Consider the following 60,948-nt stretch of genomic DNA (forward strand, 5'->3'; position numbering starts at 1 on the left):
GCCTAGTTCAAAAAAGGGATTTCAGCAATTATTCAAATGAATTATTTATGCATTTACTGATTTATTTTTTAGGTAGGGATTTACGCCAAATTAGAGATAGATAAAGGAATCCATCATAAAGTCTATAGTCCTATACAACATGGGATATTGATTCTTCCGTCCCAACTCGAGGGCGTCTGTATTCTAAGATATTTGTTCAAAAACATTTTTTTGACAGAAATGTCAAAAGTATAATAGAAATTTGACAAAAACAGAATTTACAAACGACCTCAAGTGTCATTGTTTGGAATAAAAAGAGTACAATATGATTAAAATAGCGTTCTTTTGTATCAAACAATTTCGTCTATATGACTAGCGAAGGGGAAAATAGGGGAATGGCAACGGCCAGTGACAGCAGACACTAGATTTATTCAGAAACTATCGGGATTAAACTTGTCTGATCCGGTTCAAACTTTTATATAGTACTGTCAACCGTTTTGTATTTTAATAGTTTGAGTGTGAGATGCACATGCGATGATTAAGAGGGAATGGAGATTTAAGGCTGCTCTGATGTAAATTTTAGTCATTTGTTCGAAGTGCTTAGACGTTTCTTATGGATTATTCCTTGTTTAATAATAATATACTCTAATATTTACTACTTCATAAAAAAATCATCTTACACTTTGAATATTTCTTGAATTTCAATATATAATTTGTATATTAGCGTTGTGGTGGATTTCCTACATCTGCTATTTTAGGACCTAGAATGGGTTGATCATAAAAACATCAAAAACTGTTTTTTGTCTAGAATACTTAAATATATGGGTAACATATTAAAAATTCATAAAAATCCGTCAACGAATTCTATACCTGGACATTAAGGTGTTAAACATTGAAAAAGTAGGTAATTTTTATGGTTTACAGATAAATGAAGTAGACTGTACGATAATACCCGACGATTTGCGTGACTTTGAGGATTTTGACAACTGTTTTTGGCATATGGAAAGAAAACCAATGATGGCATAGAAGTATATTTTTTCATTAAATATAACCAAATATTTTTTCTTCAATATTTATCTAACTTTACTGAATTTAGCTTAAAAATAAATATGCAAATATCCAAACACTGCGCAAGTGTATGACATTCCCCCGTCCTTCCCTAGATTATTGTGTTTCCTTTGATATCAAAAGAAGTTTTTTGTATTATATAAATTATAATATTGTTAAATTATAATTGATAATAATAATATGATACATTCGATTCATGATGAACCTATGGAGTCAGTGTTATTTGAATATATTTATCTAATAATATGTAAGTATCAAATATATACTTACATATATTTGATACGCGGTCTTAACGATGATAGACACTCAACTTTTGCTACTTATCATTGCCACAGTATGATGAGGCAACTTGATTTGTATTTTATTTTCAAGTAACATTCCACATCATCTCTGTGTGTTGAACAAAAGGAAGGCAATATTGAATGACTTATATTGTAAAACATTTAATAATTATAGAGCTTATTCAATGACTTGCAGTAGTGTAAAGGGCTATTGTTTGTTGCATTTGGTCATACGTTTTAAGTCCATGAGTAGAAATTGTTTTAAAAAGAAGAAACAAGAGTAACGCCTCAACATAAAAACAATTCTGAACAAGAATCAAGAAAAGGCTGAAATCTATTTTTACTTTTTGCTTAATCCACAGCCTCCAACTTGAACCTGAATCACCCACAGACCTTGATGAGTAACTAGGTGTCCATGTAATCCAAGAGGTTCAAATCTGGCAAGCTAAGAGGCCACATTTCCTTTGCAAAAATATAAAGGTATTAAAAATATTGGTTTTTCTTAATAAATCCGGTTTTAATTACCCGATTTGGACAAACCAATCCAAATCTAAATTCTAGCATGACACCGGATCAGTTTATATGAATTTAAGCACTATAGGATAATTATTTTTGAAGTTATTTGCTTCCTAGGTGTGCATCCGGTTCAGAGTCATACAATAATAGTTGCATAGCGGTTATTGTGGTCTAAACTTGATCCGGATTTAAAATCCCTACCCTGAATACATACAGGACAATATTTTATAGACATATTTGAGTCAATTAAAGAACTTGCATTAAAGGTTGTGGAATAAATCGAGATAACAAAGAATTTTATCATCAGTTTAGAACCTTTAATTGGTTTATGAAAATTATATTGTCCTTGATATAGCCTTTCAAACACAATAGGTGAATTTTTTTTTAGTGTGACAATTTGTTCATAGGAATTGACGATAATTTATCGAAGAAAACAAATGGAATACATACTCCATTGGGATAAAAATCATTCTAACTTACTATTGTATTGACGGGCTAAGACTGTTATAGTCACTATTTTATTCATTTCATAAATTTGAAGAATAATATCCAAAAAGATTGTTTGTACTCGCCTTTTTTTTTTTTTTTTTTGAAAGAAAAGTTATACTTTCTACAAATGGTAGTGTTGGAATATTTTACTAAGTTAATATCGGAGCCGAAATGATATAAATACAAAAATAAAAAATATTTTTTATAAATAAAAAGTTTTAATGTAAGAAAAAAAGTCATCAAAAAAAGATAATAAAATAAGAAAAGTTCATTGAAAAAAAAAAATTCAAAAAAGGATTTTTTAAAGATATTGACAAACATTTAATGTAACCTGTACGTATTAATTTTAAATAATATTTTTTGGGTCCTTGCTTTATTTTTACACAGTTACAAAATAATTATATTGAGTTTTGAGTAATAAACAATTTTAGTGTTTTGGTTGTTTTTGTACTTTATTTATTTATATTAGTGGGAATATCCAGCATTGCTCGGAGTTATTAGGCTCCATTATCTTCCTTTTAATAATATAAATATTTTCTCCTCTATTTCTTTTCTTTTTTAAAATGTCGCGTTGAGGGGTAGCTACACACGCTCGTCTTCAATCACTTAGTTCTAAGATATTAAGCGCTCACTCAAAAATGAGTTCTCCACAGACAGATAGAGAGACACTTTTTTTTTTAATTGGGATTTTATTAAAATTTAATACAATAATATAAAGATTATACTAATTATAAAATCCATCAAGAGGTAGTACGATAAAATTAATATTAAATAAACGTTATAGTTTAAAATTAACCCCTTAGATCAAAGCCCAACCCTTCAATATTAACCATTTAAGTTTCTGATAGATTATATAAAAATATACTAAAGTCTAGTATTACAAAATATGAGCAAATAAAGTATGAAAATGATCAATTTAAAACAGACGAATAAGCAACAACTGTCTTCGATGTTCTTGTCCTCATTATGAGATATCGACTTACTAAACATTTAAGGGTAGAGTGGAACTTACATGTCCATTGTGGGAAAAACAATGTCTACAGCGTATTTCCATTCTATATCCTCCTCCTGGGGGATCCTTAAGGAAAAGGGTGCGTATTTTGCTGCAGATGCGATGGAAATTTTCCTCAGAGAGTGAAATCTTATTGGACACCCAGAATTGAAACAGCTAGCTATTACACTTTTCTCTGTTGTTATAGATTTTGAAAATAAAATGTAGCTTAAAAAAGATTGTTATTTTCTACAGTGTACTTCTCTAACATAAAAATACACATCGTACTTTGTTGTCAGCTTCTTTTCTCCTAATCCGTCTACTGAAAGTTGACTGGTTGGATTTGAAATAGTTCTTTTTTAATTGTAAACAATACTCAAAGGTTATTTTATAACCCTTTCATAGTTGTTAAGAATTGATTAACTACCAACCGATTTTGGTCATTTTTCTGATTATATTAACATAAATCAGAAAAGATATTTTTTAGTGCTCTCCTTTTTTATTTGAAAATTATCGAATTACCAAAATTAATTTTGGTACCAGAATCAGTACAAAAATATAAGTATCACGACACCATTAAATTTTACCAATATATTTTGAATTAGATATATAAATGGTATAATATGTTAATGTCTTTATTTTCTATATTTCATGGAATTAAATTATTGTCAGTTGAAGTTAATACATTCTAAATTATTAATTCTATTAATATACAAATTATGTACATATTAAAGAGAACAAGGCACTTAGCAAAATTAAAATTTATAAAATATTATACGAAAATAATATTTCTAAATTTGATGAATAACTATGAGGAAAAACTCTTCTCTAAAAAAAATAATAAATAAACAAAATTTATGAAAAAATACAAAATGACTACTACTGTTCACATTTTATAAAAATATACATTTTAAACAGATTATTAATGATGTGCTGCGAGTTGAATTTTACTACGTGAGTATTTTTGAGTTTCTAAAAACGATATTTGAGGAATTACGAGCTTTACTCGTTACTTGTATGAACACTCTATAACCACCTTAACACTTTTTACTCCTTAAAAAACTCGTCAGTCAAAAAATCATATTTTTTAATGAATTATTGAATCTTGTCATTTAAAAACTAGTGTATTTCTCTAGAGGACTCCTTATTTGTAATTGAATATATTATATAAGTTAATTATAATGGGATCTGATCATAACAATAATACTAGTATACCAGAAGGACTATAATCAATTTAACATAAGGTACTGATGACCACACATTGTGGTCATAACTGTAATTCAACAGTATATACTCAAAAAATTCACATTTTACAATAGTATGGTTAAAACTTGTAACAAATATTTTTTTGGGTGGTACTGATGCTTATTAATATGAATGCATATTAACCATAATATATAGGAAAATAAAAGTTTTTTATTTTATTAACAGCATAAAAATCGAGTACATATTTACGAGTTTTGTCCGTGGCACATCACTACTAATTATACTGAGTCAAAAAATTGTGTATGTACAATATTTTACTATATAAAATTTTCTGAGAATTAGTAGAGGGTGGGGCAACATAGTCCCCTTTCTCCAAAGGGCAATAAAACCAGTTTTGTAAATAATTAAAGTTTTATTCTTGTTTCAAATCATAGCACACATTTAAAGTTTGGTTTTACGCAGTTTTGAAAGAGAGCTAGCCTCCTATATTGTCCATACACGAAATAAACCAAATTATTTTTTATTTTTTGTTTATTCTTAAATAGACCATCGTAGTGCTATGAAAGAAGAATTATTGGCTTTCTGTGGTGTAAATTGTTTTAATATACACTCGTATGTATATTATTTAAACGGAATCGTAATATTTTACCTACAGTGATATTTTAAATATAAAAGGTTTTCATCTTGATAGTAGCAATTCATTTTTTTTCCCCAAAAAATATATAACAATTAGCTGATGTCAACAAGAGTGTTAATTTAATAATACCATAAACTTTGCTCCCGCCTTTTCTTTGTGTTCTCCCAAAATAACATGCTCATCAATAAGTATATTAATCATCTAAATGTTTACTTATATAAAATCAAAATATTAGTTAAATCACACATATAACCATTTAGATATGACAAATTTTTATGGCATCTACGTTTTTTAATCCATAAATGACCAATTGGTTTATGGAAAGATTTTTTTTTTTAATTTGATTGTCTGTCTTACTTCTACTATTGTTCCCAGCTAACTATAATTTTTGTACTTCTATTTTGTATTTATTTTGTCTAATATTTTATTCTATATACAAATAAACAAAAAAAAACAAATAGCATAAAAAATATTGGACCCAATAGAACTAGAATAGCATAATTCAAGATTCATGTGCATGATTGATATTATCTTACAATACTAATTAATTATAAAAAAACTTTGTATTTGGTCATTAACAACTCTGTTTATGTACTAACGTTGTATAAAACTGTTATACATCCAAGGGACGATGACTTCACTACAACCCTACTAAGTAATTAAATTACATAGCAAATATATTATTATGTATTAGCTTTTCTGTTTTCTGACAAAAACTGGATCAAATTTATTTGATATTTAATTTTAGCTCTGCAAATCAAATAAATTGTTTGCTTAACTCATGAATAAATGCTAATTTATTTAGATCTTCAATTTTGTCATAGGGCTAACAATAATTATTTGTTTGCGAGAAAAAAAGCGAGATATTTTGAACTTCTTTTGCGTCTAAAAATAGAAATATTTTACATTTACATATTTGAATTCAACTGTTAGGAAGTATACATGCTTGTGTTGTAATTAATTATAAGTGATGAAGAAGGATTCACATTAGATTCTTTATCAAATATGATAAAATACACATTTATACAATAGAATGATGCTTTGTAAACCAATAGTAACGTGCAATTAAATCTACTTCATAAAATATACTTTGTAGTTGTGGATAATGATCTGTTTTTATATATGCACAGCACATCAGTCAATAATTCTCTGGTCTGATCCATTTATGCCAACATTGTTGGAAGGTCCACGTAATTTCTAGTTAGTAACTTACTTTCAAACAATATATGTCAACATTGCATTGCATTCTGACCGTTGCTTATAAAATATCTTCAATCTTCAACCTATTAAAAGATGAAGATACAAACAAAAAAGAGAACACGTACCAATCGTTTTTCCTTTTCTAATCTGTGAACTGTTTGTTTTTTATTTCTTCAAAAATCCCATACATGGCATAAAATCTAACTTTAGACACTTTGTCCTTCATTACAAAAATACGAGAAGGGCCATTTGTTTTAAAGGTGATCAAAATTGGTTTAATTAGGACCAAAGTTTACTTACCATGTAAAATAATTTTACGTAGACTAATTATTAGAAAATTGTTCAATTAGACTTCGATAAAACTTTGCAATTGACTATTACAATTTTCAGTTTTTTCCCCTCATTTTTATTCTATTTAATCCTCTTCCGATATGATATGGGTATGAGAATAAATTGTGCTTAAAATTTTAAATAAAGTGATTTGTGTGAAACAATAATACATTTTATATGGGTATAATTATAAGTTGAATTAGCAATCGACATTCAAATCTTAATTTTTGAGCCCTTCACTTAATATCTTTGGATAATTCATTGATGTTATTTTGTGAAAGAAGTTCAAATCCTTATTTTTGCTCTTCCACTATATTTTTCATCATAAATGAAGCCAGAAGAGTAGTTGAAATTGAGTATTTTAAACTTTTGCTATCAAAAAAATTAAGAAAGGATTCTGCAAGGAATTCAAATGCTCTAGACTCCTGCCTTTCACAAATTAAAACGCAGTATCTGTAAATGGAGGCTCGCTCAAATTCTAGGGATTTAACATCCCTTTCAATTTATCCTTCTGTTTTGTTGAATAAGAATATAAAACTAGGGTTAATCCCAGTAGATGATAACAAATGTAACTCAGGACAGCCTTGCTCTTTTTTCAGCAATTCAGCAGATTTTCAAACATAGTCATGATCAAATTTATAGAATCCTTCAGCTCCAGACTTGCTTCTTGTAGTTCCAAGACAGCAAATTGCTGCATCACTTCCAGACAAATTGCTACCACTTAAATTGTCGAAGTCCACTAATCTTTGTTCTACTTCCTTATTTTCAATGTTATCACAAATATCTTTAAGTCTTTGTGAAATCAATATACATTTCGAAACTATTTTCTTCTGGAGAAGACATTTCAGCACTTCTTTACCAATCTCTCGGCTTGCTCCAATAAGTAAGTACGATTTCATCCTGAAATCTTTTATTTGCACTTTTATTTGTCAGAGACACGTATTTTTTGCATAGTCTATTCTTATTTTTATCTAAATTTCTCGAACAGAAGAATTATTTTATATTATGAAATCGGCAAGGGACTTTATTGAACAATACTAGAAAATTTGTAAATTTACTATATAACTTATTTCCATTAAGTTTTGAGTAGTACCTAATGAAAATGAAAAAGATATATTAAAAAATGCCAAATTTATCAGAACTCTAAAAAATAAGCATATACAGTTCCTCCCTGTTTTTTCATAGATTACTACACGTCAAGGTTGATTTTTTCTTAAAAAATCCCATTGTGTCGATTGCCAGACAGAACTCAATATAAGATGTACAAAGGGATTGTCTATACAAAGTTATGCGTAGTTGTACCTATGTACATTAGGGTAATGACTTTTTGACTTTTTCAAAAACAATGATCTAACTATACTGTCAATGGATAATTGTTTGCCTAAAAATTACAAAAATTGCCGTTATTTGATCAAGAAATACAAAAAACTCACGCATGAACTTTTTTAAATGGCATTGACATGAATATATATTAATAAATGTTAATATAATATTTTAGCAGGTATTTTTTTTTTTTTATATTTTAGGGGCCCCGATAAATTAATTAATTTTGTAATTTCAAGAAAAAATACTTCCCCTTACGAAGATCAAGGGAGCCGTAGCCCTCGTTTCCCCTTGGTTCCTACACATATGTAATAGATATATCCATGTGTTTTATACATGTACAAGATTATTACTATGGTCAAGAATGTGTTAAAGAAACGTTTCTCAATAGGTATGTTGCGACTCAAATGTGGGTCACAGATCTCTTATATATAACTAGGTAAGTCATAGAGCGTGATGTATAATTAACACAAGATATTGTCGTACAAATAAGACGGTATTACAACTGGTTGGATTTTTAAGTCTTTGTGATTTGTGGTTTCCGTCATATTAATGTGATTCTTAGGTATGTATTTAAATAAGTATCATGACAATTGTATGTCCAAAACTAATCCCTATATAGGCAAATTTAGTTGTTTTTTTGTTTGTTTTTTTACCTTATTAATAACTGAAAACTGTTAGACTCGGTCTGGTCCAGTTCAGTCCTGCATATTAGTCCTAAAAACCATATAAAACTTATAAATTTCGGTCCTTGACGACGTCATTCAACTTAATTTATTCTCTTTTTTACCAGCTTTAGTACTGAAAGTTCTCAGGAACGTTCCCAAGGACTGATATAATCCTTCTAATGACTGGATTGGACTAGACCAATTGAATAAAAACCGACACAACACTAATAAATATTAACTAATACCTTAAATTTAAAATCCTTTTATGCGTAACGTTTTTTTGTTTAAATTTTTTTAAATTAAATTTTATTCACACACTTCATCAAACATATCCTACAACAGTTCAGGGAACTCAAGTTATAAAAAGTTCATTACCCTAATGCCTGTACAATGTATATACTTGCTCCTTGCCCCCACCTCCTCCTTATTCACCTTTGAGCACTCTTCTTCGATATTGTTATTATTATTGCACATATAAGGTAAAGAAGAACTTTTTCCAAGTCCTCAACATTTAAACTTCTTCTTGACGTTGTTACTTATATTTATATATATATATTTATGTACATGCACACGTATGACTGTATTTATATTAATATGAGACGTCTGAAATAAAGAAAAACATAGTTCTTCGTTTCATTTGGAGATAAGATAATCTTTTTTTTATTATTTTTATTTGTTTCTTTAGCTCAATGTGTTGTATTATGTAGTTTTTCAGTCCTTATAGTAAATACATATACTTTAATTATTATTATAAGAGCAAACAAACACTTGGAACACAAACAAATAAGATGAACCCAGCAAAAATTGTCTTCATAAATAAACGAAGCCAAATATATTTTTTATTAATTATTTTTGAAGGAAATTGCTCAATAAGTTTGTATTGTTTTTTTTATTGTTGTTTGGTAATTCTGGGCTTCTTCAAATGTAACATATAAGACGTATAAAGAGATCAAATCAAGTTAATGTGATTTAAAAATGTCTAAAAATATTTGCATAAGTATAAATATCAAGTTTGAAAACGAAATTATGACGTATATCACAAATTACTTATATAAAATATTGGAAAATGTTTGTTTCTTAAGGATTAATCTCAATTTGATATGCATCATTAGAAAAAAATGTATTTAAGCAGGATGTTGCAACTGATTCCTATGTACTGCGTGTTACTACATATCAATTCCATCTTTAATGAGGATTTTAAACATTTATAAGATTATATCAACTGATAGCAAAATAATTAATAATTCAATAACAAAATAATGCTTCTAAAATCTTAATTAATCTTATTTGAGCCCCTAAAATCTACGATTCCTCTCGCTTTGGTCACATCAGAATATAAATACTTAGAGGGGAACTAACCAGTATCAATAGAGACTATTAAGAATAATTGTTTTTATAAAACCAAATAATCTAAATTTATTTTTTGGAAAACGTTCAAACTGTCTGCAAAAGATTGGCTGAAGTCGACAGCCCCTTCACTAAAAAATTTGTGTTTTTAATTAACTTTTTGGTCAAAAAAAAAAAATTGCCGAAAAAATGAAATTTTAATTCAAACTAGTTTACAAAAAATGAAATTTTTGAAAAAATAATTTCTTCGGAAAAGACCATAATTGTTGATAAAAAAATTTTAATTTTGGAAATAAATTTTACAAAAAAATTAAAATGAATAATATTAAATTTTTTGAAACAAAATTTCAAAAATTCATAACTATTAACCGAAAATTAAATTTTTTCAGGAATATATATATTTTTTGGGGGGCCGTAATTTCAAAAAATTCCAAAAACTAAAAAAAATTCGAAAAATTCAAAATCTATAACCCTGTTTCAAAAAAACAAATCTGCAAAAACAGGGACGACTCGTATATTTTAAATTCAGCCTATCCCAAGTGGACGCCCCTGATTCAACTATGCATGACAAACTCAATAATATTTTATAGCAATTGCTATAAACCAAGGCAGGCAAGCATTTATGAATGGCCTTGTTCTAAAATATTGGAAAATGTTTGTTTCTTATGGATTAATCTCAATTTGATATGCATCATTAGAAAAAAATGTATTTAAGCAGGATGTTACACATTTGAAGACTAATTCTTCCCGAAGTCACTTATTCCGTCTTTTAATGAGGATCAGTGAAAAGAATTCCACTGATCCTCATATATCATTTGTGGATATACCACAAATGATCTCACATCTTATAATACATGTTTCCTCATTTTCTAATATTTCATTATTTTTTTACTTTAATCTTATTTGAGCCCCTAAAATCTACGATTTTATCTAAAAAGCTTCGGTCACATCAGAATATAAATACTTATAGGGGAACTAACCAGTATCAATAGAGACTATTAAGAATAATTGTTTGTTATAATTAACCATTAATAATCTAAAGTTGGGACTTTTTTGGAGCCACGTACAGGAGGGCGTCTGCATAAGATTGGCTGAAGGGGTTGTAGCCCCCTCACTAATTAAGGAATTTGTGTTTTTACTATTAACTTTTTTGGTCAGTATGAAAAAAAAATTGCCGAAAAAATGGGTAAATTTTAATTCCAAAAAGTTTAAATTTTGAATTTTTTTTCCAAAAATATAATTTCTTCGGAAAAGCTATAGATTTTTGAAAAAAAAATGCCAATAAATTTAATATTCAAATTCGTTTCAAAAGAAATTAGTTTTTAAATGAATAGCTATGAATTTTTGAAATGTATTTCTGAAAAATTTTAAATTTGAATTTTTGAATTTTTTTTTTAAAATTTTAATATTTCAATTTGCTATATAATCTGCGTACAGCCCTGTACAGCCAAGAACAAATCTGCAAAAACAGGGACGACTCGTATATATTCAAAATAAATTCCCATCCCAAGTTTTTCAACTATTTTGAAAATCTTATTACCCCTTTTGAATATTTTATAGCAAACGCTTCATAAACCAAGGCAGGCCTAAGCATTTATGAATGGCTTGTTCTAAAATCTTCATGGAATTGGGTTTGTCCATTCAATTTAGTTGAAAAACTTGGGCACCTTTTTTTTTTAATTATTGTTTTATACGTCATGGTGCTCTAATTATGAGGATCCATAATTTTTCCAGTAGTAGAATTTATAGAACCGCTAAGTGATGAGCCCATGACAATAGTAGCGTAACAGCACAATTTTTGGGCCGACATTTTGTGGACCCAATGTATGAATATGTATATAATACATGTTTTCTCATTTTTCTAATATTTCATTATTTTTTTACTTTTCTCAAATCTCAGTATTAAAACTATTAAAAACTAGAAGCCCCTCAATTAAAATTGCAATCATTCAACCTTTTTTTTCGCGAATATTTTTTTTTTTTTTTTTTAAATTTACTTTTTACATTTTTTTGCAAAAAAATACAAAAAACCAAGGCCCCTCCATCCCCCCCTAAAAATATATATATATATAGCCTAAGCATTTATGAAGGGCTTCTTCTAAAATCTTCATAAACTTGCTTTTGTCCTGTCAATTTAGTTCAAAAACTTGGGCTTGTTTACACCTCTACTTTTTTAATTATTGTATTATACAACATGGTGCTCTTATTATGTGGATCCATATTTTTCCCAGTAGTATCATTTATAGAACTTCTAAGTTTTGAGTCCATCACAGTCACTCAAACAATCACTCTTCCAATAAGGGTACCATCATTACGGGAAGTCAACAGTATTTTAAATTTTGTTAGGGTAGCTTCTTTGATGTTTGACTAAAAGGCTCAGTTGCAACTGTCACCGGTCTACCTACTATTAATTTTTCGAAACATTTCCTGTTTGCTTAGTATGTCTTTAATCGTATACGTCATTGTACTTGAAGTTTTATGTACAATCTTTTTTTCATAATCATTAAGTTCAAAAATTTCTATTTTCCCCCTCCTCTGAATGCGGTTCTAGACGATCCGTTTCAAGGTCGAAAGATAATATGTTTTATACTAAATGGACTTTTCCATTTGGATAGAAGAAGAATGTATTTTTCTAAAAATGCTTCAAAAAAAGAAATAGAATAAAAGGAGATTAAAGAAGGAAAGATTCCTTTAAGAATGAAACAGAAAGTAGATTGTGGTGTATTTTTATCTATACCTTTTTGAAGAGATAAAAAAGGTGATACCGTAAAAACACCTTTTTATTATTATTAATGTTCCCTGTTCACTTACTAATAAAAAATTTTATTAGAACTGCTCATTTTTTATTGTTATCGGAGTTGTAGATATATTTTTTGTATAATATTGATTTGAATATGACTACAATATTTATCAATACGTATTTAGTACAAGCGGATTATACATATTTTTCTAACTAAATACCTTCAATAATACTAGATAATGTTTAAAGAAGTTCTTAATGAAATAATACGATTGTTGTACTAATAAATATGTATAGTGCAGGGCCGTATTTATAGGGCGGAGGGGGTTTAGCCACCAATATTTTTTTCAGTAGTGGTAGTATTTAATAGTGAGTCATCTATAGTCACTCTATTCAGGCCCATAAGAAATCCAAGATTTACACACTGTACTGTATATACGAATATATTCTTTCAGTAGGGAAGGAGATTTCAGAGAGTGCCAGGAAAAGGCGGGAGTTAGACATATTGTACTACTGAATAAAGGGTTTATTCTTGAGAGGAGGAAGAAAAAATGAATTATTGTCATAAAGACCAACCGTTTTCCTTTTCTAGTTATACTTTTTTCCCCTGGTTTATCAGTACTAGTAAATTAAACAAGGTTGCGTGATAAATCCACCAATTAAAAATGGGGCATTTTATGTTGTAATATGATATTTTACATGGTTTAAGATCTTCAATTTTCAGCATAATTACTTAATTATAAATAACTTATCTTATTGTATTACTATATAAATAGATTCATTCATACATGTTTGAAATAAAATATTGATTCCATTTTGTGGATAAATGGTTTGTAATAGTTCAAACACACTGTTACTTTATTTATATGAAAATTTTAAGTGTATTTTAGTTTTAGCTCTATTGGTTTTTTTTTGTGCGTATTTTGCATGTTCTATATGTTGATTGGTTGAATGTGAATTAGCTCTTGTTAAGTTGCTGTAAACATAATTACCAACAATGATTATTGAATAATATTTTGTTTATAGTTTGGAAAAATGGGCTAAATACTACTAAATTATTTTGAGAAATTGTTTTGCTTCTTTTTGGAAGAAAGGTTATGAGGTACAATAAAAGTGAGGCATTGTGAAGTCTTCACATTGATAGCGTGTTATTGGATGAATTTACATCAGTGTAAATAAAACTGAATATATAACAACCTTTTTTTCCAAATGGAATTACTATTATTTACAAAAAGATAAATTGGATGATGTCTTATAATACCTCTATGTGATATAGCATGTGCTCTGTAGGTATTGACAAGTATTTTTTAGTATTATAATTGATAAATAACTTGTTAAAGAATAATGATAGTTCCAAACAAAAGTAATTATAATAACCTATTGATGTCTTTTGTTCTCTTTTTCTAAATCAAGTTGTGTTGATACGAAAAATTTATGTAATTTGATTGTATAGGGCTCTCAAGAAATTTACGTGAGACTCACGCATTTCAACCAATCCCAAGCATCATCAATCAAGCAAGTTCAAATTATCTTATTTACAGCCCAAATCATGCAAATGCAAAGTACCAAAGATAAATATACTAATAAATAACTTAAAACAAGTCACGTGTGTTGTTTAAAGTTTAATCTGAAGTCAATAAATATAAGTATTTGCATCAATTATTATTCATTTATCATAACATAATGATAAACTTAAGAGCTCGGTTGAATGACGTCATTAGCAGAAGTGGGGATTTGGATTCGACTCTATGTTTTTAAGATTTTTGCGACTCAACTTGATCGCATGATCAAAGACACGCAAATTGACTTGAACTCAAAGGTAAAAACTCGTGACACGTATTGGACTCAAAAGTCATTTTAATTTTGTGACACGATATAAAGTACTTATTAAAGTATCTATTATTTTCTGAGGACTTGAACTGGACTCGATGAATATATTCAAAGAATTAGACTTGTCAGGAGTTGGACCTACAGTATAGTCATTACACGAATGACATCACGTAGTAATCGTAAAAATCTCACGTCAAACTGATTTCAAAACTAGGAGCACTCTTGTATATGGTCCTAGTACAGTTACAGTACATATCAAGGCTAATAGAAATACAAGGTTAGACCATTATGTAATCGGGCTTGCTAAAATTTGGACAAGACACACATATTTTAACAAAACACGCGGCCAATCATAGGCTATGGCGTCATAATTTCAAGAATTTTCAATTTGATGTACCGCACTGACTGCTGGGTAAGAAAGACAGCTTTTGACAAAACACACAACCACTGGTACACTATGACGTCAATGTTAAAAAGCGTGGTGGAAGTCAAATATCTGTCGTATATGCATAATGGTATAACCTTGTATTTCTAATAACCTTGATTCATATGAAGTTCTTAAGTAAATCAAAATGTTCACGCCCGCAAGAGGAAGAAATTTTCTTTATTTGAGCCGGTCAAGAATGTTGATGTATCCCTGCCAGTTTTTGCGTGAGCAGGGTTAAAATAAATGTCTGGATGTTTGCCGTCAGGTCATTTTTAATGAATAAATTACTATGTTGGAATGAATGTGTGTAATTAAGGCTCAGTGTCTTATATTAAAAACATTTGTACAAACAAACAAAAAAGCTGAATAGCAAAGCTCAGTGCCTTGTATTAAAAAAATTATAGGGAAGTACATACCTGTATTATTGGAGTAAAGTTACTAGACGCCTAATAACTCCGAAAAAAATTTGGTAATAAAAATAAACAAGTTTTGTTTTTATTCTATGTCTCTAACTGTAAATTGTCGGAGCAACAAACAAAAAAGGCAACACGTGTACAATCTAATCGACATTTGTGTCAGTTCCAAGAAGGCTGCAAAGACCGTGGACATATCCATCCGGACTGCGTTTAATATTTAGAAGACCATTAAAATCCCATACAGCCAAGAAAAACCAATCCTTTGGCAGTAACAATATGGCTGACTTCTAGCCTGAATCCATGTGGGTCTCCTCCATCCCAGACCTCAACCTTTTGAACTTTAAAGTATGAAGCCCTTTGCAAGGCGTATAGAGGCTGTTATTCCTTGTGAAGTAGAACATACTGAATTAATAAATATAGTATTTAACTGTATCACAAATGGCTTTTTCTGTTCTCTTTTCGTGATTCCCAAAAAAAAATCAAGTTTTTTTGTAAGTTAATCATGATACGTCAGGTTTTTGTCCCGACTCTGTATATCAATATTTCCGTTTACACTATCCATACGAGAACGAATAAACGATGTTGTCAGTTTCTTCTACTTTTCGCTTCACAAAGAAATGTCGTTATATGTTAAACGGAACGCCGGCCTCGTGTACATAAATAAAAGTACAAAGTGGATAAATATGTTAAAAACCTCAAAACCCTTTGCTTTATGGCAGGGGGCTTTAGGAATTAATATTAAAAATGGAATGTGAGTCTACTTCTAAAAAGAAACAACGTGTTATCCTTGCAAAGCCAAAACAATGGCATTTACTTACCCTTCAAAGATTTGGTACTCTTATGCATGCACATTTCCTTCAATCTGGGATATATCAACTCTTTTTTTTTTTCAAGTCTCGTGGAGTTCTAAAGAATATTTGAATCTACTACAAATATTTTTCACTTCCGCATTTGATACAGGCAATGATATTTTATGATACCGTGATACAAACCGAAAATAGCTCAATTTGTCTACAAGTCTAGTCAATTTGGTAATTTATCTTTCACCAATGATACAATTACTATTATTTTTGGATTGAGAAGTAAGAGGGCGTTAAGAAAATCAATTTTTTGCACCTTATCCAAAAGTTATAAGCCAAATACTTCAATTTAAAAAAAAATATTTTTATCATTTCCGAATTTTTGTTAGTAAAATGTCATGTTAGTGCAATTACATGTTTTTTTAGAAACTCCGAATAGAAGCGGAGCCCTTTGAATAGGAAGCATAATATTTTGATGACCTTTTTTTAAAAAGACTTTATATAACTTTTTTTACAAAAGACTTTTCTTTGATTAACATCTCTACTTGAACATAAACATCTCTGAGTTTCGGTTTTGGTTTATACTGATAGTCACTATTCATTATTATTAAGGTTTTGATGAGAGCTTTTAAATACAATTGTAATTGGATACTTTTTACGAGGAGAGTAGAAAAAGATGTTTGATCATAATTTTCAAATAAAATACCACATTATGCATTGCAAAAAATCATAAAAAAACTCCCTGTTGTACATGATTATTTTTGTTCAATATACATGGTAGCCACCGAGGAAGAAGCCCCCTTTTCAGGCAAAACTTTGCATTAATTTGCAGAGAACTTGTGTGACTAAAAAAGAAACATTACTAATTATATTGTTAAAGCATCATGTAGAGAAAAAGGAACCATGATTATAATATACTTATGGTCTTGCCACTCCTTGAAATCCGTCTTCAAATTTAAATCTCATCAAAATAATAGACGGTAAACAATTAAGTCTCCTCAAGAAAGAGTCATCATGTTCCATGTGGTCGTAACTACGCAAATACATACATTGAGGGATGGATATTTGTTAATAAAAAAATATTATCGTACTTCTGTGTTTTCAAAAAGTCATCCTTTAAAATTGTATATATTGTGTAAGTAGTAAAAAATCGGTTTACTCACTTAAAATTAGTGTTGAGAGTTGGTCTCAAATAATAATTTTTTGGTTAAGTCTAGAATTGTGGTTCTTCCTCAGATTTCAATAAAGTCCCCAGATTACTTTTTTCTATAATATGTATATTTATATTGATGGCCATTGCCCTACAAGAATTTTTCATTGACCGATATATCGGTTGATTCTGCTGTCTCAGATTATGGGCAGAAATGTAATTGTTGTCAAATTGTGGACAATTTTTTTTTTTTTTGGGGTTCACTCCATGGACCGATTTTCTACCCATCCCTGATAAACGATATATAACACTCAAAAACCTCATATGACATCATCAACAATTAATCTAAAAATCAGTCTATACCGAACTTTATATGAGACAAATTTTTATTGTTAGACTGATCTGTACCAAATTTTTCTTTGAGACTGATCTCACGTCGTTACTTCAATTGTACTTAAAAACCTTTAGAGCAAAAAGAAACAGAAAAAAAAACCCCAAATCAATTAGTAATAAGCTATTTCTTCCCAAATAGGGAATTTATTATTCAAAAGTTATTGGGAATTGTTAATCAACGTTCAAAGCAATGATCAAGATAAAAGAAGCCAAAAATCGATAGCTGACAACAAAATAATTTTCAGGTACGTTTGGTAACGCCGTGAGATAGACCGAAAAGACAAAATTAGTTCCGTCCATCAAACATTCTGTGTCAGAACAGTCAAGTATTTTCAAACCGAAACAAAGCTCTACATCAAATAGTAACTATTAGTTGAGACCTGCTCCTAGAAAGATTTTTTTGATCGGTTTTAAGTTCTTGTTTTGGACCAAGATTTCGCTTTAGACCGCAATCTCAGACCGTAGATCGAAATTTAAATCTTATCAAATTGGGATTTTTTCAGCCTCAAACTATGAACCGATTTTTACTCATCCTTCCTGATTAAAGAGTTGTAAAAATATGATTTATGCCACACATTTAATATCAAATGACGTCATTGTATGTCTATGTTTACAATTTCAAAACGTGCATCACGTCATCAACAATTCATTTTATACATTTATATATTTATTTATATTTATATATCGATTCTATAGAATTGTTCTATACCAATTGTTTTCTTGGGAACAAGTCCAAACCGAACTTTTTCAAAACACAAATTATATTTGAGCGACAAAAGTTATAACCTGTCTCAGACCGGTCTAGGATTTCCGGCCGAAATCTAACACTACTTAAAATAGTAACTATGTATATTATATAAATATTTACATCACTTCTTAGAGACACTTGTAATTAATTTCATCAAATTTTATACAGTCATCACCAAGTATTTAATTACTTTATATCTCTAATTAAAAAGATTATAAAAGATAACGTAGATATATTTTTGCAAAAATTTGGAATTGTTGTATTATGTAGGTTTAAGTACCTACGAACGTGTGTATAATATTATATAGATTATATTGACAGTAGCCTATTTTGATAGGGATTACTTTCTATAAATACTTACTAGCATACTAGTGTTGTGCTTTGGTCTGAACATGGTAAACCCGTCTGAGACCGTTCTTTTTTCTTCTTTTTTTTAGTGGACGAAAATAATTCAGTTCTACAATAATGTTCAGTCTCAACTGATTCTAAAGAAAAATTCGGTATGGATCGTTCTTATTTAAAATTAGGTCGTGACCGATTCTACAGATGAATTGTTGATGACGTCAATCATGTTTCAAAATTGTGAACATCGACCTACAATAACTTTATACGGAGTTAATGTGTTGCATATATCATATTTGTACAACTCATAAATCAAGAGTGGGAAGAAAATTGGTCCATAGATTAAGATTTTTTTTAAAAGCCCGCCATTTGAAAACGATTATATTTTGGTCGACTGTATGAGATCTCGGTCTCTGCGGAAATATGGGTACAAACTTTTTAAAAAAATCACATAAGACCGAACCGAAAAAAAAAGTCTTATCCCGAGTCTTAACAATAATACAAACCTTGAAATTTATATATAAATGTTTACTTATCACAAATGAAATCTAAATATGATAAGTGCATATATACTTATATATTTATTATTGAAAAAAAAAACACATCTGTATACATCCTTCAATCATCTCTGAAATCATTTTTTTGTAATTGGCATATGTACCTATGAAAAATACTATGTAGTCTGTTTTGATTCAAGTTTACTTCCTTCCAGAAAAAATAATGAAGTTTTTTATTTGTTTACTAAAGGTAGTACCCGGCATTGGCCAGAGTTATCGGGCGTCGTCAAACAGACAAACTTTTTCTAAAATAATAGTAGATAACTACCCAAGAAATCCTTAGTTTTACTCGTTGTTTCTCCTAAACACACTTATATACTCAGTACTTAGATGTTCTCTCCTCAAGAATAAAAGAATAATAATAGTCGTTATGACTGATAAGTATTGATGTCCAAATAATGCTTAAAAATGGAGCAAAGTTTATAATTAAAAATGCTTATAAAACACTCAAAAATGCAAATAAATTTGGTTAAATAGGATTTACTCTGGTGGAAAACAAATATATAATTTCTTACCAAGCAGATCCTTGTTCCATTAAATTATCATCTGGTCCTTCAGATGGTCCTCCGTCAGCCCATTTCTCTTATTAGTTAAGCAATATTTTTAAAAACACTCCAGGCTCTCTCACAGTCCACGGATGTCATGGGGGTGCAGTTGGAGCTTGCCATGGTGTTGAAATCCTCCTTCATGCCAGGAATATTCTCACCCGAAAGCACTGATGCAATAAGACTCATCTTCTCATATGCTGGATTTTTTTTCAGTATCTCATCAAGCTTGTGAGCAAACATACTCTCACAGACATTCTCAATGATAAAAAAAAGGCCTGTACAATAGGAAACATTTTTTCAACTCAGTGATGCTCTCTTTTAGTACCTTGAAATTCGCTTTGATTTAGGAAAGTTCTTGGGCAAGAGAAGCATCTTCGAACAACTTCTTAGACTCATCGATGGGCCTACTTTCGTCGTCAGGAATTCACTGGACAAACTCTTTGATGGAACTAAAGATTTCGCAGTTGTAGAATGCTGCCTAGAACCATGTTATGTACCTTGTAAGAACAAGATCTGGAGGGAGGGGAACATTGCAAGAGGCAGCAAACTCCAATTCATTAATGAAAATCTTCTTCACTCCGGCAATGAGTTTGTCTAGCTTTGGGGATAACTGTACCTAACTAATTCGGGCACACGGTTGAGGCTGTGGATGAGAAAAAGGCAGTGGATGAGGTTGAGTACATCTCTTTCATACCTTTGTCAGCCTTGACACAGTAGGGAGCATCTGTGAAAAACAGCAGAACCTTATCATAGCTTAAGTTGGTTCCAAGGAGCTCAAACAGAGAAGAGTTGATACAGTACGGTTGTTACTAGTGCCTAGATTGACCACGTTGATCAAGTATAACCTCTCCAGGTATGTATCGTCCAAGGGTCCAGCCAGCACCCCACACATGGTCCTACCTAGTTTGTCCGTGGTTTCATCAATGGCGATAAACAATTACTTTTTCTAAAGTGTTTCCATGATTTTGCCCACTACATCCTTGCTTGTTTTCTCCATTGTCTTGGTCATGGTGGTAGGGGGTTGTCATGGTGGTTGGTCATCGTCGTCTTAGTGTACCTCAAAAATAAGGCTCTGAACTCCCTGTTGTTGATCTTGGCAAGGGAGATATTAGCAGAGACCAAGGCTTTCACTCGGTCAGTATTGAAGACGCCATCGCTGTTATCGTTGGAGGGGAAGACGTTGAGCACCTTCTGTGTAGCTTTTTCTCCCTTATTGTTTTAATCTACATGTTTTTAGTTCCTGATCCAATGGCCATGCTGTTTTAGGACACATTTCCTCTTGGTTCTAGGGCTAAAGTTACAAAGCTTACATTGCAAGTACTTTGTTTCAGGCAAATAAGTCCAAATCTTGGTGCCACCGAGCTCCTCAATGAGCACCGAGGGGCCCACTATCTTAAACATGATCAATTTAAATAGATGGCCTTTGACTTCGAATTATGATAAATATATTGAAAAGAAATTATTTCTCCAATAATCGCACTCAATCCTCCCTTTCCTCTAATAACTCAATATTTTTTACCTAAAAATGGGGGGGGGGGGGGGGAATACAAATAAAGGTCGAAAATGAAAAGAAGTACAAATAAGATCCCAAAATGCAAATATACATTATTTGCATAATTCGAACATCACTGCTGATATGCAAAGGAGTACTTAGACAGTAGAGCGACACCTAAGAGAACCTTAGCTACACAGGTTCGATAATTCATATAAAACGCGCGCGAGATTTCGTAAATAAGACTACATTATTATTTCTTACTTCAAAAATATGAATTGATATAAATCAGGGAGCACTATTTGCAATGTAGCCTGTATATGCGCTCAATGTTACACGGAAAACAACTGCGGTATTTCAATAATAAGACTACATCGTTATTTCTTAGATCAAAAATGACTTTTTTTGTCATTCACACCTTTTTATGATGCATTTAATAAGTTTTTAGAAATTATTTGTATAAAAGATAGATAAAACTACCTTTATGATAAAAAGTAATTCTACAATGATCAAAAATATCTGATGGATAAAAAAAATAACAAAAATGCAAGGGATTAAATTCTTATATTTTTTGGTATTTAAGTCTGAATAATTTGATAAAAATCTCTAATAGCGTCAAATTTTTTGATTTTTGCTCTATTTTTCGATCGATGAATAAAGTTTTAGTTTAAAATTCAGTTATTATTCATTATATTTACTCAATATTTTAGCTTTCAGTCAATATTTTTTTCCAGAACTTCCCTAAGAATATGAAGATAGCAAAATCATTGAAAAATAATTTTAATATTTTTTTTTTAATAAATTGATAATGTACGACTAATCCTGCAATTAAAACTTTAATAGATATTTAAAGTTTCAGTGTATATAAGAATTTGGTTTTGTTTTGGTATTGATGGACAATTAAATTTATTCGAGGAACTTTGTCCATTGGGGTTATCTCAAGGAATTTTGTTCTAAAAACATTGAAAGCTACTCAAATGTTATTTTTACTAACAAATTTCGTATTATTTATAAAAACTATATGATTTAGTGCAAACCTTGTAAATTGTAGATAACATATTTTAACTATAAAATATTTTTAACACAAAGATTTTTTTAAAGTGAGGGGCGAGAGTCATGGCAACTAAAAATTCTGAGAAGCACTGATTTAACGATTTAATAAATTAAACATATGACTAATGAATATAATTCCATTATACCGGTTGTCCACAAATGTTTGGTACACTTTTTAAAATTGATATAGCTCGTAATAGATTGAAGCAATCGGAAAAATTTAATTTTCAGGTGATTAAGTGATGCTTCTACTAAATAATTCGAAATTTACATTTCTTTTCCAAATTATTAAGAATTCAACTATAGCTAAGCTTCGTCAAAAAATGGTTTCGTGGGTTTTGGGTGGATACAATCAAATGGATGTCTCCCCGCAGGTTTGAAGTCTCTTGTACCACCGTCTACAAGAGCACTGACATCTACAACGAAAGTTTTATTTAAAGTTGTATTAAAAAAGTATACCGCATATTTGTGGACACCCGGTATATTTACGGTTATATATTTGTTCTTGTGGCCAAATATTTATACTAATTATATTTCAAATAAAAAAATATATTTTTTAAGATCGTAGTGTTAATGGAATTTTGGTTCTCAAAACCTTAACCAAGATATTTAATATTAGTATATCTTACTAATTTTCACATGAAAGAATGAAATGAAAAGTTTTGGATGCATAAACAATAACGTATTTTGCCAATATCTTAAAAAATATTTTTGTTTATAATGACTGGGAACAGTGAATCCTTTTTGACTAAAAAGCAAATATATATCATTTAAATCATAATATGAACGTAAAAATCATAGCTATATAAAATTAATGATAGTTAAATTATTTATTGTAGGCCAATTAAGAAGAAGCATTTCGCATTTATGTAAGAATGAGCTCTTTTTTTTTTTTGCTGCTGTAAAAAAAAAGAACAGCAACCTTTTCTCCTTCATTTTTTTTTTTTTTTTCATTGACTGCATTGTTTTATTCTATATATAATAACAACTTTTCCAGGTCAAAACATGATTCTTTAAAATAAGAAATACAACTATGGTGCTAAAGTTATTTGTTTATTTACAAACATAATAAATCTTTACCCTGTATTTTAACCTTTGATATTCCTAGAATATAGGTATGTAAATATGATTATTGAAAGAGCACAGTAAATTATAAATTTATTTCTTTAAATAAATCATTTAAAAAGCACACACACACACACACATCCAACTACAAATAGGTTTTAAATCATAATATGACAAAAAAAATAAAAGCATTTTATGCTCAAATGTAATAAATTATAATTGAATTTTGAATACCAAAATAAATAAAAAATATATTCCAATTGGGTGATACTTTAATGTTTGTAAACACTACATAATACTATCTTAAGACTCAAAAGTATCTGTGAAATTAATAAATGAATCATGCAGGTTCTATTAGTAATTTGATTCTCGAGGTATATTTATAAAGTTCTTGAGTCATTAATGTCGTTAAGATCGTTGAGAGTTTTGATGTTGTTCAAGGTAATTTGATATTTATATTCCCCAATAAAAACCAGATCAATGTTTTTTTCTTGGTCTATGTTTAGTCTCGTTCCCTCAGACTCTTGTGTCCCAGGGCCTCAGTATTGGCGTCGATCCCGAATTCAATTCTATGTTAGTGTTGGTTATAACAACTACTCAAAGAATTGTGAACGAAACTATACGAAAACTTATAAAAAGTTGATTACAAGACCGATATCTTTTTCGAGAGCCACATCACTACTTACAGCTCTGGCTCCCAAAAACACAATATATAAGATCAATCAACAATAAACGGGAATATATGGGCCAAAGGACCTCAGTTAAGGGAATATTTTATGCTATAATTTTTAAATACTTGACTTTTCCATTGATTGGTTGATTTACGAAATCATTACAAATACCTTTAGAAACATTATGAAAAAACTCTAGAGGAGAGACAATTTTATCTATAGAATTGAAAAAGAGACACAGGAAGATTTTTCTCAAAATTTTAAGATGTATTGTTCCCAATTAGTGATCCGCTCGAGATTACATAAATAATTAATTCATTATACATTTCGTTGATGATATATTATATGATACAAGATATTAAAAAGTGTTATAAGTCGTCCACAGTGATGAAATGATTGGGAATCTCTGATTTAGAGCCTCATATAACCACATTTTCATGTGTTCATTTTTTTTATTTCATGGGCCGTGAAGATGACTTAGTTAATGATGTTATACATTGAACTATGGCGTATTAAACAAAGGAGGAGGGGGGAGGGAAATATTTTCGTCAAATCAAAGAAATCAAGTTAAATATTTCGTATTTCCTCATTGACTAAATTATAAATCTAAAATAGAATATTTGTATGATGTTCAACATCTGTTTCATAAATTAGTTATTGTTCCTTCTCCTTAATTTTTGTGATAAGACATGAAGTTGCGTCATGGATTCGAAACAGGTTATAAGCTTTTTTTGCAAGTACCGGAAGATGAGTGCTAAAGAGATGTTGTGTGATTCTTACAATTTTCAATTTATTAAAGAAATAGAATGATTAAATTAAGTAAGATAGTCGTGTAGAAACGAAACCCTTTGCACTATTAACATGAGCATGTAGTAGATTCTAGGATGGGACTATTTATAAAAGGAAAAATATTAAGTTTATTGAACCAAATCAACGAGCGCGCTCCTACTTCGTGCATGTATTCTGTTCATTTCTTTTTCTTGTTACTATTTTAAATGTCAGGAAACTAAAAATGTTACATCGGATATATGAATAACATACAATACAAGTAACCTTGAAGAGTATTATTTTTAACCACTTCCATAATTGAGAGAGAGAGAGCGAAAGAGAAAAATGAAAAGATCAACCAATTTATATCTAGGTATAACATGTTTAGTCAGTAGAAAGTGCATCATTATTTCTTAAGGTAGTAATTTGCTCTAGGGATTTAATTACATATATATATTTTTTTTTTGCCTGAGAAGTAAGTGATGGCTTTTTTTCGAAATCAATAAAACATATGTATGTACAATAGGACAGTTTGTATTCATAAAAAATACCAATTCCAATTACTAATAGTACAAAAAGAGGCGTCTTATGGTACAAAATTTGGTTGTATGTAATTTTGTTGCAAATATTTTCGCCGTGGTTAATTTTGCCTGGAGGAGATTTTGTTACATGAGGTATTCGCCGCCTTTTTATGTTCTCAGTTCGAGCGTAACTATTATATTTCGATCAGATTAATAAAATAGCCAGGAGAAGAAGAAAAAAGAAAAATAATTTAACTATGATCGAATAATCATTTCTCAACCATTGATTAATAAATTTTATAGTCAGTCCTGTTCTTTAATGATTTTGAATTGCAGACATTCAGTCGATCCATAATTTTATGGGATTTTACATATTATCCCAAGATGGAAGAGTTGCTTAAAATACCATGTGATGTTGATGTAAAATTACAACTACTACAAATATTATGGCTGCATAATTGTACAAAGTTCATTTGAGTTGACCAACGGGAATTTTTCATTAAACAAATGATTTTTTTTACAATAAAAGTTTGCGTTATTAGAGCTTGTGCTCCTCAAGAAGTCATGGACCTTTATTAAATATTAATTATTTCATCATTATTTTCCTTTTATTTTCTTCTACGCTTACAGAACACTATCCTTTTTATGGATTTTTGGAGAAGAGCAGCTAAGCTGACATGACTTTTCATTAGATTAGCTGCAGGCAACTATGAGGTGATAGAAATATACGCAAATCCTACTCTGTATTTAGCAACAGGTTTTTGAACAAAATATAAAAAATTTGACAAATTCTTTTTTTTCTTTTTTTTTTTTTACTTTAAAATATTAAACTTTTTCGAAAAAAATTTAAAAAATCTACAACTATTCACAAAAAAAAAAATTGGCGGAAAAATTTGGAAATCCACGGCTATTTTTAAGAAATTAAATATTTTGGAAAAAAAAATTCAAAATCCAGAGATGTTAACAAAAAAAAATTTAATTTGAAATATTTAAGTTTTGGAAAAAAATTTAAAATATTAATTTTTTTGGAAAAATTTAGAAATATTAAATTTTTTGGGATAAAAAATCAAAAATACACAGCCATTCTTCAAGGAATTAAATTTTTTGGGGGGGGGAAACCTCAAAAATTCATAGCTATTCTCAAAAAATTATTTTTTTGGAAAAAAAAAATTCAAAAATCAACAAAAATTAAATTTTTAATATAAATATAAAAATTTTAAATGTTTAATTTCTTTGAGAAAAAATTATTTAACCCATAGTTTTATACTGAAAATTAATTTTTTTGGGAAAAATTACTAATATTCAATTTTGTGAAAAAAATGGACATATTAAAAAGCAAAAGTTCCTTACAATGGGGGGCAGCCCCTCCAGCCCACCCCTGAAGACGCCCCTGAGCAATTATATAGGCAGGAACTACTACGATGTCGATCTTCCACTTGGACTTAAACTTATAACTCTGCAAAAAATCATTAGTGTTATTCTTCGTCTTTTATGCTCCAGTGATTACTTTTGTTTCCTTTTCAAACAAAAAAGAATATGGATGACAGCCTTGGAAAATAAAAAAACACTTTTCAAGTTACACTACCAAAAGTCTTGCGCTCCTCCATTTTTTTGTTTTTTTGTTTTTCTAACTAAAGAAATAATGATAAAAACATAAGCCATGTAATTCAAGCTTGATAAAAGTTTCTAACACAAAACTTCATCTGCATCACAACTAGCCGTGACTGTCAGTTACAACTGTCTAACGGCGGTATAGTATGATTTTTTTTAAAGGAAATTGGATCCTTTTTTTTTAACTATTTTAATCTGGTTTTGTTTTTTATAATGATAAGACTTCAATTTAAAATTAGCATTGGCTATAAATCTTTAGAACAAATAGATCTTTATTATTATATTTGATTATTTTCTCTCTTGATTGTCTAAAATTATGTATTTTGTAAAACAGTATAATGCACCCATATATTAGAGTTTCTCATTTTTGAAGAAAAATGTGTATTCTATTTGTTATTATAACAATATTTTTTTCACGCTACCCTACTGACAAGGCTATAATCCAGTCCAAAAACGATTCAGCTCAAAAATGGAATCCTTTAATGTGTATACAGCTACCTATAATTATGTAGATTGAAAATTTAAAATATAATATACTTATTATATGGGAAGTTGAAAACTGATTAATATGCCAACACATATTTGAACAGTCTTATGATTTTTATACTATACATTATCTAATTTTGAAACCCCAATATAAAGCAAAATTAATACGTCTTGAGATATGAGTGCCCCAACATCATAATTATTTGACCTATGAACTGGTTTCGGAACAAAAATTTGCACAGGCATAAGAGCCGTTTATTTTATATACAGGCTGTTGGAGAGTCGGCCATGCGATTAAAGGGTCGTTTCCAGCCATGTTTTTAGTTATTTATTATGGGATAAACTGCTTTGACTTATGATCCCTGTCCAGGAACGAATTAAACTTGTATGTATAGGTAATACTGTGATATAAATATGTACGTTTGTAACGACGACATGACACTAAGAAATTAATTTTCTCATTTCAATCATCATTATAGAACTATTTACATTTATGTAAATGTTCAGTAATAACTTTGATTAAGAGTAACTTAGATTATCAAGTGTTTCGAACTAGAAATATGCAGATACCTTCATCCTTATAAAACATATTTGTATATCAAATAGTCTTTGGATGAAACGTTAAATTGTCTCTTCCGTTACTCAAAATTATTTATTCATCAACGGAAACTCCTATGAAAATTGGAGATATAATATATATTACCAAAGGAGGAATCTGTGTAAATAAAAAGCTAAGTTTACCGATAAGAAAAGGAAAAACAGTTGATACGTTTGCTTTTTCTTTCTTTCTTTCTTTTTTTTTTTTTTTTTGTTAATTATTTAATTAGTCGTGGGTGGGTTAACACTTTTCTCTATAAGAAGAATCCTCGACTATCTATGGTGTAAATTGATTCAAAAATACATAATAATATATATCAATACATATGTACCAAAATCATATAACAGGGAGCTAATATTAATCATTTGTTTTTATTCAGTAATACCATATGTCTCACCATCGGTGATGTTGGGCCATTTGGGGGAGGGGTGCTAAACATATTGAAATTGATTCAATGCACTCTTAAAATATGTTTACATATTTACTAACTAACTTAATTGTTCAATAACATTAAAATGTGGCTTACCTAATCCGCTGGCTCTAGAATTTCTATGAAGAGCACTAATGCATAGGTATGAGATTTTTGTAGAGAAAAATACCTTTGAGGGATTAGAAAATATAAACAATTTATGGGTATGCTCTTTTTTTTTTCTTCTTCTTTTTTTTTGTTTCTTCTTAAATAGATCGCAGTAGTGGTAAATTGTATCTTTGAAGGGAGTATTCCCGAATGTCTTTGGTGTATTTAAAAAAGAACATAATGATGTATATATATAAAATACATTTATTTTGCATTAATACTATTTTAAATGTAGAAAATTCTTCTCTTTAAAGTAGTCATTCATTTTCACTCTCAAAATCATTATAATAGGCAGCTAATTTTAATAAGGGTCTTAATTTAGTAATAACATAATTCTTGCTCCTCCTTTCTCCAGCGCTCTCCAAAAATGCCATCTCTAGGCTAATGCAATAACAAGATATTGGAAAAAAGAGATCCTGCCGGCGAGCGGCAATTAATCCAAAATCATTATAATTGGCAAGCTGCATTTAATTTTATTAAAGTATCCTAGTGATCTCTTCATTCTCGTATCAAATACCATAATAATAAATTAGTTAAAAATGCCACATAACACGCAGTTTATAGCTTCGTTCTTGTAGCGAATAAAAAAGCTATTAAATAACATCGTCTGTATTATCTCCTTTATTAACCACTTGATAGCATATCAGTGTCCATAAAGTGGAATCATTCAGACGTTGTTTTTAACACTAACTGAAAATGGTCATTATTATATCTCCAGCTATATATATTCAGTATGTAATCGAATAGAAGTATAATTATTAGACTTTACCAAAATGACAAAAGTTGGGAAATTGCTATTGCCGGATAATTTTATTTTTGCATTTTATTCATCTAAACAAGAAAATAACCATTAATTGATTTGAAAATCTGTAAAATTTCGAAAAAAAAGGAACTTTTGGTGTTGTTTCATTAAAATTATTGATTTTAAATTGAGTTATAGAATTTTTATTATATTAAGTATTATAGATAAAACATATATTTTGCAACAATATTTTAACAATCTTTCTCTAACTTACCTGATGGTATGAGTATTTTAATTCCAAACATGCTGCCAATGAATATATCTTGGCTTTTAGTACCTTGCATTACGCACATTTACTCGGATGTTTCTCTTCATTTTTATTACTTTAATCTCATTTCTTGATACAATGTGTCTAATTTATTACTATCAAATATACTTTCGTTGTTCATTTATGGTAAATAAAACACCCTATTTTACCAATTTTTAATTTTGGACGGCGAAAACTGTCAATTAATCTCTAAAAAATAGGATTTTTTATTTATTATTTCTTAATTTCCATTGTTCAATTATTTTTATTTGAGCATATTTTTATTCTGATAATCTTTTAGAATGACATTTTTCATTTATTATGAATATTTAATTCCTTTTTTTTTCGATAAAACTTATCAGTCGACTTTGAGGAATGACTAAAGTCATAAAAAGTTCAGTGTCGTTATTCAAATCCTTGATATAAATAATTGTATTGTCATCCCGATTGAGGTTAGGTGAACAGTATGGTAGCACACTGATATCCTCCAAATCACTTCCATCTCATATATCTCTTATTTTTGATATCCTGAATTGTCTAAACATCACCAAAATTTCCTTTTTTTCGAAATTTTACAGATTCTCAGATCAAAACGTGTCCATAAAGACCTTTTTTTACGTTTAATGGTTATTTTAGAGGAATAAAATAAAGAATATCCGGTAATACCAAATTCCCAATTTTTGTCATTTTGGTACATTTCTGATTTCTTAGACTTATTTCTATGAGAGTTTATTTTAACAAGTACTTTTTTGACATGGATACTCCCCATATTTAGATAAATGTTTAGATAAGTTTAAGTTCAAGGAAGGAAGGAAAAATAACAGTTGGTACTACTACCAATTATAAATAATTTTAATGAATTTTTCCATATATAGTAGAAATGGCATTTAATTAAAAATTATCTGGCCATATCCTACTAAGAGCACTTTCTCAGACCATCTCAAGCGTTCCGATTTTTACTCTTCTCTCAGAGAAGAGATGTTTAAATTCGTTTCAGTTCTTTCTATTAGTTATTGAGTATTTTATATTATTAGGGTTCCATCGATTTTTAAAATGGAACTTAAAATTGCGTCTGTCCCTATAATCGGTCCTTGAAAGACACTTCATACTTTAAAACGCTCTAAAATGACATAAGAATCACAAATATTAAATTAAAGTACCTACATCAGTTACCCAAAAAATTCCTTCTGTAAAACCTCAAGTATATTTCATGCACGAATATAATTTTAATTAAGACTTAATTAAATTATTTTTTATTATTTTATGCATAGGATATTAATAACTCTAAGGTAGACGAGATAGATTAATAATGGCATCATTTACCAAAGATTATTGGATTGGACGTATTTTGCATTCAAATTGGACGTGTTCCTTAGATTAATAATGGAAGCAGACGAGACGTCAAAATTTTGGGGCTGCTATGATATTAATTATTATCAATAACAATCACCTCATATAATCAGATAGTAATTGTGGGCGTGCACATTCGCCTCAACAATTCTTGCATCCCTACTGAATCCGTAGTATAATTAAAGTTGAAGAAAATACTACCTTAAACGTATTTATATCTGTTCGAACTTTACTATTGCACTAATCATTTCATTACTATTTTCCTATTTTCTTCTTCTCATAGCTTTATCATTAATCTGATTGAGGTATAAGAATTAAGTTCAAAATGAAAAAGGCGGTAAATATGTTATATGGCAAAATCTCCTCGAGGCATCATTACCGGTAAAAGCAAGCTGACTCAATAAAATATAAAGTCAAACTGTGTACATATATTCGAATTTGAAAATCTACTCACCTTTTTAGTCAAATCGATTAATTATCAATTCAAGTCAATATTTGTTATATAAGGTCATGGCAGCTAAACTGCTCTCCTCTCATATATTGTTCAAATTAACATGGTTAATTTTCGGGGGGAGGGGGATTTACATACACAAAGCGCTTAGAATTTACAACTCTATCATATTATAATATTCCAAGGCATTAGACATTAGAGGGAATTTATTTAATAAAAACTCTTAGTGTATAATTGTAGATGAAGCAATAAAAACAAATGAATGTATAAAAATAAAATGTGCATGTATTTGGTGAGCGAAAAATGAATATAAATTCCGTTTTTGCAATGCTCCACATTGTTAATTATTATTATCGATGTTTGTTTGTGTGTATTTTCAAGGTCTTCCCGATTATATCTTTGCATATTATGTGTACGTACACATATACATTAAAGTGATCAGTATTTTTGAAATGAAATAGTATGAAGGTCCCAAATTAAAGTATAAATAGATTTGCCTTCACTCCAAGTCTTTTCAAAACTCACCAGAGCCATTTTAAAGATTGTAACTTAATTTTAGTAGGAGGTTGCGAGAATTTATTGATTTTATGTAGATGTCTCCGGCCCACCGACCTAATTGACGACTGGAAGCACATTGCACAACATATTGAATATAAAGGAGAAAGAGGGTGCCTCGTTTTTCAGCTGTTGGCTACTACATAAAAACTATTACTATTGGGCAAAGCATTAGTGACCTCTGCTCAAAAAAATTAAGCAAGAGCAGGAGTGTGCTCATTGTTTTTAATAACGAGCGAAGCGGGAGCACGCTCATCATTTTAGAAGAGCGGTACAATCACACTAATTTTCACTCATTTACATAAGTTTGTATTATTTTTAATGTTTCTAACTCTTATGAGATAACATCAAAAAATTTGAGAGATAAAGGATCATTTTAAATATTGAAAGAATAGACGGTTGAAGTTATGTCTCAAGACTCTTTTTTTCTATGCTGTATCTCTAAATCTCTCCTTTTTCGGTTGACGAGCTTGCCCCTCACGTAGCTGGCTACTCCAAGAAGACTCAGATATTAGTTCCCTCAGAGACCCTGCCTGCTTCTTCCTGCGTGGATAATCTTATATTTTTTTTAACAAATTTTCCCAACTGAAATACGATTTTCTTATATTTTTATCAAGTAAATTGACATAAGATATCATAATCTCACGCAAGCATAAGTTCAAAAACTTAAGAAACTTTTGTTTTAGATCAAGATAATTAACAGGCTTAACTGGATGATAGTGGACAAAACCTCGTAAATGCATATTTCCTAAGACAGTTTCCAAGGGACACCAAAATGCAAATAAAAAATTCTTAAAACACATATTTTAATTAAACTAATCATTTGGATTATTATAAGCTATTGGAAATAATGTATGGGCGTCACAAATCATACGGCATACTTCCACTTGCAATATATTGAATGTAATTTTAATCATAAAGAGTTGCCAAATTTAAAAACATCTATATGAGTGGAAAAATGAGCGCCGCTCATTTTTAACTGAGCGGGAGCGCACTCAATGCTCCAAAAAACGAGCGGAAGAGCGAGTATGCACACAAAATTAGTAACTGAGTAGGGAGTTTGCTCAGGATTTTGTGAGCGGACTAATGCTCTGCTATTTGGATTTTTTTACTACATTTTATATAACATAATATATCAACTGAAGGACGAGTCTCCTATTGATTATCCATCTAATATATAGGTCGGCGGCACAGTCCCAACAAATTGCCTTTGCAGAACACTAACAAAAAGTCAGCAAAACAAATGGAGGAATGACACATTATCAAAAAAAAAAAATCATAATCAATATATCCTCATGACCTAATACAAAAACTTTAAAAAGGCTCCGTCGAGTTTTGATAATACTTGGAGTGATTAAATTCCATTTCATTTAAAAAATAGCGATCACTCTAATACACATACATACTTAAATATTATAAGCAGACTATAAATGTGTGTATGTATATAATACGACTTCTATATAAAATCTTTTTATTATGTTTATTTCTTATTTTTTTAGGAGAGGCCCTTTTTCAGGCGTGCTCCCTCAGATACAAGATTTTTTCTGTTATTATTTGTTTTATTTGTATTTAACATACACTTCATCAAAGTATCAAGGGCCCATTAGGAATGCATAACTTACTATAAGGTTTTTTTTTAATTTTTAACAATGCGTTTATTTATGTTGTGTACAATTAATAATAGATAATGCAATAATTGAATATTCCATTATTGATCGATGGTTTAATGATGTAATTTTTGACGATTTAAAATACAAATAACTTAAAAAAATAAGTATTATGTGGCAAGTAATGAGGCACAAATGGCCTGAGTTAACTATGTAATTTTAATCTATCAAAATGAAATGATAGTATCCTACATATTGATAATAAAAGAGACCAAGTCAAATTTATAATATTTTGTATAAAAACCAGTAGTCGTTGTCAACCTTTCAATCTATTGGTAAAAAAAATTAGATTATATTGTCAAAAGGACAAATATTGAATGACAGATCAGATTTTTTTTTTAATCAAAATTCAAAATCTATTTGCATAATAAATTTCCAAAAGTGAAATTATTAGTTTTTCGAACAAATTTTTATCTTTTGGGTACGAGTTCCCTCCTCTACATAGTTTGATCAAAAAAATATAGAAAATGAAAAATGTGTTTAACAATCATACTGACATTAAACATGAAACAACTGATAAAAATGTTTTATGAATACAATTTTGTAGCCAATTTTCTTTTGTTATGTAATTGTAGTGTTGAGAGACACAACGAAGCCTCTTCCAGGCTTAGTAAAGATTTATATCATATGTCTGCAAATAAAAAAATATGCAATCTGTTTATTCATCTTTGATTTTTTTTTTTAAATGTAGTAGTTTATCCTATTTTTTTCCAATGCTTAATATTGCACAAATGAGTAATATCTCATTTTATGAGTTCATTCGATACTTAAAAATTGCATATTTTATAACATTAAATTTGTTCATTGTCATTTATACCATGATGGCTTATGGATTATAAACTGGTTCACAATACCGATATGACCTTTGACATTCATCAGTTATCTTTTAAAATAATTGCCCCCTATGTACAGGGTGAGGAACTTAGCCTTGAAGAAGTAGGGGGCATCTTGCTGCCGTCGGATGCAATCCCACCGAGGAACATGACATGAGCTAGATGTTTCGTTCTGAAAGCTCTCAATCCGATCTTTTAATTCAGCTAAGAAGCGATCATTTCTCCTGTTCAGAACAGCGTCCACAAGTGCACTGAGGAGATCACACAACCTCTACCATTTACTCGGACATTAGTGATCGAATAAAAAAACAACAACATCAAATTATAAATTTTTGTGAGTTCGTTCGAAGTACAAAATTGTCAGACTTTTAGAACTGAGGGTTGACGATCTCGAAAGGATTCTAATTTTTGAGTCCTCCCCCTGTATGTAAAATTTGAACAAGCTATGTCGAAATGTATCCCTATGTAAATTTTCACCTCTTTAACATCATTTGCTTTTTATTTTAATATTGACATCGTATAGCCTTTATTTATAAACTATTACACACTAATGCATACATTTTTTTTTAAATCTTTATATTTAGGAAATTTTTTTGAGTGTATCATGTATCAATGTATAAGTTTGACATCCAATATATTTTGATCAATGCATGCAGTTTTCACGACGATTCATGTTTAACAACCCACAAAAAATAAATGATAGATTGTGTTTGTGAGTAAATATAATTTTGTTTGTGTTTATGTCAGTAGTATACTTGAGGATTCCCCGCCTCATACACTCTCTTGAATAAATGTGTAAGAAGCTAATAGGGTTTTTTTCTTCAAAAATGCATTTTTGTAGGTAGGGACAAAAAAGCAAAAAAAAAAAAAAAATGACATGAATATAATATTTTTATTTTTCAAAAATGAAGTTTGATCAATTAAGTGCATATGGATATACAAAGGTATGTATAACAAGGTGCAATGGCAAAAATATATATTTTTGAAAATTATAAAAAAAAATTTATAATTCAATTTATCATTAAACATACGGTCAAATCCGAATGAGAGAAGCTGTCTTGACGAAAAGTTTTTTTTGTTTTTTTTTTAACTCCAATAATAAATAACATCAATAATGTTATAGTAGTATTTGGATATTACTCTTTGAATTGCTGTATCATAGCAGCCTAAAAAAATTTCTACATGCAGCCAAAAAATCTATTTTTTCCCGATTAAAAAAAATTCATCAAGCATTGTAGAAAAAATTATGGAATCGGTTATCTTATGAATGTTAAACATAGTACCAAGAATATAAACAATATTTTATGGTAAAGTTTAACAAGAAAGGGAAGGAGGCAAGCAACTAATCTCAAGCCTGGCATTTTTTTTAAATTTTGACTCAAATTGAAACAGTAAATAATCGAAAAAATACTTTTCTACTCCACAACATGCTTTAAAGTCTTCATTTGTCACTAAATTATTCAATAAGAAACGATTTTTAAATTGTTCTTCTGTTTTAATATCCACGGAAGTTCCTTAATTTTTGTAGTGAACCTTGGACATAATGGTTGCCATTTCGGAAGTGCTGGCGTTGAACTGGCACTACACATTTTTAGCATCAAAGTGGGAGAAAAAAATGGGTAAATGAGAAATAGATTGAAATTCGCCAATGGTTTGCATAGTTCTTGAGGATCTCTGAAATTGTAAAAATACATGTTATTGAGACATTCGTGTTCTAAAATATCAAATATACCAGTGATAAATACTCTTTCAATTTGTTGTTGTATCAAATATACGTACGCTTGATTCAACTGTACTCGTTAGTACTTCCAATTCTTCTTAATTTCTTTCGTTACAAGAAATAGCCGTGATTTACACTACAACTGGCATCTAAAGTAACCAAAAAAAGTATCCTTCTTGATAGTGGCAGGCCCAGGTCTTCTCTACCCTGTTAGTTTTGATATTGCTCCAAACTTTTAATTCCAAGTAATTATTGAAAACAACGTCAAAATTACCCGAATCACACTTTGCTTTGATTTGCTTCTACATCCATTTTATTCATCAAGTTTGGCTTTCATCAACTATTGGTTATTCCTAGACTTTAAAAGATTCTAAAGAGAGAAATAATTTACTCTGATTCCTGTGAATAAGTGTTAATTAGAATAAATAAATTCTATCAAAATGCTAGAGTTTCAAGTTTTTACAAACACAATCCTAGTACTGTCAACGGGTCAGATGCATATATTTAAAGTAGACAATATTACCATCTTTACATTACATAAATTATAATAATAATATATAAAAATGGTGTAAAGTACATTCAGTGGTACCATATGTCTGGCTCCAACCTTCTCCTCGGGTTCTTCTTTCCTTAGAAAGATATCAACTCTAGTCATTAGTACGAATTACTGCTGATTTGATATACCTGTCATGGTATATTGGCCTTACTGTATTTTGAAGAGGGAATTTATAAAAAAAACATCAGCGGATTAATCTTTTATCAGTTTGTTTTTCACCAAAAACTTAGCATGAGCATCGGTTCCTTAAATATCCGTACCGGTCGAACCCTAGTCTTAACTTTGAAAAAGACTTTTTAATTAAAAATACTACTTTAACCCTTTCAGACTCACAAGGAATTGAAGAGAAAATCAAAGATAATTATAGTCAATTCTTGATCTCTTTGATCATATTACAATTAATTTTTCAATAACTTCAATAGGCTCACCAGAACTTTATGGGACACTGGTGTCCCTCTGGGTGTGAACGATAATTCTTGATTATGTATAAACAAAATACTAAAGTTACGCTATGGAGTTGAATTCTTAAAATCTTTTAATTATTTTGATATACTTTTTATTTATAATTCAATTAAGTAATAATTCTACTATAAAAATTCATCAAAGTTAATTTAATAACTGCGTTATATCTAAAACATAACGAGGCAATTTCTAACTCTTACCAAGTATAAAGAAAGATTACAAGCCATACAAATGACTAAAGTTCAATTTCCTATAATTTTGCTTGGACAGTAAGCACATTTTTTTCTCAGTGGTCTTAATTTCTATATTTTATCACTCCAATCATCTTTGAGATTATCATCAAAGCGATTATTTCGAAGTACATAATAACGACGTGAACATTGACTTTAGGAGTCAATTAAGCATCTATGCATTCGTTCCTGTTGTAACCTATTTATCAGCTATAACTTTAATATTAGAATCATATAATGAACTGCCAATGTCTTCTTCATCAGCACTGTCTGCTTCCTCTAAAATGCTATAAATTTGGTTACTAATAGTGCTGTTAAAAAGATTAAAATCTCTTATTCTCTGTTTGTTTCTTCCATTTATTAACAACTCTACATTCAATAATTAAGTATATATAAAAATATTTGTATGAACATGTATTACTTGCTAATCTGTCTAGTAATAAAGAGTAGTTTGATATCAATACTCTAAGAGGACAAAACCCAAAGATAAATGTCTCATCCTGAACAAATTTTAAAATCTAATAAAAAAAATTACCTTTCAAATCCTGAGGGACACCAGTGTCCCAACAATTTTAAACTTCCATAACATTTGCATTTTTCATCAAAACATAGGAAAATTTTCCACAATTACTCCTTATACTATACAAATATTAAAAAATCAATAAAAAATTGATATTATCCATATATGAAAAGTTGTAGGTAGGTTGAAATAGGTAGAATGTTATTTACAGAATTCCAAAAATGATATAGTTTGAAGACTTATATAGGATCAACATTAAGTCCTATGATGAAATGTTTTTTTATGAATTTTAGAGATCCACTATTACTCTTTCTAATAATTTTAAAATATCAGCTTAAATAGCATGAAAAATAATGGAAGGACGATTGAATAAAAATACGGGACACCAGTGTCCTGTCGATACAAAAGGGTTAAGAGTATTTCAAATTATCTGGACTTCTTTGAAGTTATTTTGACCATGGACACTCTCCATGAAGCCACATATCAATGACAATGTAGAATTACACTATTTCAATTTATATAAATTAATAATACAGGTAGGGGAAAAAATATTGACTCTAACCTACTTTTTAATAAGTAGTTCACAAACTTGCAACTTTTCAAAAATACTAATGGAAACAACTATTTCCTTAAGTAGGTATGAAATAAGAAGACGATATTCAAGTCCGAGAAACATTGAATTACTCTTCTTGCAAGTTGTCCCAAGTAAAAAGAGTTTCAAGTCACTGATATTTTAGCAAGCTGATTCAGAAGTACATACATTGTACATGAGGTTGAAGTTGAAATTATATATGTATTGCTTTCTTGTTATTTAGAACAGTTCTACCATCAATAATGAAATATCATTTCCCCTTAATTACCTTATCTTTATATATATAAAATAGAGTTTGTGTGTGCGTGTCCTTTATGGGTGCCCACACCGTTGGATCTAAGAGACTGAAATTTTGAATGGGTACCTCTTTTGAACCTCTTCGGATAAAAAGGGGTGCTGATTTTCGGGAATGGGGGTCATATAAGTTGGGGGGAGCTTATTCTATACCCATAACACTAAAGTTGTTTTTTGGAGCTCAAGAAGACTAGATAGGGGTTGACTTTTAAATCAAAAAGTGACCGGTGTCTCAAAAAAATAACTTTATTTCTGTTTTCGTTTTCTAAATTCATTCAAAATGAAAAAAAGTTATGGGCAAAATAAGAAATAAGTAAAAATTGCACTTTCAGGTCCAAAATAAATGTATTTCCAATGAAATATTAGATTCGTAGATAAAATGAACTTCGTAGGAATTCGTTAGTATATAAATTTGACACATAAAAATGTATGTTTAACTGAAATATTTTTCAATTTTTTGAAATATACATTTACATATATTAATGATTTGACGTAAATGACTACACGGATCGCATCTCTGAATCATGAACATTATTTTCTTCGTTTATATCCTCTTCTTCCTCCTCCTCTTCATTAAAATTTAAAGGTAAAACTAAAATGGAGTTCCTAGCTTCTTTGATACGCCACCATCTTCCTAGACGATGCTCTTGACCAATCCCTGCAAGAAGAGTCTTTCCATCCGGAGAAAATTGAAGGGCGTTGACAAAACCAGTAACGGGAATAGCTTGAATCTCTTTTAAACCACGGAAATTTGCAGTACATCTCCATAGACGAATGAATCCATCTCTTGAGCCTGATGCTATAAGATCTGATTGAGGTAAAGTAGCTATTGAGCTGATCCACATGGGTTGTTGATTAATAGAGTCCAAGCCATGCGCTTTTTGATAAGTAAATAAGGGCTTCTTCCTCATCACACCCCAGAGCGAAATATGCCCATCCTCACCACAGGTAACAAAGTGCTCCTCATTAATAAGTTTGACAGAGTCTGTAGATGACGAAGGACGATTAAAAACTAATTGCGATTCTTCTACTATTTTCCATACACGAATGGATCCGTCACGACCTCCAGACGTAACTGCTCTTTCTCTTCGTCCAGCATCAATCCCAGTTATTTTGTCCTGATGGCCAAACAAAGATTCAATATAAGTCATTTCATCCAAGTTCCAGACTTTGACGGATCGATCAAATGAACAACTAAATAGAGTATGCGAATTGACTCGGAAAACAAGACCTGATATCATGTCTCGATGGCCTTTGAAGGTGTGTAAATGTTCCATGGTGTTGCCATCCCAAATATGAATGTTATCATGTTCGCCTCCCGAGGCGAGATATTTTCCGTCAGTTGATACAGCCAAGGCATGAATCGTACCACAATGTCCTACATGAGTTTTTAAATCCTTTTTACGACCTGGGACGATCTTTTTGATTTTAGATAAGTCTTTAAGTCTCCATTGAATGAGACCCCCGTTTTTAGAAGCAGTGTATATGTGATCGTTTGAGCAGGCTATACTTGTAATAGAACCGTTATGAAGTTTATCCTTTAATTTGCGACTTTCTGAAGGGAAAATGGGCCTAAGAGAGGAGGCAACAGCTCGAAAAAGTTTTCCTTTTTCTTCTAAAGCATCTGTCATAAGACGTTCATTCACTGAGTCACGGATTTCGTCCTCGACTCCTCTTTCTTTCTCTTCTCTCTCAATCTCTTCCAGGTACATTTTCGCAAGACGGATTCGCTTCTGATCAGAAGTTTCTTCATCGTCCTCATCTGTATGAGATTCGATATCCGAATCATGGCCCATAACATCCGAATCATCGCTCAAAATTTCTTCATTCTCTTCAAATCCCTTCTTCTTGCCACTTTCGGGTGCACCATTTAACTTCCGCTTTTTAGCTCCAGGCCTGGAGCCTTTCTTCATGAAAAAAGTCATTTTAGAGGATAAAATAATGCGATAGCAATATCATTTACATAACATACACACGTGAGTTCTACTACAATAATAAACAAACATAACGTTTGAAAAGAGAAGTGACGTCACGAAATCAGCGCCCTCTTTTTTTCATTTTCTCTTTTTTTCATCAAACGTCAATTTTCAATTATTAAGAAGAAATGCCACAAAACGATGCAATTTATACATGAAATTTTAGAGTCTAACATTATGACTTAATATATAATTTTCAATTCCTAGAATATTTTATAACATAACTTTTGCATTATTTGCAAAAATGAACCAGTTATATAGAGTAATTTTTTGGACGACATTATTATATATAATTTTTTCCTTTGCAAGTAATATTAATTATATTCTGTTGAAATATGTTCAATTCCACTAAATCTGTCAAGATTTTTTAGGTAGTTGCAAGGTGAAATAGAAATTTATATTAACCTAAAAAAGTGGTATCAGAGATAACAGTAAAAGGTTGTGTGAATTTACATTATTATTTTTCCGTTTGTTTATTTATTTATATTTATTTTGTTATGATTGAAATTGAGTGGGGAAAAGACGGATGTAGAGGCTTCGTTTGGCATCTTTCCGGTAAGAAAACATTAATAAATTCCAGATCATGAATTGAAAAATCTATAAATATATACGGTCGTATCAAGTCTATTTATTGGAGGAAAAAAAATAATTTTATTGGTTTTAGTTCAGATATGTTTACGATTTATTTCATTCTTCTCTTCCTTTCTTCATAAGAACAAGCACAGACACGTTTTTTTTTTTCCTTCATTCGATTTAATTAAGCTGCAATTACTTATTTCAATTATAGAATGATATAAATAATGCACGAATAATATTTTTTCCCCAATTAATTGATCTGAGTGAGAGAATAAACCATAAATCACTTCATACAGTTGCTGAATCCCAAAGTATTTCAGATCTTGTAAGGAACAGATCAAATCTAGTTCGTACAGGATCCAAGTCGTGGAGATGGATTTGAAGAAAATAGAGGTAATGCTTATTTATAGAACGTTTTCAATGACGTCATAAATTGCATCTTAATTGAAGGAAATGCCTTCTTGAGGCTCAAAATTGATATTTTTACTATATAAAATGATTAAACTGCACCAAATATCTTTTAGTTTTTATGAATAAATAAAAACTTCACACTTGCATTGAATACTACTGTATGGGAAGGATAAACATAAAAGTAGGATAATTATCGAAAAATATCTTATTATTTCCATTGTAATAGTTAAGTTATTGTCTATTATATGGAAAAAAAAAGTTTAAATGAGGATTTACGTATAATTTTTTTAATAGATGTTAGGGTCTGACATATGATAAAAGTACGCATTAGAAGGATAGCTTTGGATAAACAGTAAGGTTTAAGTACTTTTATTAATTACAAAAATTATTAGACGTTATTGTGTATTTATAAGTAGTCAACGCCCTAGAACATAAATTTGTGTGATATGAATATCCTTTTATGCTGAGGAAATTGATTTTTCCAAATTTGCGTGTCAATTTCCTGGATCAAAAACGTTTTTGTTTACCTCCCTTCTTCAAACACGTCATCACCTTTCGAAATCTATTCAAAATATTTTTCGAGAAAGAGTTCATCGAAATATATACTCCTATATTAACTTCAAACGCTTTTGATGGGGCTGGAGATGTATTTTCTGTTATTCTTGCCAGCAAAGAAATAAAGGATTCCATGAAGAATTATTCTTTGCCCTAATATAAAAAAAGTTATTTTGATAATAAAAACTATGTCCAACATTGTTGGCCCAGTTCTATTTGGAAGTAAATCGTCTACAGAAGGTTTTATGTTCGGACCAACCTTTTGTGCCGAGATTGATGGATTTCGAAGGCATTTTTATCCCATACCAAAGAATTAAAAGATTTTATTGAAGGACTACTGAAAGCTGCTTTAATGCTAATGCTCGAGTGTCCAGATTTACATAACTATTATAAATATCTTTAAACTTTGGAACATATTGATAAATTGCTTTCATTGAAAGAATTTGCATCTTATACCTTCCAAGAAGCATTACAGATATGTATGAATCCTGTTGACAAATTTGAAACGAAACCGATTGCGTCCGGTTTATCAAAGATGCATGAATTGTTTCTTTGTGATAATGTTGTAGGATGGTCTCTCTTTAATGGTACTTAGACTTGCAAAAATATGGAAGTGCTGGCGATTTTGAAAGGCATGTACAATTTGTCCTTGATGTTTCTAATCTTAAAGACACTTAACCTTTTTCTAGAACTCCTCATTCATGCTTATTGGTAATATGTTTCTCATATAATTAATTTTTATGTAATATAAAACCAAGTAATACCTTTTTCGCTTATAAATTAATAAATACTATTTAAATTAGTATTATTTTTACATACAAGCATATACAAACGTGTTAATTTAATTAAAGATTTCACCTATGTGTGCCTTTGATATGATGAATTATTTTATTTTATTGCAGATGTGCAAACACTCAGAAATGATCATAGAATCGTGGGAAACTTTGTGGGAGTAACAAAATCGGACATAGAACATGGAATTCCATTGGTGCTTATGCCAGAAGAAATCGAGTATCTTGTTTCTAAAAACATTGGTATTGTTGTAGAGTATCCAAGTCTAAATGTTCCTCCTAGTGATTCCACGGTGCATCAATGTCATTCTTTCTTGGAAAATAGCTACAAGGAGCAAATAGTCTTACAAAAAGCGAAAAAAGCAACCTTACTTGAAGCAAATCTAGACAAAATAGTGATAGGTAAGCAGAAACGAAAAACGGCGGAAGATGAGATGTTAGATAATGACGATGGTAATTCAAAGGTTTTTCTCAATCAAGAAATCTCTAAAATAAAGGATATCCGTAAAGAACAATCCTTGATTCAATTACGAATAGGTAATTATAACTCACTATCAACAGAATAAGTGTATGATATAACACTTTTTATTGTAGGACACGTTTCATGGACTGAAGAATCTGTAAAGGAGGTATCAAAAGAAATAAACTGGAGAAATAAATACAAAGAATATTGTTCAACGAACGAAAAACATCTAAGAATGGCTGCATTTCGTGATCTACACTCGAAAGGTTTTTATCTGAGCGAAGGATTTAATTTTGGAGCTGATTTTCTAGCATATCCTGGAGATCCCCTTGTATTCCATGCCAAATACTTGATTGTTTGTCGAGAAATGGACTTTCAAGAAAATGTTGGTATGGCTCGACTTGCAAATTCTGTCAATAAGATTTTACTAAGTCCGTCTTTTGATGCAGAAGGTTTGATTACATACAAATCTATTGAATGGTCTGGGCAGATATAATTAGTCCATTGTTTTGTTCATTTTACAGACACAGCTGTTTAGCATTTTTTATTCCAACAATTATGATAGTTAAAGATAGCATCATATTTGAAATATATTTGTCTTGAATATACATTGAATGTTGATATTTTTTTAATGAAATTATATCAATAAAATTTGCGATAAACTTTTTATCTTACTTGGTGCTATATTTTAGCAATGTTGATCTTTATACAAATATATGCTTTTGAGATGTAGGACATAAATAATACTCACCTTCCTTATTTTGTTCTTTATTAATTAAATAATATTTCTAAAACATGAAAAATGATCAACAAGTATATTGAATTTAATTATAAATAATATGAATGTTAATTTTATTCTTCTTAAGATATTGATTAATTATATATCAATTATAGAGTGACTGATAATTTTATCCTCTTCCTATTAATCACAAACTTCTAAGGTTGCAAAATTTGGGGAATTTTCAGACATGAAAACTTTCCATGGGAATTTTGGGTAATTTTTGATTTTCAATGTTGAAAGATACAAACATAAATACTCTTAACGAAAAATATATTATTTAATATAGTAAATAAAACAAACAAATTAATCTACAAAATATATAAAGTTGTAGCCTTAATACTTGTAGAAATAGTTATTTGTATTATAATTTTTGAGAAGTTTGTGAATTACTTACTGTCGATATTTTTATTTCTTACCTGTATTGATATCTACATCTTCTGCTCAATTAATTTTTTTCTTCTTTGAAGTTATTTTATAGAGTTATTTGGCGCGAACGAAACAAATTTGTAAGCCAAATTATTTTATAAATTGAAATAGTGTAATTCTACATTTTCATTGATATGTGGTTTCATGGCGATTACCCATGGTCGAGATAACATTGGATGAATTCCAGACAATTTGAAAATACTCATAATATTACTATAAATTTAGTATTTTTATTGAATAAAGGCATTGTTTTAAAGTTAAGACTAAGGTTTGATTGATTTGGATATTTTAGGACCCTATGCCCATGCCGAGTTTGTAAAGAAAAAAACCCACTGATAATTGATTAATCAGTTGTTTTTTTAATAATAAATTCACCCTTGAAAATTCAGTAAGACCTTGAGATATTGACAGGTATATTAAATGAGCAGTAATATTAATTTCTAGTGTTGACATGTAAAGAAAGAAAGAGTGCGAGGAGAAGGTTGGAGCAAGATATATAGTACTACTGTATTAAGACAAGTGTTGCAGAAAATACTATTTTTAAAGAATGCCCTGCTTTTTTGTAGTTGTTACCTGAATCAGGAACAGTGGTGCTCCCTATCTTAATATATGCTTATATTTACCAAAGCTGTCATTATTCTTTTTTTATCCTCTCTACGCCATCACAAAGTCAATGGAGTTGCAAAGTAAATTAGTGTTGTCAAAGGTTAAGGAGGAACTTCCCTTAGACGAGACTACAGACATTAATTATTTTTCCATAGACACGGAGTATGAGTACTTGTAGCCACAAAAACCCGGAGCATGATGACTCGGAAACAGAAAGACCAGGAGCATGTGGACTCAGACTTGACCTAAACACTGAAAAGATGGACTGAAATTCAGCTCTGAATATTGGATATTTTCTTTAATTATATTTGGTATTTATTATTTAGAATGAGTAATTAAAAGTTACTTATGGAATATGAAGTAGATCTATAATGAAGATGCAAAATAACTAATGAGAATTATGAATATAGGTAGATAGAATATAAATGAAACTGTACATTTTTTGAGGTATAGAAAAGTCAGACACTCCAAATGAAATAATTGCTTAATTAGATTGAACATATAAAAACGAGAACACTTTTCTTCTCTGAAATGTCTATGGGAATCTAAAAAAAAATATTCCAGTCAGATAAACATGTAAATCGTCTTCTGAGAATATTCCAAATTTGACATTTTTTGTTGAAGAAATGAGGTAAATACGGTGTTTTTAGGGTTCTTGGTTCTATTTCAACGGTTTCGGTTAGAAAAATTCAAGAACAATCAATTTGAACTACTATCTGTCAATATCTAATGAACTTTTCCTTTTCTTCGTATCTTTTTGAATATGAAGAAAAAATTGGTATGATGAATTCTGATTAAGATTTATTATTTTTTGCAGTACAAACTTGTTCCTAAATTGGCACCTACATTTCTTCTCGTTATTATTTTGTCATCATTAATACATAGCTATAGGAAACGCTTGTCTTTGAGGATAAAATAAATTATTTTCTCCATTAAGCTGATACAAAAATGTAGATTTACAAGTCATTCATAGTTGAAATTAGAGAATGACGGATTGAAAATCTAGACTGACAGAAAATTTAAGCGGTGTCTTGGTTCTATTGCATCGGTAAAGTTAATAATTCTGTACAGAAAAACGCGTGTAAGGAGAAGGGGGGAGAAAGACTTATAGTATCATTGTTATAGTTGATAATATTGTAGAGAAAAACGCGTGCGAGGAGGAGGGGGAAAAAAGACATATGGTATCATTGTTTAAAATACTGATGTGATTATCATCTGCCTGCTTTATTATGATTTTTGAGGGTATAACTAATGTATTTATTAGCAAAATATTTAATGAAGATATACTACGTATAATTGACTTCGACGTTTTTTATCCGTTACAGTAGATTTGAAAACGTCACACTCCATGAAATTGTAATTCATTATGAACCTTATTCTCAGAATAATAGCTAATGAAACGACAAAGTAGAGTATTTGAAATATATTTGAAGCTCAAAGTTTAAAAAAGAAGGCTTTAATTAAATATAATCTACATACTAAAAAATAAACCATTAAACATTTAAGTTAAATATACAAAATTAAACAATTAAAATCATATAACTATTAATAATAATAAATTATAAATACAGAATATTGAAATAATAGAATAATCCAAATAATATTTTCTTATTCGGACATGAATTCAGTTAAATATGTCATAACTTTAAGTTGCTAAACACAAGCCAGACGTGGAGTTTAATCAAAAATATCATCACCCTTTTTTCCTTATGTCGAAGTTGCTATATACAATTGTCCACAGGATAGATATATCTCTACCGATGAGATCTAAATGATTATTAATAAGAAAGTAAATGTCGAAATCATAACATTAGACAATAAATATACTAATAAAAAAAATGTTCGAATTAAATCCATCGTAAAGATTTAGTGCAAAAGCTAATTATGTAGTAATGTTCGGCGATATTACTCCTTATTAAGGGCATCAAAAAAGATTCCTCCCCTCCCCCACCCCCTTATTTATGCTTGTATAACAGGATACTATATCATGAAGGATCCGCACAATGGCTAATTATAATGCTAAACCCAATGTAACTACCCCGTTGTTGTAACTATTTAAGGACTCGTTTTTGCCATTTAATGAGTTGTGTACCATAATTTTTGATAATTTTAGCTAAAATAGAATCATATTTTATTATTAGATTTATAAAAAAAATGAATACTTACAGTTAGATGGTGCAAAATTCAGAGTTCCATTTCGTAATTTGGTATGAATAACTCTAAACATGGTGAAAATTATCTCAACTTCATAATTTACAATGGGGGTATTTCTATAAATGACATCATTACAACATCCTCCATTAATTAATGATGGTTCCTCGGGAAGGGAAGAATTTACCCGTGTATTTCTCCATAAATTTTTTGAACGTAGGAAATTTTCAATGGATAAGGTTATATTACATGCAATAAGCATCTTTGTGAGATCAAAGTTAAAGTCTGACTTGATGTATTCATCGTTAACTTGATTTTATAGATGAATATCCATACTCTTGATATGAGATGAGGATAATGAGTGATGTGTAATTCTAGACAGGGCACTAAATGCACATTTATATCGACAAGCCATCTGTTTCTCATCTGGTAAGTATTTTCCAAATTCCTGGGCCTCCATTTTCAAAAATCCAGAAAGAAGGCGACGTTACCTCAGTCATTTTATTCAGTTCTCTATCGACTATCAGTGCTCACAATAGAATGGAAAGTTAGGGAGACACATCCCAGCTCGAAAGAGCCACAATTCTCTTTCATAGAATAGTAAAAATCATTATTTCTCTATTACTACAGCTATTCAGCTATCTTCGATGAAAATAACTTCCAGCGATATCGCTATTATAAGTACTAATTGGTGGAAAACTATACTGTGGTCCTCGTAACACTCGAGAGCAGAAGTTAATAGTTTGAATGACACATTTGCTTACATTCACGAACAAATGATGATCCGCAGCCCCATGATTCATAATTATTGTACTGGTAAAGTTCGTATGCTCGAGTTAAGGTATAGTAGTAGAAACTTTCAGGTTAATAAGTACTATTTGAACGGAACGCCAAATCATATTTTTAGCTTTACAGCTCATTAAATGCACGTTGTTCAATTTTGCGTTCCATTTACAAGCTTGGATGTATCCATTCCAAAATTGTAATTAATTCATCAATAAATAACAAAGAAAAAAATGATTCCTAACTTTATGGTATAAAATTTTGGATGCAAGCGTAATTTTAGATATTTTTTTTTAGACATTTGCAGTTTTTTTCTGGATTGTTATTTACTTATTCAGCTCAATTTTTATGCCTTATTTGTATATAATTAGTGTTAAAAAGTTTGTACCTAATGGGCATGTTAAAAATATAAAACCGTCTGAAAAAAATGGTACAGACCATTGATACGGACTTTATCGAAATCTAGTCTTATCCCATACTTTTTTTTTGATTAGAAACTTTGTGGCTTAGTTATTTTATGTTGAATTTGTACATAAAAACCCCTTGTTATTCTTCTAATATATGGGCAAGTGAGGATACTTGTTACGGAGGAGACATATTACACTGGCAATAACTTTAAAAAGTAAAGAAATCTAACTATTCTGGTCATATAGAATTTGAATAACTTCCTTTGTTTATCAAATAAACATAAACCCCGGGTTGCCAAATGCTTATAGATAAGTGTTTTTTGATATAAATCACATGTTATGATAAAACATGAGATTTTTTTTTTTTTCATTAAATGTGATAGTCTAGCATGTTGTTCAATTAATTAACATGCTTTTAATATATTATTTTAGTTCCCAAATTCAGTTCACATAATTTATTCTAATTCCAACATTATGGAGGAGACTTGTTACATCCCATTTTTATTATATGTACTATATATATATTATATTAAATTATTTTTTGTTTTTTTGTGTAATTTCATGTTATATTATAATTATGAATTACAGTTGATAAATTTTTTTATTTTTTTATTATTAACTATGCTCTATTTCTGTAAATGTTTTATTTGTTTATTTTATTTATGTGATTATAAGTATTTACTTTATGCTGATAAACTGTAATAAATATTAAAATAAATGCTTGAATATAATGAATGGCAATTTTTACATGTTTCTTCATGTTGTTTTATGTCTAATCCTACCTTGTATCATGTCTTTTCCTGGTGTATCAAGTATCTTACTTTTGGTTAGTTTTGAAAACACCAATAAATGGGTATTAATTATTGCACTACATCAAAAATACTTTGGAATTATTTTGCCCACAAGCAAGAGAAGAGTTTCAAGAAGAATCCTGCTTTTGAGAATATGACTAATATTTGTTTAGTACTCTCTGGTGAGAATGTGTTTCGCGTGAATATAATCCTAATACCGTAGTTACCTTCAAATACGCCCCAATGCAATACATGGACTTTGAAAGAGCCTTTAGCATTTCCAAATATCTTCTCACCAATAACAGGAACACACTAACGGAGGACCACTTGATTATTCAGTGGAATAAGGGATTGCTGGAATAAAAATTCATAATTTGATACAAATATTTTAACCCAAAATAAACCATTTAATTGCATTTTTATTTGATTTTTTGGCCTTTTCCTGTTTTTTATTAAATTTGCATTTACAGTTTTTGTCTGGATTATTATTTACTTATTCAGCTCAATTTTTATGCCTTATTTGTACATAATTAGTGATTAAAAGTTTGTGCGTAATGGGCATGTTAAAAAAAATAAAAACCAAAATCAAGATGATAACCGTCACAATTTGAGGAATGTTTTAGAGGATTCTATTTTTTTCTAGAATAGTAAACAATTTCATTTAGGCTTTTATCAAACTCTGGTAAATATCTTACATTAATATAAATTTAAATAACGTGATTATAATTTTATTGGCCTCCACAATGACAAGGGAATTAATTTTTATTGTTCATCATAATATTGAATCCGATCCTTGGCATTCACAATTTTACAATTAATAATTAAATGAATACCTTCGCTTTAATGTTGCATAATTATATCAAAAGCATACTCTTATTCATAGTAAAAAGATCTATTTGTATTTAAATCCTCATTACCCTAGACATCAAATGACTTAATAGGTCTTCTTTTTTTTATTAACTCCTACTAAATTTTCAGGTCCATTTTTTATATTTCACATAATCTTTTAGTATACTTTTTAAAATTTGGTTTAAAAAAAAATTTTAAATGCAAGCGTAATTTTATACATTTTTCTTTAATAATGTCCTTAAAGAAAAATGTATGTAGAAGCCATAGATCTAAGCACTTACTTAAAGTAAGTTTTTTTTATTGACGATATATTTTATCCTTATTATTTTAAATTTATTGTTTTAAAAAACATTTATTTAAACATTTGACTTCAAATTGATTATCTGATGCTGATAAATTAGCAAGGGATGAATTGGTAGAATCAACGATTAATACTAACAGGTATAGAAAAGGGATAATTTTGAGTCATAAACCTATAAAATATGGACAAGGTCCAAACTCTAAACTTAAAAAAGGTAATTTTCACATTTTATGGTTAATATATTTATTCATTCTCCTATTATGAAAATACAAATATAAGTAAAACCGCTTCTAGAGCCATAAGAAACTACATAAAAAGTTTCAAGAAAATCCCTTCATTGATTTGGCCGTGATTGAACACAGACATTCACATATAATAATTGTTATATTTATTTTTTCTTGTTAAATGCATAATATTATATTTAAAAGATGTTTAAATTCAATGAATCTTAGAATAAATACACTAAAAATAAATTAAATCATCTTTAATATATGCATTATATTTTATACAAATGGAAATGTGTATAAATTTTATCTTACATTAAGGGAGACAACTTTAAAATTAACATAAGTTTTTATATTGAAATCTGAAATAATTTTTTATCAAAATTATGTAATATCCATCATAATTATCCATTTAAACAATTTTAGTTGTCTTTTTTTTTTGGGTCTTGATGATGAAAATGGAATTTTTCTTTGATGTTCTACATAATATTGAATCCCATTCTTGACAATAACAACTTTTAAATTAAGAGGTAATATGATCTCAATATTAAGAGGACATGACAGTTTAATATTGTAATATCTTTCCATGTCTTTATTCAGAGCTTTAACTCAGAAGTTTAAAAAAAAATCTTACAAACGCCCCTGCACTTACAAGAATAAAGGTTTAGGCTTATTTCTTTCTTTTGTAGACAGCATCATAGATTTTCTAATACTATTTAGCGTTAATACATTTTTTCTCGGAAGTGATATATTATGGAGGCCTAAAAAAATAAAACCAACTATCTATCAAGCATTAAACATATATATATAAATAATGATTCAATCTCAACTAATATGATATTTAAAAAATTAAAACCAAGTTAGAGCACAGATCTTAAAGAAAATGCTAGCAATGAATAAATAATAAATTTAAAAGTAGGTACAATTCAAGAAGTGATCGTTCCAAAACTATATATTATCAAATTATTGGAAATTTTTATGTTATTATTTGTAATGACATTTTCCGAGCGCCTCCTATATTTGTAAAATATAATACATTTAAGAAAAATAAAAGAAAACTGAAAAGAGAAAATTTGTTTTAAAATGTGTAGAGGGCGTTAGATGTATATTTAATTAATACAGAATCTATATGACGAATTATGTATTATGTTATTATGTAAAATGGAGTATTTTTAATAAAAAGGAACCCGGTCTGCTTGTATTGACTGGGCTACTGTACAGCACCCACTCGCCAGCGAGATCCCACTACTGCTTGCCGCGGATACTTTAGACTGCTGGATTTCTCCCCTAGATCTATTGCATATCTCGTTAGACAACCTGGATGCCTCGGACTCCTCCAAGATACCCATGTTGACGCCAAGCTTAGTGCGGACGCCGGTTCAACGTGTAGCACTGCACAGCAGAACTCCCAACCTCAAACCATCCACAAATTCTAGCCTCCCAGTAGCTTGGATTACAGGGCCCGCCACGGACCCCAGCTGAAAAATAAATATTTTTATCATATTTATTTTACTTAACCACTTCTCTTATGAATTAAAAATAGGTTACTTTTTTTTTAAAAGAAACATACTCAAGAAAAGAACATTAATATCATTTTTTTATATACACAATATTAAAATGTATATATAACACTAATGATATAAAAAAATTAAGTTCAAAATGAATTTTTTACTAATTCAGAATGCTACGATAAATTTCATTTCATAAAACACAATTTTTATTATTTTTCTACTAAAAATAATGTACTTACTAGACAAAATTATATAACAGATAAACTCCGGGGTTCCGATGCTAAAATGGATCCCTAAACATACATTAGCCTAATAAATAAGCGTTGCTTCTGTGCAAAGTTATGAAAAACAGGCTACATAGCAGAATCCAAGAGCCAAACTCGGAGAAAAAGCTACTTACTTCAGATATCTGATTTTGTTATTAACATACACTCTAGCCTATAATTGATTAAATTACAAGGAGCTTCTTTTATAAGAAATTACTTATAATTATGTAAATGACATCCTAAGAAAACAAGTGAACCCAGTTTTTGAAGAGTAATCAATAACTAAATTACATATATTTGGTACAAAGTACTTTTCTAAGTCTTTATTCAACCTCAAAAAAGAAAAAAAGATGGGATCAACAAGATGATACATTATTATGTATTTTTACGTACTCTCCATTCAGTAAATAATACTGACTAATTACAATTTTTTTCATGAATAAATCAAATAACCTTTAACTCAAAAATATATGTAATTTTTGATGCTCAATTGAATTCATTAAATATTGAATTTAACCCTGAAAGGACCATTTGAACATATATTTTATGTTTCATTTCAAAAAATATGGATAAAAGCATAGAATGAAAGTTTTACAACTGGTTATTAGAATACTATTCCATATATAGGTCACGCAATCATTTAAAAAAGGGCAAAATAGTGTCTTTTACATAAGTGTTAAAATTTGAAGGAATGCCGGTAGAGCTCAGGTGCATCTTACTCACATAATTTGTCAATTTACTTCACTTTTAGGTAAGCTATGGGCAAGAAAACATTATAATAATATGTAATAGCATTAGAAAAAAATTATCTGAGCTAGTCATTGGTTCATATATATTCCTTTAGAAGGGAATGCTTTTATCATGTATTCAAATGACGTATATTAATGCTAAAACATATTAAAAAAGTATCAAAATTTGGCAGAAAATAATTTGGTCCTTATAGGTTCAGTAATTTTCGGAGTGGCAAAATAATATATATGAAAATTTGATGGTGAATATTCATATTTAACGCAATATTTAAAATATTAAGTAACACTCAACCTTTCTTTAAATATCTCATTAATTATAGTAATTGTCCATTGATGAGTTTGATTTTATTTTATTAATCTATATAAATCTAATTTCCTTATTAATATGTACTCTTGAACATCTATTATAATGTACAGAGCTGGGAGAGCCCGTATCAAATGTGTATTTTCGAACCGGTACGTAATCCAGAAATGTCATGGACATACAAATATAAAACCGTCTGAAAAAAATGGTACAGACCATTGATACGGACTTAATCAAAATCTAGTCTTATCCCATACTTTTTTCGATTAGAAACTTTGTGGTTAATTATTTTATGTTGAATTTGTACATAAAACCCCTTGTTATTCTTCTAATATATGGGCAAGTGAGGATACTTGTTATAGAGGAGACATGTTACACTGCCAATAAATTTAAAAAGTAAAGTAATCTAATTATTCTGGTCATATACAATTTGAATAACTTCCTTTGTTTATCAAATAAACATAAACCCGGGTTGCCAAATGCTTAAAATAAAAAATTCCAACATTGATATTTTTAACACAAAAAGTAAACATTTTAGTTAAGTGTTTTTTGATATAAATCACATGTTATGATAAAACATGAGATTTTTTTTTTCATTAAATGTGATAGTCTAGCATGTTGTTCAATTAATTAACATGCTTTTAATATATTATTTTAGTTCACAAATTCAGTTCAAATAATTTATTCTGATTCCAACATTATGGAGGAGACTTCTTACATCCCATTTTTATTATATGTATTATATTAAATTATTTTTTTGTTTTTTTGTGTAATTTCATGTTATACTATAATTATCAATCACAGTTGATAAATTTTTTATTTTCATTTTATTATTAACTATGCTTTATTTCCGTAAATGTTTTATTTATGTGATTATAAGTATTTACTTTATGCTGACAAACTGTAATAAATATTAAAATAAATGATTGAATATAATGAATGGCAATTTTTACATGTTTCTTCATGTTGTTTTATGTCTAATCCTACCCTGTATCATGTCTTTTCCTGGTGTATCAAGTATCCTACTTTTGGTTAGTTTTGAAAACACCAATAAATGTCTATTAATTATTTCACTACATCAAAATACTTTGGAATTATTTTGCCCACAAGCAAGAGAAGAGTCTCAAGAAGAATCCTGCTTTTGAGAATATGACTAATATTTGTTTAGTCCTCTCTGGTGAGAATGTGTTTCGGATGAATATAATCCTAACATCGTAGTTACCTTTAAATACGCCCCAATGCAATACATGGACTTTGAAAGAGCCTTTAGCATTTCCAAATATCTTCTCACCAATAAGAGGAACACATTAACATAGGACCACTTGATTATTCAGTGGAAAAAGGGATAATAAAAATTCATAATTTGATATAAATATTTTAACCCAAAATAAACCATTTAATTGCATTTTTATTTGATTTTTTGGCCTTTTCCTGTTTTTTTTAAATTTGCATTTCCAGTTTTTGTCTGGATTTTTATTTACTTATTCAGCTCAATTTTTATGCCTTATTTGTACATAATTAGTGGTAAAAAGTTTGTGCGTAATGGGCATGTTAAAAAAAATAAAAACCAAAATCAAGATGATAACCGTCACAATTTGAGAAATGTTTTAGAGGATTCTATTTTTTTCTAGAATAGTAAACTATTTCATTTAGGCTTTTATCAAACTCTGGTAAATATCTTACATTAATATAAATTTAAATAACGTGATTATAATTTTATTGGCCTCCACAATGACAAGGGAATTAATTTTTATTGTTCATCATAATATTGAATCCGATCCTTGGCATTCGATTTTGCAATTAATATTAAAATAATACTCAATGTTGCATAGGCATACTCTTATTCATAGTAAAAAGATCTATTTGTATTTAAATCCTCATTACCCTAGACATCAAATGACTTAATAGGTCTTCTTTTTTTTATTCGCTCCTACTAAATTTTCAGGTCCGTTTTTTTTATTACACATAATTTTCTAGTATACTTTTTAAAAATTTGGTTACAAGGGTATTTTTTCTGAAAAAATCACCTAATTATCACTTTATTTGTATGCTTAAGTAAAAAACAAACGTACTTACAAATTTAAGTATTCACTGTCAAATCGTTTGGCTGTGAAACGTTAACAAACAAACAAGATAGGGTACAATTCGTATAAATACTATTTCGTCCTTTTATTTAACTAATAAATTGTAATGTACGGATGTTATATTAAATACAAATCACGATTTTTCTAAAAAAAAAAAAAATTTAATTTCAAAACTTTAGGTATATTGAGCTAGCTCTAAATATTCATATAAATTATGCAAACATTGTCAATCATATTTTTTATCAAATATGAACACCTTCATATCTTTACTCTTTCATAAAAAGTGAAATAATTGGTAGCCTATTCATAAGACACACTTTAGTTGAAAATATAACTGAGTGGCCAATATTTTTACCCTAGCAATGCCCTGGAGAATATAAGGTTGAAAATATAGAAAACTTTTTTTCTCGTTATTATTTTGTCATCATTATCATAGCTATAGAAAACACTTGTCTTTGAGGATAAAATAAATTATTTTCCCCATTAAGCTGATTAAAAAAATGTAAATTTAAACGTCATTCATAGTTGAAATTAAAAAATGGACGATTGAAAATCTAGACTGACAAAAAATTTACGAGAGCAGAATTTAATAACTTGAATGACGCATTTGCTTATATTCACGACCAAATGATGATCGGCAGCCCCATGATTCATAATTAGAGAACTGGCAAAGTTCTTATGTTCGAGTTGAGGTAGAGTACTACAAACTTTCAGGTTCAAAAGAGGCACATCAGCCAACCTTGCCCCCCCACTCCCACAAAATAGGTCTTCCCTGCGTTTGTCTTTTCCTTATAAGCTCTTCAAATCATACTAAAAAAAAAGTACAAATCCATAAATTTTTATTTCTTAAAATTTTTTTGAAGTACAATTGGAACGGAACGCCAAATCATATTTTTAGCTTTACAGCTCATTAAATGCACGTTGTTCAATTTTGCGTTCCGTTTACAAGCTTGGATGTATCCATTCCAAAATTGTAATTAATTCATTGATAAATAACTTAGAAAAAATTATTCCTAACTTTAAGGTATAAAATTTTGGATGCAAACTTAATTTTAGATATTTTTCTTTAATAATGTTTTTAAAGAAAACTGTCTGTAACGGCCAAAGATCTAAGCACTTACTTAAAGTAAGTTTTTTTTTATTGACGATATATTTTATCCTTATTTTTTTAAATTTATTGTTTTAAAAGAGACATTTATTTAAACATTTGACTTCAAATTGATTATCTGATGCTGATAAGTTAGCAAGGGATGAATTGGTAGAATCAACGATTAATACTAACAGGTATAGAAAAGGGATAATTTTGAGTCATAAACCTATAAAATATGGACAAGGTCCAAACTCTAAACTTAAAAAAGGTAATTTTCACATTTTATGGTTAATATATTTATTCATTCTCCTATTATGAAAATACAAATATAAGTAAAACCGCTTCTAGAGCCATAAGAACCTACATAAAAAGTTTCAAGAAAATCCCTTCATTGATTTGGCCGTGATTGAACACAGACATTCACATATAATAATTGTTATATTTATTTTTTCTTGTTAAATGCATAATATTATATTTAAAAGATGTTTAAATTCAATGAATCTTAGAATAAATACACTAAAAATAAATTAAATCATCTTTAATATATGCATTATATTTTATACAAATGGAAATGTGTATAAATTTTATCTTACATTAAGGGAGACAACTTTAAAATTAACATAAGTTTTTATATTGAAATCTGAAATAATTTTTTATCAAAATTATGTAATATCCATCCTAATTATCCATTTAAACAATTTTAGTTGTCTTTTTTTTTTTTTGGGTCTTGATGATGAAAATGGAATTTTTCTTTGATGTTCTACATAATATTGAATCCCATTCTTGACAATAACAACTTTTAAATTAAGAGGTAATATGATCTCAATATTAAGAGGACATGACAGTTTAATATTGTAATATCTTTCCATGTCTTTATTCAGAGCTTTAACTCAGAAGTTTAAAAAAAATCTTACAAACGCCCCTGCACTTACAAGAATAGAAGTTTAGGCTTATTTCTTTCTTTTGTAGACAGCATCATAGATTTTCTAATACTATTTAGCGTTAATACATTTTTTCTCGGAAGTGATATATTATGGAGGCCTAAAAAAATAAAACCAACTATCTATCAAGCATTAAACATATATATATAAATAATGATTCAATCTCAACTAATATGATATTTAAAAAAATTAAAACCAAGTTAGAGCACAGATCTTAAAGAAAAATGCTAGCAATGAATAAATAATAAATTTAAAAGTAGGTACAATTCAAGAAGTGATCGTTTCAAAACTATATTTTATCAAATTATTGGAAATTTTTATGTTATTATTTGTAATGACATTTTCCGAGCGCCTCCTATATTTGTAAAATATAATACATTTAAGAAAAATAAAAGAAAACTGAAAAGAGAAAATTTGTTTTAAAATGTGTAGAGGGCGTTAGATGTATATTTAATTAATACAGAATCTATATGACGAATTATGTATTATGTTATTATGTAAAATGGAGTATTTTTAATAAAAAGGAACCCGGTCTGCTTGTATTGACTGGGCTACTGTACAGCACCCACTCGCCAGCGAGATCCCACTACTGCTTGCCGCGGATACTTTAGACTGCTGGATTTCTCCCCTAGATCTATTGCATATCTCGTTAGACAACCTGGATGCCTCGGACTCCTCCAAGATACCCATGTTGACGCCAAGCTTAGTGCGGACGCCGGTTCAACGTGTAGCACTGCACAGCAGAACTCCCAACCTCAAACCATCCACAAATTCTAGCCTCCCAGTAGCTTGGATTACAGGGCCCGCCACGGACCCCAGCTGAAAAATAAATATTTTTATCATATTTATTTTACTTAACCACTTCTCTTATGAATTAAAAATAGGTTACTTTTTTTTTTAAAAGAAACATACTCAAGAAAAGAACATTAATATCATTTTTTTTATATACACAATATTAAAATGTATATATAACACTTATGATATAAAAAAATTAAGTTCAAAATGAATTTTTTACTAATTCAGAATGCTACGATAAATTTCATTTCATAAAACACAATTTTTATTATTTTTCTACTAAAAAATAATGTACTTACTAGACAAAATTATATAACAGATAAACTCCGGGGTTCCGATGCTAAAATGGATCCCTAAACATACATTAGCCCAATAAATAAGCGTTGCTTCTGTGCAAAGTTATGAGAAACAGGCTTCATAGCAGAATCGAAGAGCCAAACTCTGAGAAAAAGCTACTTACTTCAGATATCTGATTTTGTTATTAACATACACTCTAGCCTATAATTGATTAAATTACAAGGAGCTTCTTTTATAAGGAATTACTTATAATTATTTAAATGACATCCTAAGAAAACAAGTGAACCCAGTATTTGAAGAGTAATCAATAACTAAATTACATATATTTGGTACAAAGTACTTTTCTAAGTCTTTATTCAACCTCAAAAAAGAAAAAAAGATGGGATTAACAAGATGATACATTATTATGTATTTTTACGTACTCTCCATTCAGTAAATAATACTGACTAATTACAATTATTTTTCATGAATAAATCAAATAACTTTAACTCAAAAATATATGTAATTTTTGATGCTCAATTGAATTCATTAAATATTGAATTTAACCCTGAAAGGACCATTTGAACATATATTTTATGTTTCATTTCAAAAAAATATGGATAAAAGCATAGAATGAAAGTTTTACAACTGGTTATTAGAATACTATTCCATATATAGGTCACGCAATCATTTAAAAAAGGGCAAAATAGTGTCTTTTACATAAGTGTTAAAATTTGAAGGAATGCCGGTAGAGCTCAGGTGCATCTTACTCACATAATTTGTCAATTTACTTCACTTTTAGGTAAGCTATGGACAAGAAAACATTATAATAATATGTAATAGCATTAGAAAAAAAATTATCTGAGCTAGTCATTGGTTCATATATATTCCTTTAGAAGGGAATGCTTTTATCATGTATTCAAATGACGTATATTAATGCTAAAACATATTAAAAAAGTATCAAAATTTGGCAGAAAATAATTTGGTCCTTATAGGTTCAGTAATTTTCGGAGTGGCAAAATAATATATATGAAAATTTGATGGTGAATATTCATATTTAACGCAATATTTAAAATATTAAGTAACACTCAACCTTTCTTTAAATATCTCATTAATTATAGTAATTGTCCATTGATGAGTTTGATTTTATTTTATTAATCTATATAAATCTAATTTCCTTATTAATATGTACTCTTGAACATCTATTATAATGTACAGAGCTGGGAAAGTCCGATCAAATGTGTATTTTCGAACCTGTACGTAATCCAGAAATGTCATGGACATACAAATATAAAACCGTCTGAAAAAATGGTACAGACCATTGATACGGACTTTATCAAAATCTAGTCTTATCCCATACTTTTTTCGATTAGAAACTTTGTGGCTTAGTTATTTTATGTTGAATTTGTACATAAACCCCCTTGTTATTCTTCGAATATATGGGCAAGTGAGGATACTTGTTACAGAGGAGACATGTTACACTGGCAATAATATAAAAAAGTAAAGTAATCTAATTATTCTGGTCATATACAATTTGAATAACTTCCTTTGTTTATCAAATAAACATAAAACCCTTAGAGTAATAGAAAAATTCCAACATTGATATTTTTAACACAAAAAGTAAACATTTTAGTTAAGTGTTTTTTGATATAAATCACATGTTATGATAAAACATGAGATTTTTTTTTTCATTAAATGTGATAGTCTAGCATGTTGTTCAATTAATTAACATGC

At 29.3% G+C, this 60,948-nt stretch overlaps 2 protein-coding genes across 4 annotated transcripts; one reads left to right on the top strand and one right to left on the bottom strand.

The window, feature by feature from the left end:
- Positions 1-39,433: 39,433 nt before the first annotated feature.
- On the bottom strand, positions 39,434-41,138 carry LOC121117904 (U3 small nucleolar RNA-interacting protein 2). The gene has a single exon (XM_040712430.2). It carries the CDS (start codon positions 41,030-41,032, stop codon positions 39,608-39,610), a length of 1,425 nt encoding a protein of 474 aa, XP_040568364.1. The 5' UTR covers positions 41,033-41,138; the 3' UTR covers positions 39,434-39,607.
- A 384-nt stretch (positions 41,139-41,522) lies between these two features.
- Positions 41,523-45,347, top strand: LOC121118297 (tRNA splicing endonuclease subunit 34). Of its 3 annotated transcripts, XM_040712873.2 has the most exons (4): positions 41,617-41,638; positions 41,980-42,052; positions 43,528-43,953; positions 44,011-45,347. In XM_040712873.2, the coding sequence occupies exons 3-4, from the start codon at positions 43,620-43,622 to the stop codon at positions 44,373-44,375; spliced, it is 699 nt and encodes a 232-aa protein (XP_040568807.1). In that variant the 5' UTR covers positions 41,617-41,638; positions 41,980-42,052; positions 43,528-43,619; the 3' UTR covers positions 44,376-45,347. The 3 variants fall into 3 exon arrangements, with proteins under 3 accessions (XP_040568805.1, XP_040568807.1, XP_040568806.1); XM_040712871.2 differs by lacking the exon at positions 41,980-42,052 and having other exon boundaries at positions 41,523-41,638; XM_040712872.2 differs by lacking the exons at positions 41,617-41,638; positions 41,980-42,052 and adding an exon at positions 43,066-43,257.
- Positions 45,348-60,948: the final 15,601 nt, after the last annotated feature.

The sequence above is a fragment of the Lepeophtheirus salmonis genome, chromosome 5 (assembly GCF_016086655.4).
Source record: "Lepeophtheirus salmonis chromosome 5, UVic_Lsal_1.4, whole genome shotgun sequence".
Classification (NCBI taxonomy): Eukaryota; Metazoa; Arthropoda; class Copepoda; order Siphonostomatoida; family Caligidae; genus Lepeophtheirus; species Lepeophtheirus salmonis.

What these genes read in the sequence shown, in the direction of transcription:
- LOC121117904 (XM_040712430.2), bottom strand. Translation starts at nt 41,032, where the DNA reads ATGACTTTTTTCATGAAGAAAGGCTCCAGGCCTGGAGCTAAAAAGCGG.
- LOC121118297 (XM_040712871.2), top strand. Translation starts at nt 41,581, where the DNA reads ATGATTGAAATTGAGTGGGGAAAAGACGGATGTAGAGGCTTCGTTTGG. An exon ending in CTTCGTTTGGCATCTTTCCG is followed by an intron (nt 41,639 to 43,527) that starts GTAAGAAAACAT and finishes ATTTTATTGCAG; the next exon opens with ATGTGCAAACACTCAGAAAT. An exon ending in CTTGATTCAATTACGAATAG is followed by an intron (nt 43,954 to 44,010) that starts GTAATTATAACT and finishes TTTTTATTGTAG; the next exon opens with GACACGTTTCATGGACTGAA.